The sequence below is a fragment of the Phragmites australis genome, chromosome 13 (assembly GCF_958298935.1).
Source record: "Phragmites australis chromosome 13, lpPhrAust1.1, whole genome shotgun sequence".
In the NCBI taxonomy this organism is placed as follows: domain Eukaryota; kingdom Viridiplantae; phylum Streptophyta; class Magnoliopsida; order Poales; family Poaceae; genus Phragmites; species Phragmites australis.
The window spans coordinates 23,479,511-23,551,386 of NC_084933.1; the positions used below are offsets into that span (position 1 = coordinate 23,479,511).

Consider the following 71,876-nt stretch of genomic DNA (forward strand, 5'->3'; position numbering starts at 1 on the left):
CATTAGTTGAGCTTTACTTAAATGCATTGTTTTGAACTTTTTGATATTTTCCCTTAGAGTCACATTTTGTTTTATAGACCCATTTACAACCTACTGTTTTGTCTCTATCGAGAGTTTCTACTAAGTTTTATTCATCATTATTGCTCATAGACTTTAATTGATCATTCATGGCATTAAGACACTTAGGCAAGCGTTCTTTATACGAGTTGGGATCTTCTGGGACTACTGAGGCTCATCATTAGATACTTCATTAAGAATTTCAAAAACCTCAACAGCTCCCCCTCGAAGGTTAGAGTCTAAAGGATGGAGAACCTCTCTTTAATGAGACACTCTATTCCCCCCTCGAAATGTGGCCGGAAAGATAATGTCACGATTTCAAATAAGTCTCATTATTCATATCACAAATATTTAGAGATATCAAGAATTCATTCAAAGGAAGCAAGACTAACAATTTCTGAATTTAAATTTAAGTTACAATTATTGCCTCTGAAATTACATTCATAAATTTAATCTTCCACTAAAATAAGGTTCTTCTTGATGGAAAGAACATGAAAACATTATTAAGATAAAGAATAAAGCCGTTATCTAATATTAATGGGAATGATTTGACAGCTTCAACTTCAGCTTTATTCTATTGGAGACTCTAAGACTTTGCTCCCTCTTTCTTAGAGTTCTCACGATATGAAATACATGTAATGACTTGGCAACATGCATAATAGCACTTGAGTCAATTCACCTTAAAATAAGAGAGAAATTAACATAATGAGATTCATTAATATATGTTATTATATCATTACCCTTTCTTACCAGCCACTTCATGAAACAAACATAGTCTCTCTGGTAATGTCCTTTCTTATTGCAGAAGTGACAGCCATCATCCTCAATTTCTTCAGTGTCAGCAGCAAATGGAGCAGGTGCATGGGGCGCCCTCTGCGCTATCTTCTCATGCTTAGTGATGAAATACAACTTCTTCTGAGTCTTATAATCTGTTTGAAATTTCCTTTTGTTCCTATGGTTGTTTACTTGATTAATAAAATCTTTATTTTCAGCCCTCAGACTATCTTCCTCTTAAACACACATTGTGATCAAGTCGCTCATGGTCCATTTTTCCTTCTGAGTATTATAGTTGTTCTTGAATGAAGAAAACTCAAGAGAGACAAGTCATAATGATATGGACAAGAAACCCTTGGAGATTTTCATGTCCATACCCTTTAGCTTGATAGCTATGTCTATCATCATCATGATGTGCTCTCTTATGCTGTTAGACCCATTATTTTTAGTGTTGAAGAATTTCTGAATAAGTGTAATGGCAGAAACTTTGAAGGTGCCATCGAATTGCTCCCCTACAGATGCCAATTACGTCTTAGTTTTCTCTGAGTTAGGGATTACTCCCCTTCTAGCATCTGAGATCGAGTTCCTCATTATCATAAGTAACATGTGGTTAGACCGCTCCCACTTCTCAAAAAATGCAGGATAAGTTTTCTTTAGTTCTTCATAGTTCTCCACGCCAACGACATGAGGAGTGAGAGCGTCAACCCCAAGTGCATATTCAAAGTCCAAAACACCAAGGACAATCATCACTTTAGCTTTCCAAGGCGGGAAAGTTGTTCCCCATAGTTGATTTATGTCATTAATTGTGGCACCAACAGAGGAAGCGTTAAAAGCTGAGAATTTTTTTTGGTAAGATCAGAGAATCATCATGAAATAATATTAGCATAAAACTAACCCTACGTTGGTCTGATTAAAAACATTCAAAACTCGATTTCAATCCGCATCACCGTTGTGCAGAAAACGAATTTTTTTTTAATAAATACATAAATGTTATATAGTTACAATCAATGTTGGTCAAAAAGTAATTATTGACCTACATAAAATTAATAGCAAGAATCAACACATGATCGCAAACAACTTTGGTCAGTATGCAACCATGGCAAAAAAGATATCAAAATTCTCTAAATAAATCTTTTGGTTGGTTCCAATTTATCCAGAGAAATATTCGTAAATTTTGGTGCATAAATATCATTAGTTGGGTCACATTAATCAATTAAAACTGTGCATAAAAAATAATAAGTTCACTAGAAAATTTCACTTTAGAGAAATAATCAGGAAATTTTGTACATTATTCATTTTGGGCTATTAACACCCGGGATTCTAGTGCTTAATGAAAAAACCATTAAAAACACTAGAAAAGTTAAAAGATAGTAAGCCCAAAAGCCGGCCCTTTGGCCCAAAATAGATGTTGACCCAAACTAACATGCGCGCAGGCGTCCATCTCCGCACGTGGCCTAGAGCCGGCGGCACGGCCCAGCTAAACCCCACGTCGACCTAAACCTGGTGCCCTGGCCTAATAGCATGCGCCAGTCGTTCTCCGTCCATTAGATCGCATCGGACGGCTCTCCGGTGTTCTCATCAGATTAAAACCGTTGATGGCTCGCCCGAACCCTAAACCTAAAACATTTCACTCCTCCTCCCTCCACTTCAGCTGCGCCATATGAGAGCGGCGGTGGATTCTGATGAAGCATCACCGCCAGCCTTTTACTGTGTGTGAGAGAGAGAGCAAGGCGGAGAAAGAGAAGACAAGTTGGCACTACCAAGGCTCTACCCGTCGGGGTGCGTGCACGACATGGGTTGTTCGTGCCGCCATCGATGGAGCCATGGTGACACATGAAAGAGGGCATGCGCGTGGAGAGAAGGGCGGCGATGATGGCTAGAAGGCACCTGCGACTAAGGATTCGTGCACACGACGGAAACCAAGCGGAGAACCATCAGAGAAGGGGGTTTTAAAAGGTCTATTGTCCACGACGGCGAATAAAACATAAGTGTGCCTCCTCTTAAGTTTAGAGTTCATGATTTTTGGGGGGTAGGGTTCTTGATTTGGATTTTGGGTTTCGAATTTGCCAAAGAGGTACAAAAATTGGGGATTAGGGTTACAGGTAGAAGGAGGATTCTTAGTGTTTTGTGAAATTGCTTAATCCCCTCCTATGATGCTAAACCTGAGCCGGATTAACCACATCTAAGCCTTAAAACCGCCCGACTCGGGCCTAATTGATCGAACCCGAGCCCCACGAACACATAAACACATATGTAGATGCATAAACTCAACTAATTCGGGCCTAATTATCTTAAAACATGAACATGTGCAGTTGAATTGCATTAATCCAAGGAATAAAGAGCTAAATCATCATTAATTTGAGACTAATTCACATCAATAAAGCCTAAACTTGAACATCATTAGGTCTAAACCATCTAATCCGATGTAAAAACACTTAAACTAGAAACAATTAGAGCTAATTGATCATCAATTAACATAATAAGCCTAATTGTTCACAAAATGGCGTCATCCAAACATAATTAAACCTTGATTAAGCCTATTTGGGGTCTAAGCCGGGGCTAATTAGGCTATGATACCAAATGTTAAGTCTAATCGTGAACTTATTCGCATGACAATAGCCCTAGCATCATACACCTCATAAGAGCAGAAGCGTGATCGAGATGCTTGAGCCGTATGATGCCATTAGAAGTCAGTGATGCCTTGGTGTAGAGAGATGATGACATAGATGTACAAGTCGGTGAAGGCGATCATGCCGGTGTAGATGAGCTTGGTGCGGTGACGACGTGACATAGGTGCGGATGACGATGGCAACGACGGTCTTCACCATGTTTCTGTGCCCCTTAGAACCATCTTAGGGTTTTAGTGGATGGGTAGGCAACCTCTCGAGCATACATGATGAGATGTTGGCTCTCTCTTATCTTTATAGACACAACATGATAGTGAGACCGTAACCAATATTATTGGTTGTGCTTTTGATCAAAGCACACAAGTAGAACTCGTAGTCCTCTTTAGAACTCGGAACAGTTTGGTTGACTCGTGATAGAGCTGAGATAAAAAAACACCAACAATGCATATAGCTGCATCCATGATCCATCTGATGCACTTGTACCTTGAAAAGTAATCTCTTACGAGTAAACCGTCTCCCTGGATCCCGCCACGCCGAACTATACCAATGGACGTGGGAACAACGCCGACTTGCTGCTGAAGTAACAGCTGAATCCATGTTGCTATCACGCCATTATCAATCATGTACGCCACCATACCAAGGAAAACAAAGAAGTGCTACCGTATGATCATGTCCTGCGGAACGGTGGCGAACACAGCCTCCCTGTCCCCGGTCCCAGAAGCGGTTCGACTCAAGGACACAAGTCACCCCATCGCGCAAAAGCAAATCACAATCACCTTAGGGTGCACTCGTCAAGACGGCACTGGTTTATCCCCAATTCATACCGCAAAATAGTTGCACCACGCCAGTACCCATGCTACATATATACTGTATCTAGCTTTATCACCAGCTGGAAGCAGAACGGAAACTGATGGCTCCCTGTACTAATGTCTCGTCTAGTCATGCTTGATGCTTGCTTACAGAAGGGATCGAATCAGATCAGAGTCACAGGAGGCCGGGCCAACTGTTACGACATCCAACCGTGCAAGGAGGCAACGTCGTGCCGAGTCGACGTATAAACTCTAGAGACGCCACACGCACCACAAATCATCCCAACTCGCGAGCTTTACCGAAGCTCGCATTTATTCTGTAAGCTCCCCGCCACCTCTCTCCTCACTGCCAAGACAAGGACTCGGAAAAGCATTCGACACTCTCCCAGCCCAGGGCCAGCCATCGAAGCCAAACCACCCACCCTTCACGCCAGCGGCGCACGGCGAGAGCGCTGCCTTCCAGCTAGAAACAAACACCCTTTCGCGCGCGGTTCTGTCTCATCAGTCATGCATCGGCGCGGCCAAGTTTGCTGCTCCCGCGTCGCTGCCGTGCTACTTGTCGTCGTCGTCATCGGGCTAGGCGCGGCGGACGTCGGTGAGGCGGCCACCGGAACGTTCATCTACGCCGGTTGCTCGCCGTCCAAGTACCAGCCGGGCACCCCCTTCGAGGCCAACCTCAACTCGCTCCTCACCTCCATCGCCAACGCGGCGCCCAACGGCGGGTACAACACCTTCACGGCCGGGGCCAACGGCACGGGTGCGCCAGGCACCGCCGCGTACGGGCTGTACCAGTGCCGCGGCGACCTGGGCAACGACGACTGCGCGGCGTGCGTGCGGGACGCCCTGGGCCAGCTGAACCAGGTGTGCACGACCGCGTACGCGGCGTCCCTGCAGCTGGAGGGGTGCTACGTGCGGTACGACAGCAGCAACTTCGTCGGCCAGCAGGACACGGCCATGGTGTACCGCAAGTGCAGCACCAGCACCAGCAGCGACGGCGACTTCCTCAAGAACCGGGACGCCGTCCTGGGGGACCTGCAGGGCGTCACCAACGGGTACAAGGTGAGCAGCTCCGGCAGCGTGCAGGGAGTGGCGCAGTGTCTGGGCGACCTCGCCGCGGCCGACTGCACGACGTGCCTGGCGCAGGCGGTCGGGCAGCTCAAGGGCACCTGCGGCACCGCGCTGGCCGCCGACGTGTACCTGGCGCAGTGCTACGTCAGGTACTGGGCCAACGGCTACTACTTCCGCCCCACACAAGGTACGCGACACAGCAAAATGCAATTTCGCGCTTGCGTTTCAGCCTCTTGCAGACAACGAGAATCCGGATTCTGTGCTAGCTAGTGAGGTTATGAACAGCTTACAAATTGCCAATTTGCGAGTCCTTAGTCGAGTTGCAGTAGGAATTGATTCCAATATAGGCAATAGTAAACTTCCCAAAGTTAATAAAGTAAAGTGATCAGGCAGAATATATCCTCTGACGACCTTTTTCTCCCTTTGGACGCGCAACACGGATGAAGATCAGGCAGAGTATGTCTCGAGCAGAGTCTAGAAGCAAGTTCTCTATAGAAAATTCGCAGGAAACCACACATTTGTAGTTGCCTAGGATCAAACGCACCTGTAACTTGAAATTTTAGCCACCAATAGATCGAATAGGCGTGTCTAGATTAGCAAAAGAGAGAGACAATAGAGCAATCACTTGTCTGCAGACAGCCGCGCCGCGTGCAGCGTAACAACCCATAAGGTAGAGACGAGACCATTTGTTCACACTGATCATCCAAATCAGTAGCAGCTAAGCTCTAGCAGCATAATTCGGTCAAATTCGTCCAACAAATTATGGGTTTTGCCACGCTAATCATCGCCGACTTTCTGGTGGACCGCATGCTAGGCACAATATCATTGGACCTGATTAGATGAGACAACAGTACTAACAGGATGATTCGATGTGGCAGCAATAAAACAAGCTATTATTCCTGTTAAAAAAAACGCAACTAAGTATGCTAGATTCGTATTTCCTGCATGGTCAATTGTAGATGCAAAGCACTCTCAACCGTAAGCTAATCGTCGAATACTTTTCTTATGCTGCATATACCGATCTAAAGGTTTGTCCTGATCCAGTGGTGGCCACTAAACAAAATGCCTATCTTTAAGCATATCTGGTTTAGGACTGCGCGGCCGCGATAGGCAAGCACATTGTGGGATCAGGCCTCGAAGGCGGACGGCGGACGCCAACCACTCCCCGTGCCGATGAATATATTCGCGATAAACAAAGGGAGCAACTCCGCAAGTGCGCGGCGGCTTTGCATATGCTATTGTAATCCTGCGTCTGATCTCCTCTGGCCGCAGATTATTCGCAGGATGATGTAGGGAGGACTGTGGCGATAATCGTGGGCATCTTGGCAGGGCTGGCACTCTTCGTGGTGTTCATCTCTTTTCTCAGAAAGACATGTAAGCCCCTTTTCTTTTTCTAGAGGACCGAATAACACTCGTCTTAAGGTCTTCTTAGATGAAGACCGACTGAAGTACAAGTTGATAATATTTTGTTCTACCAGCAACACGCATCTCAGCTCATGCTTGTACCAGGTATAAGGATCGAGACCATGCCTTGCACTAACCTCATGTAAACTGGTGTCTCAACGCAGGCTAGCTGACCCTGGGACGAGCTTCCATTCACAGATGATGGCATGGGAACAAAGGGGACAGATCCACTAGCATATAGCCTGCAAAAGCTTCATAAATCATGTAATCTGATTTTGTTAGCAGTAGATATGGGCCATCGGAGCACTACGGCACCTCGTTTCGGGTCATCATTTTTGTTCCACCGACAATGGCCTACTCAGCCATTAACCTGCAACAACATTCGCATATGATCTTGATCATTTCGACGGTTGATTACACATGGGAACAAATGATGAAATCTATGATTCATCCGTAGAGTTGTATTATCTCGATTTTCTCTTGCTAAAATTTCTATCAATTTTTTTGCTTCGGCTTAAGTTTTGAGTTACCTTAGGTGATCTAAATAGTAAAATACCTATTAATTTTACAAGAAATTTATTAAGACATCTATTCATCCTCTGTATTCATCAATCTCGTTACTATAACTTTGCATAGGTACAAACACGCGGTACACAAAATATACAACTGCTTAACCAAACATGCAGGGGCACATTCCGAGCAGTTTAGAGTCCCTAGATTACACAAGTTCGGACGAAGGAGGTCGGGAAACCTCGGAGACCTTTGCTATTGCTCTTATAGACTGTAGCAGATCAAGCACTGTGTCCTTGGACCATTGGGCTCCACCTCGCCGAGTAGTAACTGCTGCAAGCGCTGATGCTTGCTTCAATCATTTTGTCCTCAGAGATACCATTGTTGCATATGTTTGCAAACGCCCTCATGTGCTTCATGCCATATTGAGTAAGTGAACCACACTGGGATTCAAAGATTTGCACCTAGCAGTGGCCACCGAGATAAAAAAAAAAAGTTCAACAAGACAGACTGAAAAGCAAATGTGCAAGTATCGAAGACGTGCAACAACTTCATGCATGACTTATATCAGAGTTAAATAGGAGTTTATGCTCACCGTCCTCTTCAAACAATGCCAATCATCGACTAATGGCTGACCAGAGGTTCTAACAGCCTCAAGCATTGAAGGCCCATACTCAAATCCGAACACAGCCCTCCCAATGAAATCAATACTGCTATCAAGATGCTTCCTGTGTTCAACAGTTTCTTTAATCTCCTTGAGAACCCTCAGCTTCTCTTCAGATTCACCATTTAACTGCTCGTACTGAAAGCAAGAAGTGAACATTAACAGCCCCACCAAACAAGCCATATATAGTTGCAACTCTTATTCGTATAGTGAGAAAATTAAGAGAAAAAAAAAAGCACAACAGTTTTAGATCAGTGATGACACAAAATGAGCAACCCTGAAATGTCTGTCAACTGTGGTAGTCCACTAGTCCTATTCTCTTGAACAGAGGTATAGAATGTGTCAGCTGTTCATACATGAACTGGTTTTTCAAATAAGAAATGAATTCTGCACAATGAGGCATGAGCACTCTAAGGAATTAACTTTGCACATAGCGATTCGTAAAAAAAAAACTTTGCAAGTAGCAACAAAAATGTAAAGTGGCCGTAAAGATTGAAGCATATACATGATACTAAGTGCCAATAACACAAAAATCTAGACTAAATAAAAGAACACCAAGTTCACATTATCATTCAGGACGAGAATGTTTGGATGACAACCAAGTATACAGAAAACAGAAAAGAAACAACTCTAGCTAGCCAATCCATAGAAATAGGCCCAAGGGTAGTTTAAGAATCTAGGAGAGAATATATATTATTGTAATAACATAATGTAATGATGCAATCTATGTCAACAAATAATTTTACAATGAAATATTTCACATGAGATTTATAACTTCGAAATAAAAGTGGGTACGGAAGGAAAAAAACAGCCAATGGTTCTACTTGTAGTGTAATATTTCATGAGATCACTCAATACAGCATCCATCATTTTGCTAAACTCAAAAAGTATATATCGTTTCAGATCTTCTTTTAGAAGGAACACCTAAAGCTAATGGAGAGACAGGAAGAAATAATTGGAATTTACCCTCTTCCACATGAAGAGAAGGTCAGCATCTCTTTGATTGACTGCAGCCTTTGCGCCTGGCCAAAGCAATGTGTTTGCAATGTTGGCGTTAGCAGGATCAAAACCTTGATAAAGGAAAAGCTTCTCATCCTTGAAGGTCTTGTCACCATACTCCATGACATGAGAACCCTCTTTGCGGTTATTTGTGTTTGAGGTTCTTGCTTTCACCTGCCCAACAAATTATTTGGTTTTGAAGTTCTCACCACCTTACTAACAAAGCAGTGACTATCTGCTATTAACCAATATGGAGAAGGTGCCCTCGAGACTTACCACCTCATACTGATCCTTAATAGCTTCCTTCTTTAGATTGTGGGTTTCACTGCCAATCAAAATCAAATCGGTTCAAAACAGGAGGCATAATAGTCACAAATATTTATTACAACAACATTGTGTATTCAGGATGTATTGACCGAAAGAAAATTTAAGCACCAAAGCAATGTGAATTTTCTCGTGAACAGTCGTATGATTGCTCTACAATTGGTAATTCACTATCCTATTCACTTGTGTGTGTTTTACATGTCTTTGTTATTACCACTCACGACTGAACACTGTGATTTGCGAATGCCTTGTATGCTAGTCAAGTAGCTGATCATTACACTAAGTAGCACCCACGTGCGTTCTAATGTAATAGCACTTTTTTAAAAAGATACAGGTAATAAACACGTCTTGTACAAATGCAGAATAAGAATTTGTGAATAGGGTCCTAAACTCCTAATATAAGTGTGTAGATGCAAAGTTCCACTCGTAGAATGAACTGAGTAAGATAAAGTATATGGACCAATGATGACAAAAACAATTCATTATGGGCCATGTCGCAATAGTTCATGCATAACCACACCTAACATAACTATTGTAGCGGCATTGTATCACATACAGAAGCAGAAACAGCAAACTAACGAATAAAATATGTAGGCCCTACAAGACATACCTTGCACAAGTGTAAAAAGATTATTTTTTTTGGGAAATAACACAACATAAACGTCACACAGCAATATATTTGAAATGAGGCTTACCTATCTTCCATCCAAGAAACACTGTACAAATCACCTAAACATGTAATGTACTCAGGAGGAGGTGATGGTTCCATCCCAGGGCAGTATGTTCCCCAACTATTTTCAACCGCATTTGAGGCTGTTGTAACATAAATATTTAGATCTTCTGGCAGTAAACCCTCAAAGATACTGCCACTTTCGCATGCTTCAACGTATATAACCTGACAAAAAACATGACATTTTGATTTCAATCTAGGCGTATCAGTTCCAGAATGAAATTTTCTTGAGGGAAAAGAAAAGAAGAATCTATACCATTTTCGAGTAGCTATTGGAAGCATGTTTCTTTTCTAAAACCTTAATAAAGTCACCGGCATAAAGATATGGCATGTTGGGCATACCTAAAAAGTTGCTAAGGTTAAGTAAGCACCACAGAGAAAATCAACTGAGCAACATCATCTTCTTACTTATGTAATTTGTCCAAATACGCACCTAGAACTCCAGGACCCCCATGATCAGAGTAATAGATGAAGATGTGGTCATTTGGTTTGCTGTCTATCACCTTCTTACTCCCTCCAGTAATTGCACTCTTATTGCCCAAGAGGACAGCAAAGAAGTTTTCAGTAGTGACCTGGTCACCAGTGTAGTCCTGCAATGTATGTGAAGTTGATCAAATTTACAGAAAACAAGAGCAATAGAGCTACCAATCCATAAGCGATTGCAAAGCACAATCCTTTTTCATTCTGAAAGTAAATTACTCATGCTCTTGTTTGAAACTAAAATCAAAGCGAAGAACAACCTAGTAATACCTTTGGAACACCAGTATAAACATTTTTGCCTTTAGGATGGTTGATGATGACCCCAGGCCTTGGGTTGAGAATGTTATGGGCGATATCATCATACATGAACACCACAATGTTCTCCTCCTTCACTCCTCCCTTCTGCAGTATCTGGTACGCATGACACACATCGGCCTGCCATGCATCAAGTACACCACAATCCCTTAAGCAAGCACTCATAATGTTTTTACTACTTTCCATTTTTGAGAAAACACACAATAAACAGACATAATTACATGGAAACCACAACAGAATATTTTTTGATGTACTAATACTAAGTAAAAATTTCATATGCGGCATGGCATTCAATCACGAGGAGCATAAAAATCTAAAAATAAATTCAAAGCCCCCCACATTCCCACGTGATCTTCAGCCAAACAAAATTTCTGTTACCGATGAAACATGTCTCCCCCTCAAATTATCCACCTAGACAGGAACCACCGGAAACAGCTGAGCCGAATCATGCATGGACCTTTCTAACAAAGCAAGCAACTATGGATCGGATAGCCCGGTCCTTAATTCCTAAATCCCATATGCAAACCGTATCTCCACAGTCAACTTCAAAACTCAAATGAAGCAACGATCAGCTCAGAGTCTCCCCACAAATTGGAAGCAGCTAGACTCAAAACAGTTCGAATCGGATAGTAAGTCCCAACACAATCAAGCTACTAAACATACGCAGGAAAGGGGAAATCAACCAAGCGTTTCAGATATATAATCCCAATCCCCAAATGTAACCCACTGTCCAGCCTCCACCCATTTATACCCTATCGCTCCGACTCCGCACAGATCACAGCACCTGGTGCCGGTAGTTCCCGTAGCCGGAGGAGCCCGCGACGAGCACGGCCCACCTCGTCCCCACTTCATCCTCCGCCTCCGTCGCCGCAGGATCAGCAGCAGCGTCACCCCCTTTCTCCGTCGGCATCCGTATCAGCGGCTCCCAGTCCCCCTTCTCCTTCCCCTTCCCCTCCGCCCCATCCACCGCCGCGGCGGCGGCGGCCACCGCCAGGAGCGAGAGGAGCCCACGCAGCCACGTTGCAGCAGCAGCCATCGCCGTCCGTTGGCGAGCGCGGCGTGAGGGAGCGAGAGCGAGAGCGAGCACGTCTTGGTGAGTTGGTGTGAGAGTGACGACGGCGGGCAGGGACCGAGGCGGCTTTAAAAAAACTACCCGCACTGGCGTGGACCGCGCGTGGCCCGCGAGGCAGCCGTGGTTGCGGTTGCGGAGTCGTCGGATGAAAATGGTAGAAAAGATCGGAAAACGCCTAAATCATTTTGTATTCACATTTTCTAAAAAAACGAAGTTAATAATAATAATATCGGAAACAAATATGGTGTTGATAATAAGAGAGAAACGGTGTTGTTAGGATAGAAATATACTAGTATTGATCGGGAATCGATAATTCAAATTCGAAAGCACGGAACCATAGCGGATGGATTTTTTTTTTTGACAAATATAATACTAGTACGACTAAAAAAGTACTAGCAACTTAATAATATAATAGATGTATCATTACAGTTATAAAAAATAGTCAACCGTAATACCCTCATAGGTTATACATAGATTAAATAGCGTATCCTGAGTCACAAGAGACCAAAGTTCTGTCTCCACTGTAAGTCTAAAAATTATCACAAAAGAATGAATCCTTAGGCCATAATAGCCAATCGAGACGGCTGACGAGAGACTCAAAGAAGTGTAGAATAGGGGCTAGTAGTTGGGCTTAGCCGCTTGAGCATGGGCCTTTGTGTATTGATACTTGACAATTAACATATGTAGCCTAGGAGGAAACGGTAATTACCGGTGGTAATTTCCGTCTCAAAAAAGAAAAAATTGGAAACTATCAGAAAAGTCCAAAATTGTTTCCATTATCGTTTTCATGAACTTTTATCATTTTTGTTTTCGTTTCCTCGGAATATCGTTTCTAGCTACTTCGGATGGAAGACATCGAAAATGAGCTCCGGTAAAACAAGATTTACTGTTTTTATCCTCGCTTCGTGCGGCCGATCACACTGTCAACACGTGCGGCTCGCAGCAGTGCCTGCAACACGCGGCCGTTGCGTGGGCACCAGATCATATTCCTGAGTTTTGGCTTAAAAAATGTGCGCAAAATCAAATGGCAGTAAACTAGAGGGATTTATGCGAAAAAAAGACTTTTTGTTCCGCCACCTAGGGAGGTATGTAGGGTTTTGTCCTTCGCCAAACCTTTAGTCCGACAAGAGTTCATTTTCATCCTACATCTCCATCCTTGTTCCCAATTCCCTTCGCTCAGGCTGATTAACAGGACAACATTGCATGTCTTCATGGCCTTGGCAAGAGTTTGTGGTTCGATTTGGTTTGTAGTTTTCCAATCTAGAGTTGTTGTGTTGTCTACAGGTGATTATGGTAAGTTCATCAAGAGCTCGTGGGTCGTAGAAGAACAAACAGGAGGACATTAATAACCTCCTTAAATGGCTGGATCTACAAGAAGATGAAAAAGACGATCTGATCTGGGAGGAGGCAGAAGAAAATGAAGACATCACGAAGTGGCTCGCAATTGCGCGTGTGCATACCCGCAAGGGTTTCAGCCATGGTGCGTTTTTTGCAAACATGAAGTCGGCCTGGAACCCAGACCGTGATGTGCACTTTCGAAGTATAGGTGAGAATCATTTTACCATCCAAGTATATTGCTTGGCGGATTGGAATAAAGCTATGAATCAAGGTCCCTGGCTGTTTCGAGGATACGAGGTCATCTTGAAACCGTATGATGGGTTTATGAATCCTCAATTAATTGTTCTGAATAGACTGGAGATTTGGGCTCAGATACATACATCGCCAAATGGTTTTCTAGAATATGGGTTGGTACGAGGTCTGACCGGGAGAATTGGCAATGTAAAAGAAGTACAAATCATGCTGTCGGCAGGTTTTGTAGGAAACTTTGTTAGGGTTCGAGTGGAACTAGATGTGATGAAAAAACTGACAAGATTCATGTCCATAACAAAGAAGAAGGTGAAAGAGTATTATCACGTGAAATATGAGAATGTCCCAACTTTCTGTGGTGCTTGTTGTCTCTTGGGACACTGGCATGAGGAATGTGGCATGGGAGAACATGATGTGTCGAAGTTAGAGTGGGGACCATTTCTAGTGGTGCTCCCGACGAACGTGGACGTGGGAACGGTCCTGGCCAGGGCCCTCTGGCCGGAAGACGTGGAGGCTTTCAAGGTGGCAAAGGTTGTGGCTGCATGTATGAGGAAGGTTTCGAGAACCCTCAGGGTTATGAAGATGATAATGTGGGGGAGTACCATCAAGAGGAAGGGACTGATGTTGCGATGCAGGACAAGAGTCCTGCTGCCCGCAAATGCTTGGCGATGGATTTTGTAGCAAATGCGATGCAGCCAACACTGCCAGGTATTGGTGATAGTGGCCAACATTGTAGATCAATTTGAGGTGTGGCATGCTCAGACACAACATGATGATGCAATAAATGGGACCCCTCAGAAGTCTCAAAACAAAAAAAAAAGATTGAAAAAGTCTGGGGAATAGGAAGGTGAAGGAGAAGGAAGTGAAAATAACACAAATGTTGAGATATAGGTGACCTCCTCTGAGGAGGATCGCCGGACGCAATGAGACTCCTAAGTTGGAACTGTCGTGGTTTGGAGAACACCATGACAGTCAGAGCGCTTCTGGATGTCCAAAGGCAATGGAACCCTGAGGTGGTCTTTTTGTCAGAGACCATCTGGATAGTTATTCGACTGATTGCTTAAGAAGGGGTGCTTATGTTTTGGAAGAGGGAAGTTCGACTTAGTCTCCTTTTTGCTGCACCGGCCTACATTGATGTGTGTATAGAGAAGGACCAAGAAAATGCCCGGCGTTTCACTGGAATGTATGGTGAGTTCTGGTGGGAGGATAAACACAAGACTTGGGAGCGGATGCGTGAACTGAGACAAAATAACCATCTGCCTTGGGTCATGATGTAGGATTTCAACTAGATTTTGTACAGTTATTAGGAGGGAGGAAACCCAAGACTTGAAAGATATATGCAAGAGTTCTCAGATACTCTTGATTATTGTGAACTAACGGATATAGGGTACCGTGGAGATATGTTTACATGGTACATGGGACATATAAGAGAAAGACTAGATCGAGCAGTATGTAATAGCGCTTGGGAACAAATGCATGTCAATGCTGCTCTGAAGAACCTTGAATACAACCATTCAGACCACATGCCTTTGTTGTTGGACACAAAATATCATGAGGCTAACACGACGTCCAGGACTCAGGAGATGCGACAGTTTGAAGCAAGGTGGTTCAGCGAGGGGAATTTTGCTACTGAGGTTCAAAATGCATGGGAACATCATGCCAACTATGCAGATGGAGTGCTGAACAAAATAGCAAGGGCCCTTGAAGACCTCCATGCATGGGACAATCGGGTGCTTAAAAGCCCAAGGAAGAGACTGCGGTAGGCCAAGAAGGATCTTGAGCGGACAATGAGAGGCCCAATGACCAATCAAAATGAAGAGCATAAGAAAGAACTGTCAGTGTTGATTGAATGCTTACTAGAGCAGGAGGAAATTCATTGGCAGCAAAGATCAAGAGCAAACTGGCTTAGAAGTGGGGACAAAAACACGACTTATTTCCACAGCTTTGCGACTATCGGAAACAAGAAAAAAATCATCAAGAAATTAAAGAATGATCAGGGAGACTGGGTTGAAGGTACGGATGCTCTAAACCCCATTGTTCTTAACTATTTTATCAACCTGTTTACGTCAGAGATTTTAGACACAGACCTTGCGGTTCTGGATAGGGCTGGAAATAAGCCTAGCCGAGCCCGTCTCGGCTCAGCTCGTGAAAGCTTGGTGTACTGATGGCTCAACTCGGCTTGGTTTGCAAACTGAGCTAAAATGTTGGCTCAGCTCAGCTCGAACCCTGCCTCGAGCCAGTTCGCAAGGGCTCGCGAGCTTGCCTATGGTGAGGGTGCATGGGCGACGGTAGCGAGGGCGCGTGGGCGGTGAAGGCCTGCAAGGCGTTGGTGGCAACGGCGATGGCCTCTACAGCACGGGTGACAACGACGATGGCCTCCACAGCGCGCCACTGAACTCCGGCAACCGCCATATTTGCACAAACTTCCCGACGGCCACAACAATGAGCGCACTGTCGAGGATGAACCGGACGGCGGAGAGCGCACCCTTAAAGGAGACGCGGTGGAGGACCAAGCGGCGGCGGAGGTTTGCGTAGAGCACCCAATCGTGGTCGTCCACGGCGAGGAGGAAGTCGCCTGAGGGGGAGACGGCGAGGTGGGTAATGTTGGAGGAGGACTCGAAGGGGAGGGTGAAGGAGGAAGAGGTGACCGAGGAAGTTTTGGAAGCGATAGTTCATGGCAGGAGAGGAGGGGAAGCGGGGTGGGAGGCTAGGGTTTGCAGGGAGGAGGACAATCTCGTCGACGATGAAAGGATTTTAGTGGATTTTGACTTGGGCTTGTGACTTCTGATGGGCCCAATGGATTCGTTGGGTCATAGATCAGAGTGGGCCGGTTCAGGATACAGCTCGATGGCAGCCCGTCTGGCGAGCTAAAGGCGGCACTAAAGGAGGCTCGTTTGGGTTCGCGAGCTAGCTCAGCTCGGCTCGGTTTGGACAATGAGCCAGTAAGGTGGCTCAAGATCGGCTTGTTTGGACAACGAGCTGAGCTGAGCCGAGCCTCCACGAGCCCGAGCTAGCTCGTGAGCCTCAAGCTTTTTGTCCAGCCCTAGTTCTGGAGAAGGTTTAGCCAAAAGTGAGTGCAACGATGAATTATTTGTTGATGGCACCATTTGCGGCTGATGGTGTTAAAAAACAACTTTTAGTATTAGAGACCTGAAAGCCCCTGGGCCTGATTGACTTCATGCTATATTTTAGAAGAAACTTTGGCATATTGTGGGAGAAGAGATAACCTAGGAAGTCCTCCATGCTATAAATAATTGCATGATCTCTAAAGGATGGAACAATACAGCGGTTGTCTTAATACCGAAGCTAGATGATCCAAAGCTGATTACACAATTCAGGCCGATCAGCCTGTGTAATGTCATTCACAAGATTATCTCCAAAATGTTGTTGTTTAGACTGAAGCAGATTCTTTCGGAGGTAATTTCTCAAAACCAAAGTGCTTTTGTTCCGGGAAGACTTATTACAGATAATATCCTTGTTGCTTATAAATGTGCCCATACAATAAAAAATAAAAGAGCAGGGCAAACAGGCTTATGCGCAGTCAAATTGGACATGCATAAAGCATATGACAGAGTTGAATGGGTTTTCTTGAGGAACATGATGCTGAGGCTTGGCTTTGATGTTAAATGGGTAAATTTGATTGTGACATGTGTTACCTCGGTAAAGTACACAGTTAGATTTAATAACCAGGAGACAGGTCAATTTGTGCCAACTAGATGATTGAGACTGGGAGATCCCATGTCCCCTTATTTGTTTTTGCTCTATGTGGAGGCTCTATCTAGTATTCTGTTGTTTGAAGAAGAAGTTGGTGGCATAGATGGGATAAGAGTGTGCAGGAATGCACCATCAGTGTCTCACTTACTCTTTGTTGATGATTCTCTTATACTCATGAAGGTAGATTTGAATAATGCAACTTCCTTACGACAAGAGCTAGATACTTACTGCACAAATTCAGGACAATTGGTAAGTGCTGCAAAATCAAACATCTTCTTTAGCCCAAATACATTTGTTGATATGAAAATGGATATCTGCCAAGAACTGAATATTGATACGAAGGCCCTATCTGATAAGTACCTAGGCTTACCAGCCTTGGTGGGTGCTGATAGGAGTGATTGCTTTATGCATACCCATGAGAGAGTGTGTCAAAAATTGGCGGGATGGAAGGAGAAACAATTGTCGTTGGGAGGTAAAGAAATACTTTAGAAAACTGTGGATCAGTCAATTTCCGTGTTTGTAATGTCCGTCTTTGAAATTCCAAAGGGAGTTTGTAAGAAGGTAATGGATTTTATAGCCCAGTTTTGGTGGGGAGGTGATGACAATGGCAGGAAAATGCATTGGTCCGCATGGTGGAAAATATGCTTTCCAAAAAGGAAGGAGGAATGTGTTTTCAAGATTTACACTCTTTTAATTTGACGATGCTATCAAAGCGAGTATGGAGGTTAATTTCTGAACCGGAGTCACTTTGTGCTTGTGTCCTTTGATCAAAGTACTATCCACATGGTGATATTAAGGCTGGTCCAAAGAAGGTCTCTTCATTTACATGGCAAAGTATTGTCTCGGGTATTCATACTTTCAAGAGGGGTCTTATCTGGCGAGTGGGCAATGCTAAAAAATTAATATTTGGAGTGATCCTTGGATTCCGTCGAGCCCAAATAGATTGATCTCTACTCCTAGAATGAGAACTATTATTACTATAGTTAATGAGATAATTGACCTGGAGACAAGTAAATGGGATGAAGACTTGTTTCGTGTTGCTGCTTGGCACAACACGAAGTCTGGACTGTTTGGTGTTAGGTCAGCATGCCATTTGGAATGGAGACATCAATTCGGAGGAGATCAAATTGGCATACAGGGCCCTGACACATCGAGACCTACACTGGTATGGAAAAAGCTATGGAAGTTGAAGTCTCCAAGCAAAGTCACAGTTTTCTACTGGCGAGTATTGCGAGGAGTCGTTCCTGTGATGGCAACTCTTGCTAACTGATACATCGGCACTAGTGGAACTTGCCCACTCTGTACACAGGGAACAGAGGATCTCATGCATATGCTATTCAAATGTGAACACGTGGCTGTAATCTGGAGAGCTCTAAACATATAAGATATTATTACTACGGCGACGAGGGTCGGTCGTCCAGCTTGGTTGTTCTTGAACACCTCTTATGCTTGCCGGACCAGATGATGCTAAGGGCGTCCCAATACCGTATGCAGGAGACAATTGCAGTGGCTTGTTGGTATATCTGGTGGATTAGAAGACAGAGTGTACGAGCTGAACTTGTTCCTCTGATTTCTAAATGTGTGTTGTCCATCTTTGGTATCACAGGGAACGCTATGCAAGCAAAAAAACAGCCCTTTGATATACATACGTCGTACGTCAAGGTGAATGTTGATGCCGCCTTGTTTGAAGAAGATGAAGCGGGGGCGACTGGTGCTGTTCTACGGGATGACACAGATAAGTACATTGCTGCATCATGCACCTTTCTTCCACATGTTGCAACTGCAGCCATGACCGAGGCGATAGCCATGAGAGATGGGCTACTACTGGCAAATAGAATGGGATGTAATAGAGTTGTGGCGGAGTCTGACTCGATGGAGACAATTTATGTATGTGATGGCAATGACCAATGGTGGAAATCTGCGGTGGCAGTTTTTTCTAATTGTGCGGGGCTGATGACTAGTACAGGGAAGGTCGAAGTCGAATTTTTACATTGTTCAAGAGATGTAAACATAGTTGCTCATAAAGTAGCAAGGTTTAGTTACTTAATAAGTTGTCTTGTAATTGGGACGATGCTTCCCCTAGCTTCCTTCTGAGCAAACTTGTGAACGATGGAATTTATGTTTAATTATCAATAAAGTCGCCCGATTATTAGAGATTTCAACTCCACTACGCATTGATGCCGTGATCAGTTGACACGATTAGCCTTTTTCTATCGCCACGAAAAGGAAAGGGAAAGCAGAGAAACAGATGCTTTCCGGTGGGAGAAAAAGGAAGCAGGGCTATAGAAAACGCTCTCTTCTAGAGCAAACAGACATCTTTTTCTGCTGCTTTTGCAAAAAGTGCAGCCCGACGCTGCCGACTGAAGTGGTGAAAGCCTGGAAGGGTAACGCGATTGCTTCACGCGAACTGTGATCGACCACAGATGCATTCAGGTGGTATGTGCATCGCATGAACTCGAAATGTCCGAAGCCTTTTTCACCGGCAACTCGAAATGCATTGTGTAGCGGCACGATCACTGCCTGTAAAACTGGATTTTTTTTCTTTCTTCTTCAGAAGTCTCATGAAAGGGAAAAATGTAACCCCCCCCAAAAGTCAGTGTGTTTTTGAGATTCCCCCCCATAAGCTATTTTGTTGCAAAGAGCCACCCAAAAATTCATTCCGGTCTCAAATGCACCCCTGCGTGCACGCGTGGCCCATTTCCGCGGACGTGTACACGGGGTTCGCCATGTCAGCACAGTTGGGCTCGGTCCAGCATGGCTGACGTGGTCCTGCGGTGGTCACATGAACCAAAAAAACATGTTCGGTACGGATTCATGCACAGACATATCCATCCTGGTGCAAGCATATATTACCGGACATAGACCAAAAGAAGGCCAGCGGGCACAAACGAAAAGGATGAGTTTTGTAGACTTAATGATGCCACTATTTTATCTTCTTGCTAAGCAACCTAGACCTTGAAGCACTAATTTGATCAAGTGTTGGGCCTCCTTCGACTTGGTGGAAGACTCCAATTCCATACCAATTATTCATTGGTACTGGTGTAGGCTGGGAACAGACCTGAACTACAGGTCCACTGGAGCCCAAGTTCCCTGGTTGAGAGGTGGAGATGACTTGATCCCTTCCTGAAATACTTCCCTGACTTGTCTGCTGTGAGCTCAAAACAACTACACTATTGGGCTTTCGCCCCCTCTTCTGTTGTGGTGCTGTAGCTGCAATAATTCCTCCCTACAAAAAAATAGACATAATATTTTTGGTCCTTACAGGGTGTAAAAATAAGTGGCAAAAAATACATGACCAGTTATGTACTGACCCTGTTATCAGCACTCTTCCTCATTTTACAGCCTATAATGTTGTGGCCAAAAGTCTTGCAGCGGCTACATCTTATTAATTTCTTCTTCGAAGCTCTTTTTGGCACATGTGGCTCACCTGCAGCCTTTCTTCTTTTCTTCTTGGGTCTGCCTGGTTGCACAGTGAATCTAGGAGGATCAACATCTGGGAATGGAGTCTTGACCCACTGTGTCTTATCTGGGACTGGCATAATCTGTCCTGCATATGCAAGCAAATACTTCTCTTTCCTGAAAAAATCATCCACAAAATCCTCAGGCCTATGACTAAATTTCTGTATGGCAGACACTGCATGGCAACATGGTATACCAGTCACATCCCACTTCCTGCATCCACATGTCCTTCTGTTCAGGTCTACTGTGAATGTGAATTCAGCCATTGACACCTGCCATATGCCCCTACCAGCACAAATTGGCCTACAAAAGCTGGCAATCTCCTTCTCTAATTCCAATCTCTTCTGATAATTTGGAGCAACTAACCAGCTGTCCTTTTGAGCACCTTCCTCCTTAGTGGCATAACTCTCCATAACTTTAGATCTCATGTGCTCAACCATTGTGACCACATGCTCATCTCTAGCTTCTAATATAGACGAGTTGTAGGTCTCACTAATATTGTTTACCACCAAATCTGTTTTCCCCCTAGAACTGAACTTGTGCCTACTCCAATGTTCAGGTGGGACTTGCCTAAGCCAGTTCCATGCTTCAAAATTAACTGCTTTTATCTTCTCCATTGCTACATCAAAATCATACTGCCTGTAAGCATAAGCAGCAGCTTCCATCAACTTTTTCAGCTCGTCCCCTCTATATCCAGCAGACACAAAGTTGGCATGCAAATGCCTAAGACAGAACCTGTGCTCAGCTGTAGGAAAAACATCGGGGATAGCAGCCAAGATTCCCTAACAAATAGCGAAGCAGTGCATTGTAAGAGAAAAAAAATCAAGTATATACAAAAACAAATACAATGCTAAGATCAAGCATGAATTAGTACCTTCTGCCTGTCACTCATGAAAACCCAGCCACCATGCTCATGGCCATCTCCAATGCATTCCTTCAAGTACTGAAGGAACCATTCCCAGGAATTGTTGTTTTCAGATTCAGCCAATGCAAATGCAAGTGGATACATGTTGTTATTGGCATCTCTACCAGTTGCTGCAAGGATTTGAGCTCCATTGGGTAACTTAACATGTGTTCCATCGACACCAATGAAAGGTCTACAGCCAGCTTTGAATCCATCTATCTGAGCCTTGAATGATATGAACATCCTCTCAAACATTGGGTTGGTAGCTGGATCATCAGGTACATCACACTTAATTACTACCTTGCTGCCTGGATTTACATGCAAGAGTGTGTGAGCATAGTCCTGGATCCTCTTGAACTGTTCAACACTGTCTCCAAGTACCATGTTCACTGCATCCCTCTTAGCCCTGTAAGCCTTGTACTTGGAAATTTCAATACGTGTGTCCCTTAGCACAGAGTCCTTCAGATGTTTAGCTTTCCAATCTCTGTCACTCCTAAAATCATCAGCATACTCCTGTGCAATCCACTTTGCATCCATTTGCTTCACATCATGAGACCTTCCACATGTATGCTCCTTCTCAAACTTCCTTAACTTGAATGTCTTCTCACCAGGGATCACTGCTCCATACATGTACCATGTACAACCTTCTCCCAAACACTTAGTAGAAACCTTTTTTGGGTCATTCTTCTTCCTTTGAACTTTCCTCCCTTCTCTAATGATCAGGTTCTTCATTGCTTCCCTGAACTGACTCACATCAGTAAACAACATTCCCAATTCCAGCACTGGATGTCTCATTGTTCTCTCATCAAACCATTTATCCTCTAACCCCCTTGACCTATGCACAAATACTGGAGTTTCATATGCCTCATCTGCGGTGTGGTTTCCATCATCTGGTTCATCAGAAAGATATATCACAACACTAGAAGCAGTTGCATTCTTCTTTGCTTGACTCCTTTCCCTTCTAATTAACCTTGCACTGACCTTGCCTTTATCTTTCCTTTGGCTGCCAGCTTGTTCAGGTCCAGTGTGTTGTTTCTTCAGAGAGTACAAGTCATCATCCCCAACATCACCATCAAATACATAATCACCAGTATCCACTGCCTTATTTTCTATCTCATGTTCAGGAACAAGCTCAACATCAGAGGAGGAATCATCATTTTCATCCATTCCGGTAAGCTTGAATGTCTCATCCTCTACACTGTCATCATCATCAGTAGAACTGCCTCTACCAGCTTCTGGCCTCCAAGGACTAAGAACTGGTTCATCCAGTATAAGCCTAGCAGGGTCTGGAACAATATGGAGAATGCAACTGTTTTTCCCTTCATGTTCAGCCAACAGCAAATTGCATTGGCTGTCATCCATTATAAGCACAAGATCATTCGGTGCACAATAACCGGGCTTCAGGTAATACAAACTGTCACCGTCTTTCAGCCCAAACTCCTTCAACCGATCGCGCAGCTCAAAATAGCTCATATAATCCTTGTCAAAATCAGATATACTTCCACCAAATGAACCACCATTGAAAACCTTAACAGTGATCACTCCGGATTTCTCCATCTGCAAAGAACGAAATGCCGCAACATGATGAATACACCTTATCCAAAAGAAAACACGTTGCTTTACAGAAAAATTTTCAACCGGTTGATGAGCACGGGCCGGTCTGCCTTGAGCCCGGCGCACCACCCAGAACAGATAGCCGGAATCGAGCTCTTTTGAGCCGCAGGGATGAACGAATGGAGCACGATCGGGGGGATCGCCTCAGCTCTCCCGCCCTACGACGGCCGTCCCGCTCCCGCCTCTTCGTCCCTCCTCCCGCCTCAAACTGGCTCGAGGGTCAGGCATGCGATGGGGTGCGACTTAACCACGTCGGCCACGCTGGACCGAGCCCAACTGTGCTGGCATGGCGAGCCCTGCGTCCACGTCGGCGGAAATAGGCCACGCGTGCACGCAGGGGTGCATTTGAGATCGGGATGAATTTTTGGGTGGCTCTTTGCAACAAAACAGCTTATGGGTGGGAATCTCAAAAACACACTGACTTTTGGGAGGGTTTTCGTATTTTTCCCTAAAAAAATTCGAACACCTATAACAAAAATAGTCATGACGAAATTTGAAAATGTCATAAAACAGGGGCTATTTAGTGACAATTCAAGAAATATCATTGTGAGTCCATACTGTTCGTATATTTTTTATGTATGTACCATGTGTACCGAATAATTAGGGAAAAACTTAGCTCGATAGTAGGGACCCAACAATTTGTGAGACGCGATGATAGATCATATCGTAGGACGTGATACTGGTAGATCGTGTAACACATGAAGTAGCTCGATGTCGTGTAGATCGGAAGCAGGTAGGTGATCTGATCCCGCCAACAATGTGTAGATGTCGGTGAGGTCGTCAACGAGAGTGTATGCGACATAGTCGACATCGATGATGAGTAGAGCGTGCTGATAACATGTTTAATAACATTATTGGCGGTTAGGACCTCCCCTGACTCTCCAATACAGCCAAATAATCTCAAATAGAACAAGAACAAAGACATAATATATAGTGGAGACTTCTCTGCTTTATTCTAATGAATAATTAAGATTACATAGGGTGTCTCCTCTCATATATATAGTCCATATATTGAATATATGTCGAATGTTATACAAGGTATATTATGTATTGGATTTGAAGTTATAATTAGCTGTATGCATAAAATTAGAGTTAGATTTTATAATTTAGCTTACTCATAAATATGAGAGAAGGGTTGTTATAAACATAATGATAAGCTCGTAGGGGTGGCAGGGAGACTCCAAAGCAGTCGGTGTTACCACTAGAGAAAAACGTCTATAATCATGTTATAAAAAATAGGCTTTTACTAAACTTCATTAACCAACATTGCGTCTAGTATGATATGTGATTTTGCATGTATAGTCTCCGTAGATGAGTCCATGGCTTCGGGGCTAAATTTCCGAACACAGGATATCACCTCTCGCGACTGGCACCTTCCAGTATTCTTTCTGCCACCCTCAGGAACCTTCCAGAACCGTTGAGACCGGACGGCACTAGAACCTCCACCTTCTCTCCCCTCTTATAATCGCCGGACGAGGATCCCCCACGACGATTCACCAAAAGGTCCTAAGCACACACGCCAACCGATCCGAATCGAACGATCTTGATCCTTCCGCTTCCCGATCGCTCGCCAATCAGCACCAGCACCAGCCGCCGCCGCGATGGCCGACGAGGCGAAGGCGAAGGGCAACGCGGCTTTCGCGGCCGGCCGCTTCGAGGAGGCGGCCCAGCACTTCACGGACGCCATCGCACTCGCACCCGACAACCACGTCCTCTACTCCAACCGCTCGGCGGCGTACGCGTCGCTCCACCGCTACTCGGAGGCGCTCGCCGACGCCGAGAGGACCGTCGCGCTCAAGCCTGACTGGGCCAAGGGCTACTCCCGCCTCGGCGCCGCGCATCTCGGCCTCGGCGACTCCGCGAAAGCCATCGCGGCGTACGAGAAGGGGCTCACCCTCGAGCCCTCCAACGAGGCCCTCAGGTCCGGCCTCGCCCAGGCGCGCCACGCGGCCACACCGCGCCGCCCGGCCTCCGGCGCCGACGCTATCGGCAAGGTGTTCCAGGGCCCTGAGCTGTGGAGCAAGATCGCCGCCGACCCCACCACGCGCGGCTACCTCGACCAGCCGGACTTCGTGCAGATGCTGCGCGACGTGCAGCGGAACCCCAGCAGCCTGAACAACTACCTCTCTGATCAACGCATGGTGCAGGTGCTCAGCCTCATGCTGAACATCAAGCTCCAAAGCCAAAACAATGGGGCGTCAGAGCCGGCGGCAACGCAATCGACCTCGCCGCCGCCCAAGCAGCAGCCGGAGGCGAAGGCAAGGGAGCCGGAGCCGGAGCCCGAGCCGATGGATGTGACCGAGGAGGAGAAGGGGCGGAAGGAGAGGAAGGCGGCGGCGCAAAAGGAGAAGGAAGCGGGGAATGCCGCTTACAAAAAGAAGGATTTTGAGACCGCGATCCAGCACTACACAAAAGCCATGGAGCTCGACGACGAGGACATCTCCTACATCACCAATCGTGCTGCTGTATACCTTGAGATGGGAAAGGTGAGGCCTTTCGGTACTACTAATTTTGAAGCTGTTTGCTTGTAGTTTTTTTTTTTTTGTTTAGGTTCAGAAACTTGCGAATTTGGATAGGTATCTGTGAAATTTGCTAATGTGATTAGCTAGTTAGACTGTTACCGCATAAGTACAAACAATTTTAGATATGAACTTGGCTAAATATTGGTCAACCCATTGGGATTATGGAGCCATAGAGGCCAAGGATATGCCAGGTGTACTTGCATTGGTCGAGAACTCGAGTTGCGTTGTTTAAGAAAGTTTTTCCATAAGAGTTGATGACCGTGATGATGAGTGTTCCCAAGTCCTGAATTCCTGATAGAGGGGCCACTGGAAGTTTGATGAGTAGGCTCAGGCTGGAGTGATGTTATTGTCAAAGTGATTCTTGTATGTTAATTCACTTGTGTATGGATTCACTCCTATCACTGGCGTATATCCTTTACTGGTAGGCAACGCTATAACTTATTCCTTACAGCAAGACATGGAATGAACTTGGCTTACTAATGAATCTTAATTAGATAGGTCACACAGGAGGGGCAGAATTATAAGGAATTCGTAGAAACTATCGTTGCTAGATTTGCTGTCATTGGTATAATGGTACTCCGAACAGTAGAAGTTCCTGTAGTTCAAAAAAATAATCTGAGACATATCCTGTTTTCGGGCCAGTGTTACAGATCAGTGGTATCTTGGCCATGATTTTCTCGATCCTTGAATTTATTTTAAAATTTAGTTTTATCGCATTTTCTTTTGACATTTTGGGACTCTGGCAGCCTTGAAAAACTAATATGTTTTCTTTGATTTCCAGTATGATGAGTGTATTAAGGATTGTGATAAGGCTGTTGAGAGGGGAAGGGAACTACATGCTGATTTCAAGATGATCTCGAGGGCACTGACCAGAAAAGGAACTGCGCTTGCCAAACTTGCTAAGTCATCTAAAGACTATGATGTTGCCATTGAGACTTTCCAGAAGGCATTAACTGAGCACCGGAACCCAGATACCCTGAAAAAACTAAATGATGCTGAAAGAGCAAAGAAGGAACTGGAGCAACAAGAGTATTATGATCCAAAACTTGCTGATGAGGAGCGAGAGAAAGGTATTCTATGGGCATTCTGTTGTTATCACTTGTTCACTGATGATGTGTGCACTTTGTTGCCTGCAGTGTGTTTCGTGTAAAGAGCCGCAGGTCGTGTTGATAATGAAACATAACTCTTGTTATCCCGGCGCAGGTAATGAGTTCTTTAAGCAGCAGAAATACCCAGAAGCAGTGAAGCATTACACTGAAGCTCTCAGGCGAAACCCAAAGGATCCAAGGGTAATTTCTTATATTCTTTTTTCTCATTTTCTTACACTATTCTTTTATTGAGTTTGTTGTTCACGTATATTGCTGTGTATCCTTAAGTCATCTGGGTTTGAGATGTGAATTGGTCTAACATCTTGAACTCCACATATAGCATTTGAATGCATCTACAATTGATTCTTTAGGTTTTGAGTAGCTCTAGTACAACTTCAGATTCGCTTCCTGCCTTCTAAGTGTGATGTGTTGATTGTCTTGTCTTGTATTTCAGGTATACAGCAACAGGGCTGCCTGTTACACCAAGCTGGGGGCCATGCCTGAAGGACTCAAAGATGCTGAGAAGTGCATTGAGCTCGATCCTACATTCTCCAAGGGTTACACTAGGAAAGGTGCAATCCAATTCTTCATGAAAGAATATGACAAAGCACTGGAAACTTATCAGGCAGGCCTAAAGCTTGATCCGAATAACCAGGAGTTGCTTGATGGTGTGAGGAGGTAATGACGCTAATGCAGTAGATCACTCCCTGCCTTCGCACATTGGTTTGCATTAGGTGAAAATTTTAACTGTTGCTCTTATTTTTCTTTCAGGTGTATGCAACAGATCAACAAGGCGAACAGAGGCGAACTTAGCCAGGAGGAATTAAAAGAGAGACAGGTAATTGTTGATTATACATCTGAAAAGTTCGGTTTGCTTACGGTTGAGCACTCCTTTCGGACCATCCACTATGTTTGCAAGCATACAATGCTTAATGATTACCCTTTTCTGGCTTTCTGCAGAGCAAAGCTATGCAGGACCCTGAAATCCAGAACATCCTGAAAGACCCGATCATGCAGCAGGTAACGTCAGAGTCTGCATTTGAGTTGAGATTTAGGTTCGTGATCATTCTACTAAGCTTGGGCGAGGATCTGATAATGCTGAGCGAGCTGTGCAGGTGTTGACCGATCTTCAGGAGAACCCAAAGGCTGCCCAGGCGCACCTGAAGAACCCCGGAGTGATGCAAAAGATCCAGAAGCTCGTTAGCTCAGGGATTGTCCAGATGAGGTAGACAAGGGGGAAGGGCCGGAATGTCGATCGCTGTGCACTGAAACCCGTGTAGAAATTGCTGTGAACTTCCGATCATGATATCTCCTTAGCATTGAACCGGGTTTGCGTGAGCACAGTTCTTCGTAGCTGTTAAAATGGCCAGTCACATGCGTGAACACTGTTCTTCGTAGCTGTTAAAATGGTCAGTCACATACTCGCATGTGGTTTACCCATACGACATGGTTCGCATTAGTGTCGTCTTTGGAGGGATCACTGGGAAGGGTCTCCCTCTTGCACTCGAGCAGTTTCTGGTTTAGTTTGGCGCGTTGGAATATTCTTTGCGCTGTTGGCCGTAATGGCGTAAAAGACGCAGCGTCCCCTGCTTATCACTCGAGCGCCACCGCTCCTTTCTCCATTCCTGGCAAAGCCACGTTGACCCACCTGACCACCTCCATGCGGGCTCTGCCCTTCGCATTGCTGCCCGGCACGTAGCCCCGTGATTCCACTCGGCGCACCATAGATTGTGTCGCGGTTGCGCCCACCATGCGCCCGGACACCGCCGCCTATCTGGTGGTGCTCCTGCTCTACCTACCGGTCCTAGGGTTCGCAAATTCAATAAAAACCGGTTGAAAATTATGTAATTTGGTTAATTCGGTGTGGTCCGGTTTTGTAATGTGACCAAAATTCGTATTTGAATTTAAAAATTCAAATTGAATCTAAAAAATAAAAAATCAGAAAATAATTTTTTTCATAAAATACTAGAGACAATTCTAAGATTATCTATGAAAATTTTTTAAAAAATGTCATTTGCATCACTCAAATATTGACGAAATGAAAGAAGACGAAAAAATTTAAAAGGCTGAAAATGCACAATGCAAACGGACTGTTTCGGCCTAGCTAGATGGGGTGCGTATTTCTTTCTTTTTTACATAGAAATTGGATTCATAATTTTTGTATTAGCAAAATGATTCCAAACCACACATACCAAATCATACAAAATAGAAATAGAATTTTGACATTCGTCAAATAGAAAAAGATTTACAATAAAATGATAATTTATGTATGATATATGCGTGGAGTAGATGGAAGAGATTAAACAAAATATAGAATATGGTGTGCCATATTTGTTTCTATTTTTTCTAATTTTTTTGTTTTTCTTGAACTTTATTGAAATTCAACAAATGCTCTCGCTAAATTGAGAAATTCAAACGGTTTTCGACTAATTCAGTTGAAATGCGGTCCATACGAAAAATGTGGTTGGTTTTCACTTAGTTGATTCGGCCACTTTTTACCACGGTCAAACCGGTTTATGAATTCGACTGAATTCTAACTGAATTTTGTGAAATCGCTGACCTCCGCATTTCGGTTGTCAAATGCTGCCCGATCGTCGATGGAAGCGCATTCGTGTGGAACAATGCGCGGCGCGTAGGTTGTGACTGTACTCGCGCGCTTCCTCCTCAAATGAGGCAGCCAGCGGGCAAGCCGTTCTACCCGATGTGTCGAATGACGAGACCCCATCTCATCCCTGCATGCCCCACGAGCGCGGCGAGTAAGCGCTTTTTGTCCTCAGCGCGGGAGCGGCGGAGTCAAGATCTGGTGCTAAGATTTGCGCTTGCATCGGGCTGCGACAGTGTAAGTTCCTAACCCACCGCCGCTAGAGTCCGGCAATCACCAGGATTCATGACCATGTCCCAGGTAACCAGCATTTCTAACCATGTCCGACAACGCTAGTATGCAGTATGCACGAGTTTTTACAGCGCCAGGCCGCCAGCAGCAAGTCAGAGACAGCATACGGGCTATGGAGCTGACAGACAGACAGGCACACACTGGCACAGGGTCTTGCAGAGGATGTAAGTGCTACAGCCTACAAGCAAAAAGATGACCCAACAACAAGAGGGGAGAAATTGGTGCAAATTCTCCAAATTCTCAACTGGATCAAGGAAGCAAAACTTATATTACTGTTTTTCTCGTTGTGAAAACTCGACAAGGCCATTATCAGGTCCAAAATCAATGGCAAACAATGCCCCTGGCGGGTTCCGACACTACAACGCTATATTCACCTTGACGTCCTCCTATCCACCTGCTCTGCCGTCGCCGTATAGATATATCTACGAGAACTGAAAAAATTAAGCAGCAGCTTCCTCTGCTTTTGCCGTGGAGAGCTGGTTCTGAATGTGCTGTGGGACAACGTCGAACTTGGCGAGCTGCATCGTGTAGGACGCGCGCCCTTTGGTCATACCCCGGAGGGTGCTGACGTACTGGAACATCTCGGCAAGTGGCACAAAAGCATCGACCACCTGCGTTCAATAGCATTGTGAGCTAAATGTTCCAGGTCACATTCAAATAGAAGACATACCGTAAAAAAAATAGAATATTGATAACGTAGGCTATTTCTTGCTCTCTTCTTGTTGGAGAAACAACTAAGGAAAAAAAGGACTGATGAATGTCATATGCTTGGCTATAGCATAAAATGGACGGAAGTGCAGTGGGCTTTTTTGGTGGGCTACTTGAAAGCTACCACCTCTGAGGTTTAAACATAGAAAAGGTATGAACATATAACTCATCAGCTAGGGGCTGTTGTATAGGAAGTCTTTTGTGTATAGATAGCTAAAGTTAGTCACTCAAATTACATACATTCAACTAGATATTCAACATATCAGCTAAAAGTTTGAAGTCTAGGAGGCTTTCTGTATACGGGCAGCTCCAATTATTTGCTACAACATGCTTCAATTAGATACTTATTTTAAGTACAATGCTATAGAAGGAGAGGATGTATTATTTCATACCTTCAGTCCACCTGGCTTATCCCCGAAGCTGTTAACTTGTCCTCTTCTAGAGTTCAAATCACCAATAACATCGCCCAAATGATCTTCAGGGGTTATCACTTCAACTCTCATTATTGGTTCCAGAAGTCTCGGACCAGCTTTCCTCATTCCTTCACGGAAGGCGCCTCTAGCCGCGATTTGGAATGCTAGAACACTTGAGTCAACATCATGGTATGAACCATCAACCAGCACTGCTCGGAAGTCCACAACCGGGAAACCGGCAAGGACACCATTGGGTAAGCTTTCTTCCAATCCCTTCATCACCCCTGGGACATATTCTTTTGGCACTGCCCCTCCCTTTATTTCACTCTTGAATTCATACCCACCTCCAGCCTCCAAAGGTTCAAAACGCACAATAATGTCGGCAAACTGCCCAGATCCACCAGACTGCTTTTTGTGGACGTATTGTACTTCTGCAACTTTGGAAATACTTTCACGGTAGTTGACTTGCGGAGCTCCAACATTTGCTTCAACCTGTCCAGATCATTTGAACACGTGAGTTGAAACTAATGGGAATGCGTACAAAATTCTTTTTAGGTTTGGGCAACTACAAATTATGACTTAATAAGTTATAATAAAAAGGACTAATGGACTAATGATACAAAATTAAGAAAAAATCACTATAATATTTGGAGCGACAATAAGAGCAGAACTCAGCTATTGAAGTACATATGGTTAAAAAAACTACCCAAGTGAACATTTAAGTATCATATTGTGTGGCTTATCTTAGTCAAGGAAAAGGGACAATGCAACAGAGAAAAGGATCTGCTTTTCAGGTGTTGGTGCAGTGCGGTATCTAGGTAACAATGGTTGATGACCAAATTAATAAGTTTGTATATCGATATGTGAAATATTTGGGTATGAAATGCATAAATACAGCTCGTTAGAATACTAACCTTGAACTCTCTCTTTAATCTGTCTACAATGATATCAAGGTGTAATTCTCCCATTCCTTCAATAACAGTCTGGTTGGTTTCCTCGTCCCTGGAGAAGTGGAATGATGGATCTTCTTGAGCAAGCTTGATTAATCCATTTGCCATCTTGTCAGCATCAGCCTTGGTCTTTGGTTCAATAGCAACCTTAATGACAGGATCAGGAAATTCCATACGTTCAAGCACTACAGGTTTATCTGGGTCACACAGTGTTTCACCGGTAATTGTGTCTTTCAGACCAGCAAGAGCTACTATGTCACCAGTCCTGGCAACTGTTATATCTTCCTTACTGTTTGCATGCATTTCTAGAAGCCTTCCGATTCTTTCCTTCTTATCTTTATTTGCATTGAGAACATACGAACCAGCAATCAGCTTCCCAGAGTATATGCGAACAAATGTTAGTGATCCCACAAATGGATCAGTCATGATCTTGAAAGCTAACCCAGAAAATGGTTCGTCATCACTCGGATGCCTTTCAAGGACCAGTTCTGGGTCTTCTGGGTCAGTACCCTTCATTGGAGGCAGATCAAGTGGCGATGGCAAGTAGTCGACAACAGCATCAAGCAGTGGTTGGACACCCTTATTTTTGAAGGCTGAACCACATAAGACTGGGACAAAACTGGCAGATATTGTTCCCTTTCTGATTAATTTCTTAACAGTTTCCTCATCTGGTTCAGTTCCTTCAAGATAGTTCTCCATAACTTCATCATCCAATTCAATAATAGTTTCCAGCATCTGAACTCGATAGTCTTGAGCCATCTCTTGGAGATCAGCAGGTATGTCTTGATATTCAAATTTTGCACCCAGCTCCTCCCCTGTCCATACAATAGCATTCATTCTGACTAGATCAATAACTCCTTGGAAATTGACCTCTGAACCAATTGGCAATTGAATCACCAAAGGTTTTGCACCCAAGTTTGCAACTATCATGTCTCTAGTTCTATAAAAGTTGGCACCAAGGCGATCCATTTTGTTTACAAAACATATTCTTGGAACCCCGTATTTATCTGCCTGGCGCCACACAGTTTCAGATTGTGGTTCTACCCCAGCAACACTGTCAAAGAGACATATAGCACCATCTAACACCCTGAGAGCACGTTCAACCTCAAGAGTGAAGTCGACATGTCCAGGAGTATCAATAATGTTGATTCTATGTTTGTTCCAGAAGGCAGTTGTTGCTGCAGATGTGATGGTTATTCCTCTCTCCTGTTCTTGTTCCATCCAATCCATCGTAGCCGTTCCCTCATGAACCTCGCCAATTTTGTAGTTCCTTCCAGTGTAATAGAGAATGCGTTCTGTAGTTGTCGTCTTCCCTGCATCTATATGGGCCATAATACCAATATTGCGATAATCCTTCAAAGGCAGTTGGTGATCTGGATATACAACAAAAGCGAGTCAATATCTAATTCATCAAGCCAACAAGCTGAACAAAAGTGATATTTATTTAAATATGGTGGACATGGCAATAAGTAAACGTAAATATAGCAATCCAAGTGTGATGCAATTTTCAGAGCTTCATTCGGTCAGTCTTGCAGATGTATATGGCATGAAAAGGTTTAGTATTTACATCCCATCAAAATGATAAGTTACACACGCAGAAATCTCTAGAATCAAATGTTCAAGAAACTGCTTTGTTATATTCCAGCATTGCTTTCACAATTACCATGTTCTGTAGTTCTATCGATTTTCAAGAAACTGCTTTGTTATATGTTTATTCGGAAAAGCACAGCCAATTAATAAGCATAATAAGCACCACTGTAGGGATAAGCTCGTTAGAAAGCATAAGCTCTAACCTGCTCCCTTTGGCTAAGCAGCAGAACTACTAATGAACAATCCTAAATTCACCGTACTGAACTGCAATCTACTGCAACTCTATAAATATACTCGCTTGGTCATTTCCGCAAACAGCGTCAATACATACATAAAACATCGGCGTGCCCTTTCGGCCTTCCCTAGCGAACTACATCAAACGACGCGCCCAGGAAAGAACTTCAAAATTCGAAGGGAAAGGAACGCTCCGCTCACCATTGCCGGCCATGGCGACAACCGAGAGGCGCGGCCTGCGCGGGCGCGGGCGGAGGCCGGCCGCGGGACCGGCCACCGCGGCGCGCCCGGCGGCGAAGCGGGAGCGCGAGGCGGACGGCTCGAGGAAGGGGCGGTGGCCGAGGAGGAGGTGCGAGGCGGACGCGGCGGAGACGACGGCCGGCCGGCGCGCGGACGGCGCGGCGGCGGCGGCTCGCACGGGCGCCTCGGCTGCCATGGAGACTGGCTCTGTGGTTTTTCTCTCGTTGGCTTTTGCCGCGAGATCTCCTCGCCCGCCTGCCTGCCTGCCTGCCTGCGCCGCGAGGCTGTCGCGGGTGGAGGTGGTGGGCTTTATGCGCGCGAGCGGCAGCCGCTGATGGGTCTGCCGTCTGCAGATAGTGTGAAGCCGTGAGGCTGCGAGGAGGACGGCTCCCCGTCTCACGTTTTGGATTGGCCGCTTTATTTCGGTTTTTTTTTTTGTCTATTCACCATCCTTTTCCTTTTCAGGATATCAAGAAAATTCAAGGGGATATTTTAGAATTTAGAAGCAAATGATTGAAACTAGTCATTTATAAAAAAATTACGGAGTTTTATTATATGAACCTGGCAAAGTTCTGACGCATAACATGAAAAATTTAGCAATATGGCCCCATGCTAATAACGTGAGTAGCATCGCTATAGTATTTTTGTCATAATAACATTTGATTAAAAATTAATCTCTTATTATTATTAATTTTATTTTTTACTATTTATTTAGATATTTTGCTTTCTCAACCGTATAAAAATCGAATTGCTAATTTTCTATAATTTTAATTTCGAATTTAACTATTTATTAGACGTATTTGATATGTACTATTTGGTTTAATATATATCGTTAGATGTTTATAACAATAAGTGATCTAATTTTTTAATTAATATAGTAGTTTTGTAACTTTAAAAACGAATATGATAACTCCATTGTAATAGAAGGAACTAGGCCTTTTATTTCAATAAATAGGTTATTGAAAAATAGATAAATAATAATATAATAGATGTATTGGTAATTTCCTGTTGGGACCGTAGTATAAACCTTGTGATGAGCAGTAAGCCATGGAGAACGATGAAAAAGGTGCCGGCGAAGCGGCCACGTTTCCACATTTTCGGCCACGAGTGACCGTGCATGCCCCCCAGTAGACGTTCTAGTGCGAAAGCAACCTGGAGGTGGCCTGCACAACGACCCACCCGCACTCACTGCAAATCCTGGAAGAGTAAGCTTTGCAAAACTATAAATTTAAATAATAGTTTTATAAAATTATAAATTTAATATCAATTTTATCGTAAAACTATATATACTTTAGTGAAATTATTAAAAAACTATATATTTAAATAACAATTTTAAAAAACTGACAGCTTATGAAACGAACCGTCCGAGAGTCTATGTGATTGCAACCAGAGCTCATTTATCATGTTAACATGTCCACGATAGAATATATAGTTTTATGATAAAACCGCTAAATTTATAGTTTGTGAAACTATTGCTTACATCTGTAATTTTATGATTTATGATAATTTGCCAAAATATACGTAGTTTTATGGGCTCTCGGATGGTATGTTTCATGAGCTGTTAGCTGTTGCGAGACTACGAGTAGCGCTCAGTTATCATGGTAAGGGCTAGGAATAGTCTAAAATCTGAAGTTTTACGATAAAATTAACGCTAAATTTGTAGTTTTGTAAAATTATCGTTTAAATATGTAATTTTACGATAATTTTACTAAAATATCCGTAATTTTGTGATAAAATTAGTACTAAATCTATTATTTTATGAAACTATTATTTACATCTATAATTTTACGATAATTTTATTAAAGTATTTGTAGTTTTATGAAATTTACTCAATAGTCAAACTTGTACCCAAATTTGCATGCATTTTTCTTGGCAGAGCAGCTGCCAATTCTTACTGCCCGTGACCAGATACTTCGCTTTCATCTTGCGCGCACTTTCTGACTTTTGAGTTCCCTCCCGTGCATGCGTTTTGATGGTCTGCTATCACGCCACGCTGTTAGCAGCTCTGCCTGAGGTTGGAGCAAGACGGATATACTGGAATAACTACCTCGAAGAGATACCCTTTAGCCGTTTAACCATATAATTACTTTATCAACTATTAAAGTTATGTCTACTGGGAATGGATGTGTTTTCAATAGATATGTTCTTTTATCATAATCATTCAACATGTATAAATATGTAAATACCTTATGAATCAATAAAAAGAGTTTTTATTCTACTCTACATTCTATATTTGTCTCTATACAATTACTTTTAATACGTTATCATGCACTTAGCTCTTCAAATCACTAATCGGCCACTACTGCATACTAGCGAACTAAAGAGAAGGCGAAGAACACCGCATCGGCCACAATAGAAGAACGCATGTTCCCTACTTGACTCGACGGAGTGCACATCGATGATGTTGCCAGATACATCGAAAACTGCAACAACAATTCTTCTACTTCTTCACCGACAAATGGCGACAACAAACCATGCGAACGCGTAGATCTATCCCTCAGCTAGTGGTGATTGGCGCTTGACCGGTGGTCGACAGTCCTACAACGAGTGGCGTGTAGATTGGCTAAGCCACGGTGGCTGGCCTGAGGTGCTAGTTCCGGGGGCTCTCATGGCCGACCGCAACCGGATCGGCCCTAGGCGACTACGCCCCTCACGATGGTGGCAACCTCCTCCCCCGACTAGCGGTGGCGACTGCTTGCCCTCTAGGTGACGCTTGATGGCCTACCTCGGCCTACCCACAGCAGCTACAGGTCAACTAGTGGTGAGCTCCACCCGAGTCGGCCCCTGCCCAACGGCGGTGGCTTGGCCTTCCAATGGCAGCTCGTTCGTATCGACTCGTCAGCAGGGACAACTCCTCCATGGACGGTGACGCCTAGATCTAGCCAGGCCACTGCCCGGTGGTGGCCTGATCTGCAACGATGGCATCTCCATCATGGTGCGCTCATTCAGGACCGGCTGCAATGCCCAGATCTATTAGATCTAGTGGTGATGGCCCCGTCCCCATGACGACAGGCCCCTAAACGGCAACTTCCTGTCGATCCTCCTTTGGTGGAGCACCTACCGAGGTTCCTCTGGCGGCCTGATCGCGCCCAAGACGGCCACAACCCGGTGAAAGCTTGCCCAAGCCACCAAGGCGGCTTCTTGTCACGTCTCAAATCCGTAATCAAGTCTATTTATGCGTCATTAGTGTCATGATTAAATTCAAGGCAATTTATTTCAGAGCATTAGAGCACTTCGTTTGAAGTCAATCGGGCGAGATAAAGAAATTCGGGAAGAGAAAAAATCGATTTCACAATAAAACGGGATTCTCTCTCTAGCTTGTGGGCCCACCTAGCCGACCCCACCAGCTCTCCCTTCACTTGGGCAGCACCCACCTGCTCCCTCTCTCTCCCCCTCACTCCACTCTCGTGCTCCCTATCTCCTCAACCGGCCAAGGCAAGAAGGACAAGAGCTCTCCCTCCCTCTCAAGCTCCATCTCTCATTCTCCCACAAAATCCCACCTCACGATAAGGAATCGAGGTATGCATATGTTACTCACGCGTTCGCTAGCTCTTAAGCTATCCATCAATCCAATTCATTTTCATTTTCCCGAAGGATTCGAGCCGGTTTTGATGCCTTTTGGTGTTCTTGGTTGAAGTACAAGGAGCACCGGTGTTCCTCCTCTTTTCGAGCTTTTCCTCCTTCAACCGATGGTCCCCAAGCTCGGCAAAGTATCTTGGGCGAGTCTTCTAGGCTTCTATGGCATAGATGCATGTTTTAGTTGGATGAATCCCGAGTTTGAAGCTCCGGTTGCAAAGTGCCTGAGTTCTTGAGCTTTAGAACTAAAATAGGGATTTGGGTGAGATTTGAGTTAGGAATCGTATTGCTAGGTTGGTGAGTGAGTCTAGACTCTATAAACTATCTCAAATATGTCCTCCTTTTTGGTTTGGAGAGGCTCGCAAATCAAATCGGCCGAGATTTCCTCCTTGAAGCAGCCTCTCTGGACAATTCAGATAATCTGGATTGACCCAGATAGTCCAGGTAAACTTGGAGAAACCCTGTTGAATTGTCTTTAGAAATCATTAGGGTTTAGGGTGTAATTTAAATTCTAGAATCCTTTGGATAGGGCATATACATGCTGATGTAGCATAGATTTAGCATGCGAGTTGAATTGGTCGGGGAAAACACTTTAGAACTCAACTCGGTCAGAACCCGGATAGTCCGGGTTTACCTGGAGTGTTCAGCCCAATGTGGAGTATCCAGACTCGACCTGGAGGTTCCGAGTTATTTCAAAAATGGCTAACCGAGAGCCCTCACTCGGAGTTTCACCCGGAGGTTCTGGAACCCGGATACTCTGAGTTCAACCCGGAGTCTCTAGTCTCCTATTACTTTTTTGGCGTTGTTTAGATTGCAAGTTTTATTATTCGTTCGTATGTCTTACACCTTTAACTTGTTATTATGCATATTATAACATATATTGTGCACTTTATTTATGCTCATCATTGCACACGTTCTTCTTTCATGAATGAAGAATCGGAGCGTGTCGTGATTGTGGTTGAAGGCGATGCCAATCTATTCGAGTTTTGTGAGTGTTGCGCGAGTAGCATAAGGTAAACCACAGAGCATCAAGGCAAACATCTAAGCATACCTCTCCCATTAATTTGGATCACATGTGTCTAATGTGATAAATATTCTTTATGTATGTTATGCATGTGCTCATGTCGATGTCGGGTTTATGATGGGTATTACCTATGTTGATGCACTAATTCTCATATCATGAATAATTATTGATCCGTATCCTTGTAGCCTAGGTTTAAGATGATGTTTTCTAACTTAAAATGTTATTCGTGATGTTTAGAAAGTGCTCAGGTCCTCGGTAGAAGTCGAGCGGTGAAATGTTTCATCGTTCGCGAGCATAGGCTTTAATTACTTGTACAATGATCACAATGATGAGTTAATGGTGTTAGTTGGATGAGTGGTGAGGATAAGATGAGATGTGGGTAGTGTTAGGGGTGTTTTTTCCTGTCTGGATGTGGAGTTCTTCTAGGTAGGTAGGGAGAGGAACCTGGACACCGTAGACCACTTGCGACGCTTAAGCACCAATCGTTGTTGCAGTTGGCTTTAGCACTTACCGTACTTATCACATGTCGATCTAATAGTAAGACAAGCCGATATCTCTGTAGCTGTGATCATTTGGGCTTGAACATCGATGGTGTGAGCGGACGGGCTTGTAGAGACACTTGTGATTGCTCTGAGAGTTAGTCAAAATTTTGGGGCTTATTGGAAAATATTGATATGCGTACCACCTTGTATGGACTTGTATAGTTGCGCAAGTCGTATGGTCCTCAAGTCTTGTGGGTAAAGTTGTACCTCCTACAGGGTGTAAACATTTCAAAATACCGTGCTCCCGGTCATGAGCCTGCTTATCTCCATTTACAGCAGTCGTAGAGTTACGAATATGGATTGAGATGGTTGATGGGTTAAGATAGTGCTTTACAGATATTATTCCTATGATTCCTTTTACGTTATGTTCAGTTGATGTTTATGGGCTAGTTTGTTACTTTGATCAAGTATAGATGCTCATACATGTTTATGTTAAATTTGCTTTCGCATATGAATTTACTTAACCATATGACCGTATTCTTGCTAACATCCCAATGCATAATCCTTGGAGTTGGTCTATTTATAAGTGCTAATTATGGATTAAGTCCTGCGAGTACCTTCATACTCACGCTGCTATTTCAGATGCTACTAGCGAGGAGGAGTTGGTATTTTTCTACTTCGTGCCCGCCGAGGGTGGTGACAGGCATGAGTAGACAACTACTTAGAGGTCGTGCTTTTGTGATGGAGTCTAAGGGCATATGGCTTCATCCTTCTTCTTTTTTATATAGTCTTTAGTCTTCCGCTGCATAGTTTCTTTTATTGGTTAGGAGTTGAGTCGGTTTTTATCTCTTCCTAGCTCTCTTCTGCTGTAAATTGCAATAACTTGATAAATGCTTAAGAATTTGTAATATAACTTTAATTGCTTGCTCTTTCTTAAACTGTGTTATGATGCTATATGTTAGAGAGGCATGTGTTCGATCTTGGGCACAAAACATGTGCCGAGACTACCGGGTGGTATTCTGGTTAATCATTGTAGTTGTGATTATGCAAATGATTGACTTAGTGATTAATTAGAATACTATCTGAATGGTTCCTTACACTTCTCCCGTGGCCTGCCCTTCGGCCTTGGTCCAGTGATGACCTACCAACAGTATGGTGGCCAGCTGCGTGCAACGACCAATAGCTATCCGGTGTAGGCCAACAACGGCAAGATGACGCTCGGTCACCCAGCATAGGCCAACGATAGCGGTAGCTCCAAGGAGTACAGGCGGGCGAGGGATGGCAAATCTAACCCTAACCTCTCCCTGTCCCCATGGTCGAATGTGCCCAAAAGGCCATATGGGCCTCAACCCAAGTTGCTTTGGCCCATTCGGTCGGTAGCCTAACGCCTCTGAATTTTTATAGAAAACCCCTATTTTCTGTTTAAATTGCATTGCAAACATATAGTGTCTTGTCATTTTACATTTAAACCCTCTAGTTTTAAATATATTGCACTATATTATCTTTACATCATGTAAATACATTCCAGACCTTGACACATTGTATTATCTGGAATCCTGTAATGTTCAATGTGTTTGCTATTATGCATTCCCTATAATATGCAGTTGTGTTAACGACCATGTTAACTTTGCAATTGAGATTATTTCCTTGCAGAATTATGTATTAATTCAAACATAATTAAAATACAAAATTTTAAGTGACTACCTCAACTAATATCAGTATAACACAAGACAATGAGATTATGATATCTACTGCAATATTTGTAGATTATGCTCATAACAGTAAATTATTCACCTACTACTGCATGGTCTACACCACTTTTGGTGACTACCATCAACATGTTAATTCACTAAACTAGAGGTCTACATCATTTTGATGATTGCCTTATATGTTATTACCCAATATTCTAAATGAGTATAATATAAGGTAATAGGAAAATAGATATTTACTGACAAATATCAAATTATGCCTCTTACTACTGCGAGATCTACATCATTTTTGTTGATTATCTTCAACTTGTTAACTTCACAATATGAGGTCTAAACTATGTACTTCAAGTCTCAACTTTACTTTACAAATTTTACATCATTATTACAATATTATCATGATTCTTTAATTTACCCAAAGTGTAAATTGATTCAATCATTAGTCATTTTTGTAGGACAAAATGTCCAACATCGAATTTGACAGACTCGAGTTAGATGGTCACAACTATCTAACTTGGGCAATGGATATGAAAATAAGTCTATCGTCCCCATGGACTAGTAACAACGATTAATCCTCCTCAAGAAGTAGGTCTGCCACTTCTAGATCAAATCAAGTATGAGACTTTATACTTCATAAGGCACCATCTTCATCCAAATTTAAAATTTGAATACTTTATAGATGATAATCTATATGATCTATAGAACTCGCTCAAAGAGCGTTATGAACAGCAAAAGGCAGTCATTCTGCCTAAATTACAACGTGAGTGGTCCAACATTCGCCTTCAGGGCTTTAAATCTATTGGAGAATACAACTATGCTATTCACAAGATCTACTCTAAGTTGATATTTTGTGACAAACCTCCCACATATACGAAGAAAATTGAAATTTTGTCTACAATTTCCTGCCCATAGGGTATTATAACAACAATACTGTGCTAAAAATTACCAGCACTATTTTGATTTATTTCATATTTTACTTAAGGTCGAAAAACACGATGAACTTCTTTTAAAGAATCATCACCAACGCCCTATAGGCACTGCTCCTTTACCAGAAGTTAACTCTAATATTTAGAATACTACAAAGTTTGACGGTAACAAATATTGCCCCAAGAACTTCAATGGCAACAAGAAGCGCAGCAAGAAGCAGAAATTCCATAGACACTACAGGGGGAAGGGTATTTCCAAAAACAACAAAGACAATTTGAAATTTGTAGTAAGTGTGGTTACTACAGCCACACAACTAAGAAATACCGCACCGCTAGACACTTGATTGATCTCTGCCTCAAGTCTGTTGGATGAAACCCACTAGCTCAAGACAAAAGACATGAAGCGTATTTCAATCTTCAACCTGACACTACTAGGAAGGCCAGTTGTTCCCAAAACATTCCTCCAGAACTGGACAACACATCCCTCTGCAGTAGCAAGAGGACTTTGAGATCACTGACAACATGATCATGGAATTTGTTTCTAACGACTTATTTGGAGATCTCAATTAGTCTCCCAATTAATTAGATATTATCATATCTATGTCCTACATGTGTTATGATATAATATGTTATCATCACTTTATTGTATATCACAATAATGTGTAAGCACATTTGATATGCAATAAAGTTTATATGTATTCTATATATCTAATAAATAATTTTATATTAACATTTTTATTTATATATATAGATTTTTATAGAAGTAAATCCGATGTAGGAGGAAATGTGCCTTATGGATAATTACACCACAAATTCTATACTTAGAGAAATAAAATATTTTCAAACTCTTGCTAAGAGATAAGAAAATATTTTGACAATCGCTAGATGCGATGCAGTGATTGTTAGCTCCGTCGTGCCATAATTATTCTCCCTATAGGTGCGCAAGTCATAATCGATGATACTTTATTGTATCCCGATTCAGCCCGTACCTTACTAAGTTATAGAGATATTTGTCATAATCATATAATACCTCGACTCCCTCACATGGGATATATTCATTGCCCGTATGCTCATAATATTTTGAGGAGAATTCTCGGCATTAGGGGGAGATAATACCACAAAGAATGCCAGTAATCATAAGAGAATGTCACATATGATCCACGTACTCAAGAATATGAACTCTAAGTCCAGAGAATCATAAACTTGCAACATATTGCAAATAACTTGCCAGATGTATTTACTGATAATAAAGGTGTCACCAAATCCTATGTTACTACTCAGAATGTGCCGGGAAGAGTGGAGGTAACAAATAAAATCACTCAACTCCTAAGTTAAAATAAGAGGGGGAGAAGTACAATCACAAAGGATAAAGCTTCTTGCAAGCTAGTGTGAAAACAGAGGAATCTCTCCTCCAAGAAAGTATATGCAAATCAACATCATGTTGACACCTTATGGATATTCACTATCTAAATGCATATACATGTTCAGCATCCAAATGTCCATCACAAATGTATATACAAATTCAGCTGCTAGGTCATAGAAACACCATAACTCCATTGTTTTGGGAAATACACGGAGTTAACAGGATAATATTTTCATAAACTATATTTATTCCATAGAATCAATCAATACTAAAGACTACAAATTATTGACATATATTTCTCCTCAAAATTTCCATACACCTTGAACTTGATCCAGACCAAAAGTCCTATGCAGAGTATTTTAGCACTTAAATTAGTCAAACCAAAGATAGTAATTAAGGAGAATTTCTTTCGCTCAATAACACAATGTCTTTCCAATGGAAGCAAAATGGATTTTCATTTTATAAGTGGTGAATTAGCGAGACTTGTAGCACAAGGGTTTACGTAGAGACCCAACATCAATTACGATGCTACATACCCTATGGTATATGTGGAAATTATATTCCCATATTTAATATCATTGACATATCAGATGAATTGGATAGATTCAGATATATAAGTCACTAATGGTCTTTGTATTCTGAATATAAATACAAATCACAATATATATTGTGTACAACTTAAGTCACTCCATGACTTCAAGTAGTTAAGTTGATTGTGATATAACTAACTAAACGAGGTCCTTCCACAGAAAGGTTACTTCAACCTCGACGTTTGCATATGTGTGTTTATAATGAAATCCCAATTGGATTTTTTATCATCTCCAAACCACACACGAAAAAGTATGTAATCATCTTAAGATGGAATTTGAGATGAATGATTTAGGTAAAACTAAATTTTTCTTCAAAAATATTTATCCATCAGTCCACCAATATCTAAATGATATTATACAATCATATCTATCAAAACACTTACGACCATTCAATCCATAAATATGAATCAAGATCTATCCATACCTTGGGTTAACAATAAAAAGATATTGAACCTAAATTTTTATATCTTAGTGATATCAAAACACTCATATATCTTGCAAATTGCAACATGTTTGATATTGCATTTGCAGATAACTTGATAGCTAAAAAGCACAACTCTAACAACGTCATTAGGCAGGAGTCAAAGAGGATATGCACATATATCTTTATGGTACTAAAGATCTAGGTTTTTCTATCAGAAAAATCAAGATATGATCATAATAAGATATCCAGATTTTGACTATATAACTGATCTCCATAACGTCAGATCACAAACTGATTTCATGATGATATAGTTTGCTTATAAGAGTCATCAAACAAATTCCAGTGGCTACTTCCACCTATCATTCTGAAACATCACACACACACACACACACACACACACACACTATATATATATATATATATATATATATATATGGCTTCACATAATGATCAACCACATAAAAAGTTATGTAGTATTGATTCTATTGAATCATCAACCGTTATTCAATATAATACTGCTTGTGTTGCACAGATACAAACATGTTTCATAAAGAGCAATATCGCTAAACATATCGCCCCTAAATTATTTTATCCTCATGAGTTACCAAAAAAAATAGAGAGGTAAACATCTTGCAAACTAAATCTTGCGATAACCTTATTCACAAAGTTCTTACCAACTTCAACATTCCAATATGTTCATGGTATTGGTATGCGACGACTCGAAATTTGCAAGAATCAATGGAGTCTCATCTTGAATTTTATCATGTTCATACATCATATTGTACTCTTTTTTCTTATATAAGTTTTACTTACAAGATTTCTCATAAAAGATTTTAATAAGGCAATATCTACACAAGAATATATATCATATCTCTTATTTTCCCTACCAGGGTTTTTAAATAAGGTATCAAAGACATATTTGATCCAAATATCGTACATATTATTCTCTAAACTTGCTTATGGTTTTCCCTTTCAAGGTTTTTTCATGGGAGTTTACAATGAGGCAATAATCAACATATGATGTATTATTTTCTTCTTATTTTCTCACTGAGTTTTAAAGAAATTTTAACGGCTCATCACCATATTATTACTATCACTCTCCTCATATTTTTCCCACAAGATTTTTGGAGGAATTCTTTTACATGATGTTTACGGATGACCAAATTAATCAAGGAGGAGTATTGTAAAATAACTACCTCTTGTGAAGAGATATCCTTTAGCTGTTTAACCATATGATCAATTTATCAACTACCAAAAATTGTGTCTATAGAGAAGAAGTGTCTTCCAATAAATATATTATTTTATCATATCCATTCAACATATATAAATATGTAAACAATTCATAAATAAATAACAAGAGTTTGTATTCTACTTTACTTTCTACTTTGTCTCTGTACAATTAATTGTAATACATGGGAGAAGCCACGTTTCTGTCACAGGAGCCCAAGAGCTGGGCGGCACCGTCGTCGGTGACGTGTACCGGAATATACAGGTTCCCTGCGGATATATACCAGCTGAGATAGCATCTGCCAGAGAGTAGCAGATAACTTGCAGCATCACATCTGATGACATGTTGATTTCTCAAGAATTCCGAATCGATAGAATTTTCTGCTCAACAAATTGGGAGCTCGTCTTCCCCACGTGCTTCCTTCACTCTTTACCAACCTTGATGTCTGATCATTGCCCGTTGCTCTTACAATGCCAGTTAGAGATCGAGATGAGACCACGCTTCAGATTCGAGAACTGGCTACGTATGGATGGATTCCAGGATGCGGTTTCCAACTCTTGGAGCAAACACGTCCAGGCCACTGAACCCATCAGTATCACACATCAAGCTCAGCAGTCCAGGAAAGGATCTCAAAAAATGGTCGCGTACCACAATTGGAAACGCAAAGCTCCAGCTAGCAATGGTCAAGGAAATTATCCTATGCCTCGATGTAGCCCAAGAACGGTCAGGGAACCTAAATTTTACAACTAAATATTGATCCGACTTAATCTTTTAAAAGATTTAATTCTATTATTTATAGGGTTTTGTCACTATAAATATAAGGGTGAATCTCATTGTAGAACACAGATGAAATAGAAAGAAAAAACTTTTTTCATACATTGTGTCTCATTTTGTGATTGTTCATCGCTGGAATCTCTAGACTACGTCCGATAGCAAAGGTTTCTTAACACATTATCAACACAAAGCTCTGCCGAAGATCAAGCTAGAAAATCGGATCATCTCGTTCGCAAGGATTGAAAGTTACAATTGATTCAACACGTTCCCTAGCTACTATTGATTTTGCTTTGGATATGTACATCTGCTTCAATAGCATGAACAGTAGCAGTAGTACAGTAGTATGAATAGCACATCGCAGAGAATAGCATAGCATCTTAACATGAACAGTACATGGAATAGATATGTACGACACAACCGTACTTGGGGGCTCGCAGTCGCCACCACACCGCAGACTAGAATCTGATGACCATCCCTTGCATAGAACTCGGTGGCTCAATGACCACTGCCACAAATCGAGAAAAAAATAGAAGGGCGCCGCCTGAAGCGGTGCCACCGCGTGCCGCGCTAGCCGCCTGCAGCCCAACGCTCGATGTGCGCTTGAAGCTGCCTCGAAGGCTCCCCCCCCCCCCCCGCATGCGAGACCACCAAAGCTACCGCCTCCTCCCACCGAGCTGCCACACCGCCACGGCCCCTGTAGCGCCACATCGCCACCCGCAAGCAACCGGGCCACCGCTCACTGTGTGCCCGACTGTGCCACGCCTCTGCGCCATCCGAAGCAGCGCCACTGCGTGCCACCACCTGATGTCGTGTCATCGGGCCACCTGTCGCGGTTGCTAGGCTACACCGGAGCACCGGTGGATGGGCCACGCTGAAAATATAGGACGATGTGTGTCGACTGATGGATGATGCGTCGCCTCTGGCTCTAGCAGCCGAGCCTCCCGATCGAGCCATCGGTTTGGGTGATGGCTAGGGTTTCCAAACCCTAGTCACCCCTTATATAGGAGGCGTGTGGGCCAAATGGGCTAGGCCAACCCAAGCTAGCAGGCCGGCCTAATAAGGGATGAAAACCGATGGAAAGAAAAAAAAAGAAAATCTGAAAATTTACTTTTCGCCCCTCGGTTTTTTCTTTAATTGAGCGTAGTCCTTGTATTTTTGCATTTAAACCCCTGGTTATTCTAAAAATTATCCAGATGCTCTATTTTTGCATAGAAGTACCTCAAGGATTTGAATTTTGCATATATTTTAGCAATTATGCATTATTTAATTCTATTATTATTATTATTATTATTATTATTATTATTATTATTATTATTATTCTATGCATTATTGCTTCTATTTAAATTACCTGTTATGCGTTTAAATTTAGTAAAAAATCATATAATAGCATGTAAAATGTCAAAAAATTTGTAGTAATTAGCAACATGATGCAACTTTACTAGTAGTAATACTTGCGTTATTTAAATATATAGATGACTGGCATCATAAATAAGGAGTTTGCTGAGCTGAGTGCAAATGGCCGTAACTATCTCACTTGGGCATCGGATATCCGAATTGTACTTAGAGCGAAAAAGCTTCGTGCTACCGTTGGCCTAGGAAAATATAGTGTAATGGTTCCCACGGAGGATGAGAATGATCAAGCACTTCATTTCCTCCGCAGCCATCTCTCCCTATTTTGAAGGATGAGTACATGACCATGACTAGCGCTAAGACACTATGTGACACGCTGTATGAGTGTTTTGAGGACCTTAAGTACACCATAAAGCCTCTTGTAGAGCAAAAATGGGTCCGGTTCCGTTTCTGTGACTACAAGAATGTTAGAGAGTACAAAAACTCTATGTTGCACTATATTTGCATACTTCTGTGTCTCTGTGGGAAAGAGATCACAAAAGAGAAGAAAATTGAGAAAACTATCTCCACTTTCCACCCGAATGTGACAGAATCCGCACGCAATCACCGTCAATCAAAATACAAGAAGTATTGTAAACTGATTGATGTGTTACAGCTTCATGAAGTTCATGACAAAGTCATAAACAAGAACTTCTTATCCCAGCCGCAAGAAATGAACAGTGGCCTAAAAGTCAATCGCAACTCTTTCAAAGTACGCAAGAACCACAATAAGAAGTGGGGGAAGGGAGGAAGGAAAGTGGTGGAAAACCAAGTCAAGCCTGGTGATGATAATGGCAAGACAAAGAAAGAAGTCAAATCATATGATGAGCTGAACCAGACATGCTATAAGTGTGATGGTTGAGGCCATTGATCTTGAATTTGCATAGCAACGAAGCATGTAGTGAAAGCATACAAGAAGCACACATCACCATTACAGTAGGGATGAAGGTGGACAAAGTAGCCGAAGTTGAAAGGGAAACATCTCACATGGAGGTTGATGATGCTCCCACACTGGCAGTAAAAGATTTTCCAATGAAGGATGTGGAGGCCTCTACTTCGCCCTCCTTCATTGCCATAGAAGATGCCATGAAGGATGAAGCGGAAAAGAAAGCCATTATAGATGAAGTGGCTGGATATTTTGCACTCTATATAGAATTAGAGTAATTAGCCATTTACTTAGTTGTTGAATTTAGAAGGATTGAATAAATAAATGTAAGTTTAGCTGCAAACAATATTTTTTGATACTTAATAAAGCATTTAGTCTTGTTGCTTCTTCCTCCCATGTGAATGATTGACTACTTTATTTATAGAATATGTGTGTCGCCCGTATAGAGGAAGTGTGTATTATAGATAGTGGAACCACAAACGTTATCTTACAAGAAAATATGTATTTTCAGTCTATCAGAAATAGTTTTAGAAAAGTAATGACTATGACTGGTAGTGATAAGTGCATAATAGGTTCTGGAATAGCCACAATCAGACTACCGATGAGAACTACTTTGCACATTGAAGAGGTATTGGTGTACCTTTAATCTACAAGAAATTTCTTAAGTTTTAAAGATATTCAGGCTCAACGGTTTCTGTCGGTGTAAAGAATAGTGGGGTCCCTCACGGGCGGACCCACGCCAGTAAAATATCGACAGATACCATATGTCACATTTTGTCTGGAACTGCGGTCCTCCCACACGACCAGTCAGCAACCGCGCGGCCAACCAGCGACCACGCAACTCGACTCTCCGACTGGGCTCCACGACCAGTCTCCCAGGTCGCAGGAGCAAACCCCGCGACCAGTCTCCTCTGGTCGCGGGGCAGGTTTGTGTCCAAACAGTCTAATCACAATAAATGCATTTTCACTTAAGTAGTTCCCTTCCCCAGGTCCCCTTTCCTGTCGTCCATAGCATGGTCGGTGCAGAGCGACCGTGACCCATCCCGTAGCATTAATCACTACGTGATGACGTGACCGGCGTGGCAGGAGTTGTTTTTGCAGGTGCGTAGGCAGCGCGTGGGGACAGGACAGTACAGCGGGCGACCGGGATGACACAGGCGGTGGAGTGATGGGACGGGCTCTGTGGCGCCGTAGAGCAAATAGGATACGTCCGCTCTTAGTAATGATAGGCCTAGGTGAGAATCTCGGGCTAGGCTTGAGTCTGTGTCTTGACTCACGTATAAGTCCTCTCTCCCTCTAATATATAAAGGGAGGAGTATCAGGCTTGTAGAGGAGGGCTTTTTGGGGCCAAGAAGTAGAAGGGAGGGCAAGAAGATCATGGGTAATTGGCTTAGACCACAGGAAGAAGGATACACAGGATGTAGGGCTATTACCCTGAGGGGGGCCTGAACCTAGATAAACCCTGGTGTTCTTGAGTCACACACACACACAGCCGGATCCAACATACGCATACCGAGCGAAGATCACGCACCCATCGTCCAATACACCCCGGAATCATTATTAGGGATTTACCCTCAATAGTTTCCTTTTAGAAACTGGTGAAGAAAATGATAGGGAGCACCTACTCATCACTAAACATGGTAAATAAGTGAGAATACTAAAAAAACTTCCCTCTATAAGCAGTGGCTTATACTAAACTCACATTAGAGCACCTAGAGTGTTCACTACCTTAAAGATTATGTTTCATAGTGCAGAATTATTCTCCCTATGGCATGATAAATTAGGTCATCCTGGTCTTATAATGATGAAGAACATAATTACTAACTCACAAGGTCATGACATAAATGTAAAGAATTTTCCGAATCATGAAGATTTTGTATGCGCTGCATGTGCCCCTGGGAAATTAATAATCAGACCGTCTACCTTGAAGGTACAAGATTAAATCCCTACATTCCTGGACCGAATCTAAGGTGATATGTCACGTCCCAAAAATGAATGCCGTAATTAAGCATCGCTTGACCATTATCACATGTGTTATCACATGTGTTATCACTTGTGTTGTTACGTAATTGTCCGACAAGTTTAGTTTGAAGATGTTTCAAACACCCTAGAGATGGTTTAGAGCTCCTTAGGAAAGCCCTAGATCCTTTGGAGAAGAAAGGGAAGGGAAAGCGGGAATACTTAGAAAGATTCAGCACAAAACCTTTCTCGCAGTCTGACCAGGATCACCTGCGGTCTGACTGCAAGGTGGCAGCCAGGTGGGCTTGCCATGTGTGCTTGCTATGGTCTGACCGGTGCCCTACGCGGTCCGACCACCAATAAACAGAGGCTCAACTTAAGGTGGTTGATTGCCTCTCTCACTCTCTCATTTGCTCTCTCTCTCTCTCTCTCTCTCTCTCTCTCTCTCTCTCCACCCAACACTAGAACAGAGAGGGATTCCTTTGTCATCGCATTCGAGGGCCAGAGATTGGAGGAGGGGACTCTCACAAGCTCCCGAAGGACTCCCCCAAGTGTCTCCCCCTCTTCTCTCTTGCTGGAGACCCGCCGTTCACCTCAAGCTCCACCACCACTCCGAGAGTCGATCCGCAAATTGAAGCCTTCCCGAAGAAAACCCATCCGCTAGAAAGCTTCAATGCACTAAGGTGAGGCTTCCCTACAATTTTTTTGTTGTTTTCGAGCTCGATTCGAACCTCCCCCTCCCCCCATGTTGTTTAGGCCCAAAACTCAACCTAACCTAGGTTCAATACATGGGGCATTTTGAGTTTAGCTCAGTGAAGGTAGTCCGAGTCACTTTAGAAACACTCTACTAGTCCTATAGAGCATTTAGGTACACTCGGTGGTCAAGAGTATCACCGGTAACACCACAAGGGTGCTACTGGTAAGGCATGGTGGTCTGACCGCTGCTAGGGCTGGTCTAATCTCCAGTTGGGACCGGAAGGTCTGAAGTGAGGGCTTTATACAGGGGTCAGACCGTCGTTAGGGCCGGTCTGGCCGTTGGTGGGCGGTCTGACCGCCGGATCAGCGTCAGTTAGACCACCAGCCCTCAAAACTCTCTGCTGGCCGCCGGTCTGACCGTCACCCTAGGGCCAGTCTGACCGCCAGCCACCGAGTCTTATTCGCAAATTGAAGCCTTCTCGAAGCAAACCCATCCGCTAGAAAGCTTCAATGCACTAAGGTGATACTTCCCTTACCATTTTCCATTGTTTCCAAGCTCGATTCGACCCCCCGTGTCGTTTAGGCCCTAAACTCAACCTATACTAGGTCCAATCTCTAGGGTATTTTGAGTTTATCTCGGTGAAGGTAGTCCAAGTTACTTTAGAAACACTCCACTTATCCCATAGAGCATTTAGGTACCCTCCATGGTCGAGAGTCTCGCCGTAGCTCTCGTCGGCAACCCCATAAGGGTGCTACCGGCAAGGCCTGGCGGTCTGACCGCCGCTAGGGCCGGTCTAACCACCGATTGGGACCAGAAGGTCCGAAGTGAGGGCTCTATACAGGGGTTAGGTCGCTGCTAGGGTCGGTCTGATCGTTGGTGGGCAGTCTGACCGCCGGATTAACGTCGGTTCGACCACCAGCCCCCAAAACTCTATGCTGGCCGCCGGTCTAACTGCCACCCCAGGGCTGATCTGACCGCCACCCTAGGGCCGGTCTAACCGCTAGCCACTAAAGGCTTGGTGCACTTTTAGTTGGCTTATCTGGAGTTCAAGTTTTGAAGCCCTAGTCCCTTAGTGGTCTTTTGTGAATGTTTTCGAGTCTCGGCGCTCCACTATTACTTGAGCATACATTTTATTTATCCTTTTTGCATTGTTCATTTATTTATGTATTGCACCATGTTTCTTTTAGAGAGCATTGATCCAACAGTTTAGGTGAGCAAGGGCGACACCGAGGCACCCCACTTCTGTGAATTCTGTGTTAGTAGCATTAGGCAGCCGGCAGAGCAGCAAGGCAAGCATCTAAGCATATTGAACCCTTGTGTTGAATTGAATGAAGTTAAAATTTGATAAATTATGCTTATTTATGTTTGCATAAGTAGCGAGTCGATGTCGGGCAAAAATGGGTAGAACCTATGTTGTATTGCATATCCTCTACCTTGAATTGTCGATTATCCTCATCTTTGTCACCTCAATAATATTGTTGATGTCTAGCCTAAGAGTTGTTTGACATGCTTAGCAATGCATAGGTCCTTGGTAGAAGTTGAGCGACGGTGATGCTGTTATTCGCGAGTTTAGGGCTTACTTAATGTTTCGCACTATTGATTATGTTGTTGAGATGGTTGAGATGTGAGAATGAGATAAGATGTGGGTGGTGTTAGGGGTATTATCTGCCCTGGAGGAGGTTCCCGGGGTAGTTCGGGAAGGGATCCCGGATACCATAGACCGCCTTGCATTGGTTAAGCACTGACCGTTGGCCATCCTTGGCTTTAGCACTTACCATACTCACCACATGCTAATCTAATGGCAAGGTAAGTCGAATACCTCTGTAGATGTGATCATTTGGGCCTGAAGATCGATAGTGTGAGCTGGCGAGCTTGTAGAGGATCTAGTTTGCTCTGAAAATAGTTCTGGATACCTCAGTGCCGAGCGATGCATGTATCAAATGGTTGGGACTTGTTGGGAAAGGTTGTCACGAGTACCCTTTTGTATGGACCTGTGTGGTCATGCAAGCCGAATGGTCCTCGTGTCATGTGGGTAAAGGAGTATCCCCTTGCAGGGTGTAAAAATAGGTCGAACTACCGCACTATCAGTCATGAGCATGTCTTTGTCCACGCGCACCATCGTAGAGTCACGAGTTGTGTTTCTGGTTGGATATGTTGGTAATGGGGAAGATGGTTCATGTTACATACATGTTCATGATGGTTCTAGTTACATTTATGTGCATTTGGTCATTACAGGGTATAATGGTTTTGTTGTTAGTGAAGTTTAGGTGCTCACACATATGTCTAGGTCTCTTAAGCATATTAATGTACTTAGCCTTGAGATCTTTCCTTTCTAACAGCTCAATGCATAATCCTTGGAGTCAAGCTATATATATGTTCTCTATATGGATTAAGTCTTGCGAGTACCTTTGTACTCATCTGCTCTACAGGTTTTGCAAGTGAGGAGGAAGCGGTGTTTGGCTACTTCATGCCTGCCGAGGGTGGTGACGGGTATGAGTAGTGTATCCTACTCAGTTAGCGTGCTTTTGTGATGGAGCCTAAGAGCATGTGGCTCCATCCTCATTTTGTCGTTTATAGCTTTAGCTTCCGCTGCGTAGTTTCTTTTGTTGGTTAGGAGTTGAACAGGTTTTAGTCTCCTTCTAGCTCTCCTTTGCTGTAAATTGTAATAACTTGGTAGTGCTTAAGAACTTGTAATATAATGTTAATTACTTTCTTTTTCTTAAACTGTGTTGTGATGCTATATGTTGTAAAGATATGTGTTCCGATCTTGGGAATATAACGCATGACAGGATTATCGGGATGATATTCTAGTTAATCATCGAGGTTGTGATTATGAATAATGATCCTCCTGATGATTAATTATAATATTATTTGGACGGTTCCTCCCACATGATATTTGCGGTTCCATTCAACTGCTATCTGGCCCGTTTTGGTACTTGATGGTATTGATAGACGCATCCTCGAAGTGGTCACATTTATGTCTATTATCTACCCACAACCACAACTTTGTAAAGTTGATCTCACAGATCATGCAAATTAGGAATAATTTTTCTGACCATCAAGTGAAATCCATTAGAATGGATAACATTGAAGAATTTACTTCGAAAGCATTCAATGATTATTGCACTTGTATGGGAATTAAAGTTGAACATTATGTATTGCACGTCCACACTCAGAATAGACTAGCCGAAGTACTGATAAAAAGAATAAAATTTATTGCTAGACCTTTTTTGCAACACTGTAATTTGCCTGGTACATGTTGAGGACATGCAGTCTTACATGCGGCGGCTCTCATTAATTATAGACAATCTTCCTATAACATCCATTCACCTGTGCAACTAGTGCAAGGGGTAATTATAAAAATTTTCCATTTATGCAAATTTGGATGTATGGTTTATGTGTCAGTACTGCCGCCATAGGGAACCGCTATGGGACATTTACAAAAAGTTGGAATATATGTTGGTTGTGAGATTGCATCCATAGTACAATATTTAGAACCAACAACTAGAAATTTGCATACGACCCGCTTGCTGACTGCATTTTTGATGAAAATAATTTTTCGTCATTAAGGGGTGGAAATATACCCTTGCATGAAAAATGTCGGGAAATTATTTAGCAGGCAGAAGGAATTGCGACACATGATCCTTGCACTAGTGAAGAAAATGATGAAGTACAGAAAATTATAGATTTGTAGAAATTAGCAAACAATCTATCTGATCATTTTTGTGATTTGAAGAGTGTGACTAAGTTGCATGTGTCTACACGCAATGCACTAGAGAGGGTGGAAATACTAAAAGAAGGTGTCCTTTATCTTGTTCTAGGAGCTCCAGAAAATAATAAAAGGATAAGAAATTTGGTTCATCAAGTTCCAAATAGCCGGAGACATCCGGCAAAAGTGGGGAATTAGAACTTACCACAGCCGATCATAAAATGCCCCAAAGAAAAAAATTAGGGAGCCAGTTGAGATCTGACGATGGTATGGAACCTAAGGAAGTAGGCATACCAGATTTGAATCTTCTCACGTAGGAAGAAACCAACCAAAATGTGCATGCTGAAATTGACGCTGGTAAACTAAAGAACATTGCTCCAACAATAAGAAATAATGAAAAGCAAGATGTAAAAGCACCTGAAAGTACAACCTATGATGAAATAGCAATAAACTATATGAATTCAGGGGAATCCTAGAACAGAGCAACCACAGTACTTATTATACACTTCACAAATAAAATTGCCACAGTTATATATCATGACCCTGAACCTGCATTGCTCATTGAATGAAGAATGAGGTCAGATGGGAAGACTGACAGAAGATAATAATAGCTGAACTGTTATCCCTGAACAAAAGAGTAGTTTTTAGGTCAGTATGTCGCATACCTTCTCATATCAAAGCAGTAGGATATAAATGGATTTTTGTTCGTAAGAGAAATGAAAGGAATGAAATTGTGAGGTACAAAGCACGACTAGTTGCATAAGGTTTCACTCAACAACCAAGTGTTGATTATGAAGAAATCTACTCCCCGGTGATGAGTAGCATTTCCTTTAGATATTTAATCTCGATGGCAGTTAACCTGGAGTTGAAATTAAAATTGATAGATGTTGTGACTACATATCTTTATGGGAGCATTGATTCAAATATTTATATGAAGGTACCTGAAGAAACACCATTACTGAACCAGGACAGAAGAAATAGACACCTTTATAGCGTACAACTGAAAAAGTCACTATATGGGTTGAAACAGTCGGGTAGAATGTGGTACAGTTGTTGAGTGAATTTCTCAAAAAACGAGGCTACACAAATAGCGTGGATTGTCCTTGTGTATTCATAAGAAGGTCCTAGGATGAATTTTGCATAATATCTATATATGTAGATGATCTGAATATCATCGGTACGTAAGAAGAAATAGAGGAAGCAAGCTCGTACTTGAAGTCTGAATTTGAAATGAAAGATTTGGGTAAAATCAAATTTTTCTTAGGCCTGCAACTAGAGCACGTGACAGATGGAATTTTTGTACATCACTCAAACTGCATTTAGAAGGTTTTAGAGCGGTTTGGTTTTGAAAAATTATTTTCTGCTAAAACTCCTATGGTCGGAAGGTCATTATAGACCTAGATAAGAGAGGGGGAAGTATTAGAACCGGAATTCCCATACTTAAGTACAATGGGTGTGCTAATATATCTGGTTAATTTGCATTAGGCCAGATATAACGTTTGAAGTGAACATACTTGCACGATACAATGCAGAGCCCACTAAAAGGCATTGAAAGGGCGTGCACGATATTCTGCATTACTTGCCAGGTAGCAAAGATTTGAGTTTGTTCTATAGAAAGAATCATGACCTAAGTCTGGTTGGATACGCAGATACCAGGTATCTATCAAACCTGCATACAGCGAAATCATAGACTGACTAATAGGTAGAATGTGGTACAGGATGAAAAAAAAGCAATCTTTGACCATTTCAGTAACCAGTTTGGCACACCGATGACCCGACAATCCACCATAGACTAGGAGGCCTTGTAATCACTCCGACCAACCTAAAGGCATTTTTTATTCATGTCTAATAGTATCGTAATTAATCTAAGAAAAAAGTGTGGCTGATAAATTCTTAGCCAGTATGGTAAAGTTAGTAAAAAAACTGATTGTATAACGTGTGGGTCAGGAGGTTAACAAAGTGTGACTTGTCACAGTTGTAACAATCAATCAAACAGTTACCTAAAAATCTATAACGTGACTAAACTTAGTCGTGACAATATTAGACTCAAATCAAGCATGTCCTAAGTCACCTTAAAATCCCCTTCTCGGAAGATGAACTAAAAAAAATTATGTTCTCCATGCTTATCGATAAGGCGCTGAGTCTGGACGGGTTCACATGTGATTTCTTCTGCTCAAGCTAGGAGGTCATCAAGGCCAAACTCATCGCCTCTTTCCATGCCCTTCAAGAGCATGAAGCTAGCAATTTCCACTTTCTCAACACAACCCATATTATTCTCCTACCCAAAAAGACAGACACCTTAACCGTGTTAGACTTTCGCTCCATCAGCCTCATCCACAACATAGGAAAGATTTTTGCTAAATTTCTTGCAAATAGACTTGCACCCCACCTGGATGACATTGTCTCCACGCGCCAAAGCAGCTTCATCAAAAAAGCATTGCATCCAAGATAATTTTATTTTGGTCGAGAATGTCACACGCTAACTGCGCAAATCTAGAACCCCTACACTATTCCTAAAGTTGGACATGCTAAAGCATTTGACACTATAAATTGGGGCTACATGTTGGAGGTAATGCATAGACTCGGCTTTGGCCCTAAATGGCGTGAGTGGATCTCTCTTCTCTTCGGGACGGACACCTCCAAAATGTTGCTCAACGGTACCTCAGGAAAAGCCTTTCACCACTGCAGAGGAGTACGCCAAGAGACCCTCTCTCCTCAATGCTCTTCATCTTAGCCATCGATCCACTTCATTCAATTCTTGAGCTAGCCACATAACAGGGCATTTTATCTCATGTCGGTCCTACTGATGGTCGCATGATGGTTCCTTGTATGCGGATGACGTGACTATTTTCATCAATACGTCTCCCATCGAGATGGGTACGATCTGTCACATCCTTGAGGCATTCGGCCTTGCCACCAGCCTAGTGACCAACTTCCAAAAGACATATGTCCCCCTTATCAGATGTGTCAATATCAAACTCTCGACAGCCCTCACCTATTTCCCAAGGGAGATAAAAGGATTCCCTTGCAGATATCTTGGGCTACATCTTCATACTCAGAAATTGCACAAATCACATGCCGGATCGATCATTGACAAGATGCGTGCCCACCTGCCATGATGGAAAAAGGGAAGCTGCTCAACAAGGCAGGTCATCTCACTCTCAACAATGTGGTGCTCTCTTTCATCCCCCTTACCACCTCACGGTTTTTCCCTTTTCATTAGTGTCATCACAATGGTTTGTGTGCACCCTTTCAAAAGAGATGGACGACATTCTTGATAATGGTAACCGAATGTTGCGGCTACGATGGCTATGATATTCTTGGGTTTCCGACTCTAAACCTTGGGTAGGAACCCTAGTCCCTTGTGATGACACTAATCGAAACCTCTTCGGCACCTCAACCACCAAAATTATCGATGGCAGTAAAAAAGCATGCTTTTGGCATTACCTCTGGCTCAAGGACGTGGCTCCCAAATCCTTGGCACCAACACGTTTTGGTCTAACGAGATGTAAAAAGAATTCAGTGGCCTTTGAATTAGACAATGGCAGATGGATTGGAACAACCCGCCGATGCATCACGACACCCTCACTCTTAGTCGAGTTCATCGTCTCATGGAGCGGACTTCAACAGATCAACCTCAGCCCTCAGACCCCGGACTCCATTACTTGGCGTTGGACCATTCATGGCGATTACACCACCAAGTCGACCTACCTTGCGCAATTCAAAGGATCTATTCCTCCTTTTGATGCAAATATCATCTAGAAGGGGAAAACATAAAACAAATATAAAATCCTCGCATGGACCATGATCCAAAATAAAATCCTTACAACCGACAACCTCACTGTCCAAGGTTGGCCACATCAACCTTCCTGCTCGTTATGTCGTTCTCATCCTGAAATGGCCATTCATCAATGCCTCCTTTGCCCCTACGCCAAGGCGGTTTGGTTAAAGGTGTTGACCATTGCTCAACACAATACCCCAACTCACTTGGCCTCAGACAATTTTGATTGCAAGGAAGATTGGTGGCATGCCTTCTCCAAATCACTACCAACAGATATGAGGCGTGATATTAATGGTCTGGTGATATACACCATGTGGAACATTTAGAAAAGACACAACAGGAGGATCTTCCAAAACAAAGATATGGGAAACGAAGAGGTAACCAACATAATTTTTGAGGATGTGAAATAGCGACGGACTGCAATGTTCATTGCTTCCTAGTGCTAAACTTGAGTTGTGCTTGTAGAACCAAATTTTTTTCGTGTAACATCCTCTAGCTATGACACACTGCATGCTTTTGGCTACAGCGTGGTGGTTGTAACATTGTTTAAACTTCACTCTTAATTGATTCGGCAGAGCTCCTTAGGGATGGAAACGGATCGAATACACATGAAATCGAATTCGGATAATATGATTTACCACATTTTAATCCGAATGTGAATACGGATCCGGATATCCTCAAATACGAATACGAATTGGATAGTTCGAATACGAATCTGCATTCGGATATCTACTCGATCTTTGAAATTCAGGTCGGAAATTTAAATTTTTGAAAAAAATTGACTGAAATTTGATAATATTCGACTGAAATTTGTTCTAATTTGATTGGGCCGGAATTTTAGAAATTTTGTTCAAAATTCATGTTGGAAGTTTAAATTTTTGATCAAATTTAACTGAAATTTGACTGAAATTTGTTCCAATTTGATTGGGTTGGAATTTCGTTCATATCTGAAATTTCTAAAACTTTAGCGAAATTCGGTTCCCTGGTTGGCGGATACGGATACGAATTGGATATATCTCGAATTCGGATATCCACATTTGAATCCGAATCTCGAAAACGAATTCGGATATATCCATTTTAGTATCTAAATACGGATACGGATATCCATATTCGTATTTTAACGAATATGAAATCGAATAATTCGGATTTCCTGTCATCTATTTCCACCTCTAGAGCTCCTGCCCCTTTTGAAACAAATGACTTCACTGAATTTTATGAGGGCTCGGATGAGTTTGCAGTTCTCGCTAGCAGACTGTAGAGACAGTCTTGCACCGTTTTTTAAGGGAAGTACAATATGAATAGTTCTAGAACATGTGAAGAAAAAAACAAGTCTAGTACTCTAGTAGTAGAGGGTTTTTGGGCTCAGAATAGAAGCATCGTATCTTCTGGGCAGTTGGAGTTTTTTATTTTTATATTTTTTAGTTAAAATTTAAATAAATAGATTTCCGGTAGATGTATTTGTAAAACTAGGCGCCTGCCGCCCTCTCAGGGGGGCTGCAGCCCTCTGAGAGGGCGGTTAGAGGTCATAACCGCCTCCTGAGAAGGCGGTAGGCCTAATCGCCCGGCCCGACGGCTTACCGCCCCCTCCTCCCCGCCAGCCGCACCGTATTGCCCGCCCGGCCGCCTCTGCTATAAAAAGGCCGAAAATTGGCCAGAAATTCATAAAAATCCGAAAAAAAGGAAAAGTTGAGAAGAGAGAGGAGAAGAGAGGAGAGGAGAGGGGAGGAAGAGAGGTCGGCGAAGCCCTGCTGCATTTGGGCCGCGGATTTGAAGGAAAATTTTGGGTAATTCTTTTTTTCCTTTTTATTATTGTTAATTAGTGCAGTAGTAGTATATGACATAGATTTTAGACATTTATGACTTAGGGTTTAGAAAATTGTCAAATTTATTTCGAAAATGGTACGATAGCAGTTCAATATAGAATATTATTTTTAGTATATTATTTTTAGTATGTTATTTGTAGTATATTATTTTTAGTATATTATTTGTACCTGTGGATGTAGGAGGCAACAGTAGATGATAATTTGCGAACCTAGGGTAGCATTTAGAAAATATTTTATTCGATAATCAGAAATATAGTTTGTTGTCTTAACATGGGTTATATTTGCGGGTGTTTCCAAGGATAGCAAATAAATTAATTTTTCAGATATATTATGGTAAGGGTGAAATTAGGTACGGTCCTAACGGTGTAGATCTGTCTGGATTTCGTCATGTCATGAAGGGGCTTAGTAAAGCTAATGAGAGGACTATTGTTGGGTGTGTGCAAATGGCTCATGCGGTTTTTCCAACTGGATCCACAGCAATATGAGCTGAAGTTGAAAGCTGTCCTGAGCCGTGCTAGTCATGGATACTTTGGTGAGCTTGTTCCCATCGAAGCCACATCAACTTGGAGGCAGTATGTAGATATATGCTGTGAACGTGGCCTGCCGCTTGTTTTGTTAGCTGAGGCATACCTGAAAGATCAAAATGATGTGAACTCTACAGAAGCAGTAGCAGGACCAACTTGGAGGCAGTAATAGATATCCGCCTCATCTCTTCCGATTTCACACCCTCTTTTACTAACCGCTCATCTTGTTCCATTTGTTCAGTCCCCTCCACCGCTCTGTGATTTTATTCAGTGGCTCGACAATGAGCAAAATGACTCACAGAAGCAGTGGGTCGATATGAACATGAGGTGGAGAAGGGAAGCGTACGCACGTCGGGAGTACGAGCAACAGCAAGAGGAACTTCGCCTCAAGCGGGAGGAAGAAGAGCGCATGAGGAAGGCGGCGCACGACCGTACTGTGGCTCAGGCTTGGGAGGCTGAGAGGGAAAGAAAGCGGGAGAGAGCCCGCCGTGCTAAGGCGGCAGGTCCCGATGCCCTCTGAAAGGGAAAGTATCCTAGATGCACGCAGTAGAGACTACCTAATGTAACCTGACATACTTTCCCTCCCTAAGGCATGTTATGATTAGGATCGGTGCACTAATAAGTAGGTCTTAGTGCGAACCGTACATGCCACCTTTGTTTCCAAATCGTGTCGTCGCGATTACAGTGTATTGTAATGTTTTCACCCTATGTTTAATACTATGTTTGTCCTCCCCATACCCACGTAAAATGCTGCGACTACTAATTACTGATTTTTTTTCTCCAGCTATTACATAACCTACTCCAAATTTAAATTCTTAATTTCCTTACACCCCTTCCTTTTTATTTCTTTAATTACACAAAAAATTACATTTTTAGAGGACAAAATGGAAAAAAAATACATTTTTAGAGGAAAAAATGCCCCTAACAGGCGGTTAGGACCCCTAACCGCCCTCTCAGAGGGCTGCAGGAGTCTAGTTTTGCAAATACATCTGCCGGGAATCTATTTATTTAAATTTTTACTCAAAAAAATATATAAAAAAAAAACTCGGGCAGTTGAGCACAAAAGGTCTGAGTGGAGGACGCTGAGGTCAAGATGGAACCAGTCGTGCCCTTATAGGAAGTAGCCCAAACTTATCAAGCCCAGTTGATAGTTGTTTCGAGGCAAAGCTGCCCCATAAGCCCGTGTAGCGCCCATTTGCATGTGACGCTGAAAACCTTTCTATATATATTTTTATATTATTTTAATTCATAAATTGCAAATATATGTGCTTGTCTTAAAATTTTGCAATTGTATACTCATGTGAATCATTGGAAGGAAGACATGCTACCTGTTGCCCTTCAACCTCAACCGAAAGATAGGAGATGTCCCACATGACATCACGTTGGAAGGGCGATAAGTAGCTTATCGTCCTTCCAACGGGTGATATCTTTTTCTATTTAAAGGGTGTGTTGGCCCTCCCACTGAGCACATTGCTTATTTCTGCCTCCAGCAAATTGAATGAGTGAGAGGAGAGGAGAGGGGAGGGGAGGGGAGGAGACCTCCCACCGAGCACATTGCTTATTTCTGCCTCCAGCAAATTGAATGAGTGAGAGGAGAGGAGAGGGGAGGGGAGGGGAGGAGAGGGAGAGGAAAGCAGTGAAGCCCTGTAAGGATCCATTTGTGGTGAAGGTAAATATTCTAATCATAGTTTTTTTTTACAAACTAGTTAGGTTAGGCATCAGATCTAGTTTTAGATATAGGTTAGGCATCAGATCTAGGATTTAATGATATTAGACCTAGGTTTTTTAAGGATATATATAACTATTAGATGTAGGTATTTTAGGATAGTTGTATTGTTATTAGATGTAGGATTTTAGAGCAATATTAGCTATTTATTTTATTATATTATGTTATTGTAGATCTATCACATACAGTTGTTGTAAGCCAAAATAATAGTATAGTTTTTTATCGACCGTGAGCAGGTATATCAGGTAAGTGGCATTTCAAGATTTTTTATGGAGAAGCATATATGTTTATGGTCTGCAAGGGGTAGATCTATCAGGGTTTGACTTAGCGGATAAGGATATAGCTGGACCAATGAAAAAACTTTTATGGCTAGTTAATGTGGGGCTTTAGAATATATCCCAAGCAACAAGAGCTAGCTATTAGAGTTGTAGTGGAATGTGGAAGTGAATGTGTTTATTGGGATGTCTTCTAAATAACTGATACCTCGGTTTGGAGGAGGTACCTGGAAAGAGCAACTAAGAGAGTTTGGCCACCTATGTTGCTTATGCAATGGACATCCAAGGAGGGAGTTGGGGAGTTGCAAGCTGCAGGTAATATGGAAGAGTATGTTGAAATGGTGGTACATGAGGTTCACGAACCGGATGTTGGGCAGCCCTCGGCCAAATCGATGGAACCGATGGGTGAGGTAGACGAGGGGGAACTCATCCTTGGTTTTATTGAATAGATAGAGCAGGATGATTGGAAGGACAAGAAAACTCCTAAGGATGACATCTTGGACGATGAGGATGATGTTCTTGTCCTTGCTAGTTGGAACAATCCTGATTTTGTGAACCTAGTTATGAATTAAGGTTATCATGTGTTGTGAGAGTATAATCAAAATGAGGTGTGCCGAGTGTCTAGGTACCCTAGCATCCAGGCTATCAAAGATGTTGTGGTTTAAGGGACAACATCTCTTCAGAGGCAGTACATTATTCTGAAGTCTAGCAAGAAGTAGTATGATGTGAAGTGCGTGAATGAGGGTTGCTCGTGACAGGTGCACGTCTTCAAGGAAAAATGGGTTGTATATTAGAAAGTCTCGATAGTGGTGGACCACACTTGTCAGTTGGATAGACTGGAGAAGCGTCCCAATAACCTATCATCATGTTTCGTTGCCAACGTCATGTATGCTCAGATTGTGAACAAGCTAAACTTTGAACCTAGATCCATAATCAAGGCAATTGAGGAGGAGGTTTGGGACATACAGAGTATCGTACGATAATCTCCCATGATTGCTTTGCACCATTTCTCAGAGGAACCATGGAACTTACATTGACATTGTGCACCAGAGGTGGCCAACTGGGCATGAAGAGCTGGCCCATCACGGGCACGTCGAGGCATGGCTCGTCAGGCCAGGCTAATCTTCTAGGTTAGGCTATGCCAGCCCGAGTGCCAGAGGCTCATCCCACGGCATGACTCGTGAAGCGTCGTGATAGGCCGGGCCTGCCTGGGCATGGCAGGGCTTGACGGGCAAGTAGCGACAAAGCGAGGTAGGGTGGGGCAGGCCGATGGCAGGGTGTGGCGCGGGACGGGGTAGAGGCTAGGCATGACGGTAGGGTGATGACGGGGCTCAGCAACGGGTGAGGTGGCGACAGGGTGACGGCGGTCGGGGGGGTGTCTTAGCTGTCATGTCGTGTCGTGCCACAGGCCATGCCTATAGTTCTGATCCGCGTGCTAACCCATTAGGCACAACCCATTTGGACAGCACTACTGCACACTACCCGTCGGTGAAGAAACATGGTTTGTTGGTCCTACAGTGCACATGCTTTGCCTTCAAAGTTTGTATTTGAGCTTTCTAGCATTGTCGCCAAATCCTTTGCATCGATAGGACCTTCCTTACCAGCAAGTATAAGGATCAAATACTCATTGCAATTGGAGTTGATGGAAACAACCAATTATTACTTGTTGCCTTCGCCTTTTGTCGACAGTGAGAACTCATACAACTGGTATTAGATCATGGTGCATGTCAGGATTTTTTTGTGGGAGATTGGCTAGATGTTTGACCTGTCATGATCGACATGCATGGATTTTGAAGGCGATCCTCAACTTGTAGAATGGTTCAATTGAATGCCAAGTTAGACCCATCTGACAAGATTTGAAGAGTCGGAGGTGCATGAGGCATTCAGATGCTATCTTCTCTAGACAGTTCAAGAACAAGAATCTGATGAATATTTTTAAGAGGCTGTGTAATCAGAATCGGCAGTGGAAGTTGACACCCTATGGAAAAGACTAGATGAGCGGACAATGAAGCAAATATAATAGCATGCACAGAGGCTAGTGACGAGATAGGAGGACATCCCTATTGCTCTAGATAGCCTCCCACTGGATCCTCTAGAATTGAGGAGGAGGATTGGGTCATCTGTTAAGAAGTTTGCTGAGTGAATTGAGAATGAGCTAAAGGAAAAGTGAGTTCTGTTGTATGACACCAATGGGTCAAGATATGGAATTATGATGACAAACTTACCTGATGTCTACAACTGGGTCATACGCAGTGTGAGGGTACTACCACTAGTCGGAATTGTGAAATTTATTATGCAAGGGACCTAAAGATACTTTATGGACCAGTTTGTAGCATCGTCAGTGGCATTGAATGAAAGTCCCTTGATATATGGGTCCAAGTTGACTCAATGCATGGCTGATAAGATGAAGAAGGCATAGATGCATCGAGTGAAGCCCATGAGGACTATGCAAGATCAATTTGAAATTATATGTAGGGACAAAGGTTGGAGGGGGCAATCATGAAAGAGCTATTCATGAGTGTGTGCTCACTAGTGAAAGATGCAATTGTAGTTGCTATAAATCAAGGCTACTGCACAAGCCATGCTCCCATGTTATTTCTGCTTGTGTTGAGACTTGAGGCCTCGAAGGTATGCCTCCAAGTACTTCACAAAGGAAGCTCTCTTCGAGACGTGAAACCACTAGCTATATGGGTTCGGGATAGTGGATTTGTTCACAATGAACCTTGCACCTAACAAAATATATGTCTCGGATCCTGACACTAAAGCAGAAAAAGGGATGTCGCAAGACCATGCACATTTGTAATGACATGGATGAATCCGAAGCCGTGCATCATGTGAAATGGTGCAACAAAGTGTAATGAAACTAGACACATTTCAAGAGGTGCACCAAAGGTCTATCAAGTGGCAACGACGGCAAAGTATGTCCTTTTGGATCTGCTTCTGATGGGAGACGTCCACAACCTAGTCATTCATCTTCTTCATCCATGCATTATGGAGTTGTATGACATATTATTGTCATGTTGTAATGAATAATGTAGTAACAAACCTTGCTACGTGAAATTCATGTTGCCGGACTTATTATTGTCATGTTGTAACGACTTATGATGTAATGAACTATATTGGTATTGAAAGGTTGTGTTATTGTAAGTTTCTGTTATGATACAAATTTGTTATTGAACCATTATTGTTAAAAATATTTACTAATGTCAAAAATTGTGATGTTAGATCTTATTAGGGTGCCATGGATTCCTGGAGGAACCAACCCGTCAAAGTGCCACACTAGCATTAGCATCCATTGTGCTCCTATGATAACTCAGCCCCGATGTAGACATCCTTCGATGTGGAGATCTTTGGCAGGAGGTTCTTCATGTGTCTCGGGATTGACCGCGATTTCATGGTGAAGCACCTCGGGTTACCCCCAATGCTTAAAACCATTATTATACCAGTCCCTGAATCAGTCGTTGGTAAATAGAAGTCTTATAACATATGATACTACAGTCATACAACACGGAGAGTGGTGAGAAGGATCCACCATCCCAAAAATACATAAAGGATTCATCAACATAATTCGTGCTATCAGAGAGCACAACAGGAACATAATGAAGACACGTCACTCCACAGGCAACTCAGTGGTAGACGTGATCAAGACTTACTCGTCAGCCTCACCGTCTGCTTCGGTGAAGTCCGGATCGTCCTCTGAAAGCACAAGCAAGAGTGAGTACAAACGTACTCCATAAGTCCCAGCCCTTGCACTACGACAGGGGTATAAATACATGCATATGATATCAACAAGGAATAAGTTGTAAGGTTAATCTTTGTGGAAATGCCAAGTTGACACATGCAAAGGTGTATTTTCCAATAAGCGGTTTTGTGAAAGCATCATATCAATATTCTTAAATGAAGGGGGGTCAGCCATGGTGGAAAATCACCAGGTCCCATATTTTAATGTTGCCGGACATTTCGTCCATAGTAACCCATGGCACATAACCGGACCTATTCTCCAAAAACAGGCCCACCTTGCCCACTCACCAAGAAAACACACGCAACCCAAGCTAGTTGTTATGACTGAACCGTAGTTTATCTATGACCGTGGACACGACTATTCAAATAGTTTTACCTCTGCAGAGTGGTACACTTTACCCACTAGCTGAGTTTGACAACATACCACCATCGTGGTAGTGCGACTCAACAAAGCTATTACCCAACACAACATCATCTCACTAGCCGCCCATGGGAGCTAACCAGTGATTCCTGACATTTAACTAGGCCTCCAACCGAGTTGCCAAGCCTGCACCTGCTTGCACCTGTTTCATAGTTTCCCGTTGCACACTTGCATCCGTGCAGTCAGTATACTAGCTGATGAGATTTAGACTAAGTCCTACCACATACAGGGTCAAGTGGTTGTACTATGAAGACTATGTATGATGTCACATCAACTCGGTTCTTAAACGAGCCAAGGTAAATATCTCCACATGAAGCCTGTCACACAGGCAGCACTCCTCACGAAGCCTGTCACTTAGGCAGTACTTCAACTCCCATAGCGTTCATAACAGAATCTTGATTTTCCCCAGCTCTAAATAGTTCTCGTTTGTTATCAATATCCAATAAGTTTTCCCATCCCACAACTCATTCAACACCAAGCATCAAGTTTTACACAGTTCGCAAAGCTATAATTGGTTAAGCATGAAATAACAGTAGAGATTACCGTCCTAAGCATACTAGTATCAAGGTAATCGTCTTAGCATACAAAAAGTATCCGAGACAAAAGTCCTAGGGTTACCAATATTATATTCAGGATGATCACAAACAGTCTGGCTAATCTACAATTGGACATAACTAGCTCAATTGTTTAAATTATGCTAGTAAGTAATACTTCATGCAATTAATCGGTGAAAAACGACTGCTACGAATCGTGGTGATAAAATTGGGTTCAATATGATCAAAGGGAAATAGATTGAGATTTTCCTTCGTTGAAGTCCTCAAGAGGGTCTTGCTCAAAATCTTGCATTCTCAGCTCCTCCTCCTCTCCTCGAACTCTTCAGTTTCTAAAATGCGGCACATTGACAACAAAACAACATACAAATAAATTTGAAATAAATATAAAACTAGTATGAATAGATAGTATTTGAATTTAGATGAATATTGGTGGAAGAATCGTTGAAATCGGAGTTGAAACAGAGGAGATATGGGCTTTCGGAAGTTGGTCGGGAGTTTAATTCGAGAAAAAAGAAAAATGGGGAATATTCCTCGAAAATTGGATTTTTGAAAAAGCGAAGAACTACTGTGTTGGGTTACTGTGCATATAGGATGCACCGTAGGTGGGCTTGGGTTGGGCTTTATGGCTGCTGTGTTGGCCTAATGGCCAAGGTGGACCATTTCGGCCTAGGCGAGGGAGGTAACTGATGATGACATCACACTTTCGGATACACACACACTGAGTACTCCCCCAACAAAAGATCCATTGACACGAGCTCGTGCACGTCAACTAAATCATGAGGTGAGCTCGTTCCTTAGTGTTCCTTTATATTTTGATGAGGATGGGATGCTACTGAATAATTGTGATATATTGCTACTTAGGAACACGGGAGAAGAACAGCAAGGGCGCCCAAGCCAAGGTGGAGGTCCAATCCAGTTCGAGTCCGTTTCGGAGTCCAGGACCAGTCCGCACTAAAATCGTCGCCCAGGACGCATACGGACTCCGTTTCCGACGTTCTGCACATGGTTGGAAAGCTAAGGAGATAAGCTTTCCAACGGGACTTGTCCCATGTCCAAATTCTTTCTGAGTCAACAGAAATCGTCGAAACAAGTGGACATCCAGAATCTGTCAAGGTGCTGCGCACCATCTTTTGGGCCGTTGGCCCGTGTATCGTGTTGGAGTCCATTAGGGACGCGTCCAGGGGTCCTTGGCCGACCCTAATCCTTTATATACAGTAGCTGCCGCCCTAATTAGAGTTGGGTTTTGCTTAGACATTGATCTACACACAGTTGTGAGATTTTCGCTCGTGTTCCGGACTGACTAGGCCGCCACAAGTGTTTGTGGAACCCCGACTTCGAGTGCTTGAATTCAATTCGCAATATTTCAGATTGCATCTTCTACGTTCTTGCTTGTGTTCTCGGTACGCTTGCAGGGATTGAGCCTTCTTGGCGAGGTCAACCGCGCGACACGGTTGATAACCATCAGAGCTGTGGTGTAGTGATTGCAAGGGAGACGATCTGTTCGGGTCGAAGCCTTTGGATCATCAACGTCGAGTTCTCCACCCACCGACTTATCACTACCTATCGGAAGATCAGGCCAACATTACTCATCAACTGGTATCAGATTTTCAGGTTGCCCGTTAGGTAATTTCGTTTTCCCCTTTAGATTAGTCTGTTTTTCATTACCTAGAGTCCAGAAAAAGCCAAAAAAAATTCCGTCAATTTCCGCTGCCCTAGAACCCTTTGTGCCTTTGCAATTTTTGTTTTCAGTTGCGCGTTGTTGAGTTTGTGTCCGTGGTCGAGTCTTGTTGCTGGTTTTAGAGTCGTGTTCTTGGTTTTTAGTCAACGCTCCGTGCTGTTTTGATCACGCCGCTATCCCATCGCCACCATCCCCACCAACAAGTCGAGCCACCACATTACTCGATTTGCCACCGCGAGCCGCCTTGTGTTACTTTCCGCCACGCCAACCCTAGATAGGTCGCAAGCCACCTTGTATCAATTGCCCTGCCACCGCTGCCATCCTTGTTCATCTTGTGAGCCTATTGCTTGCAATACCTTAAAGAGGTCAATTTCTGCAAGAGTTGCTTGGAAAAAAAACCCTAACTCGACAGGGGTTCAGTAAAACAGCCATAACTTTCTCATACAGACTCGGAATCAGGCAAAAAAAAATTTCACGGACATCTACAGAAAAAGTTACATCCGTTGCTCCCCTGCTTGACTGGGTTCCGCCGAATTTTTTTCCCAAATTCGGCTTGGAAGACTGAGTATTCGAGCCGCGAAGTTTTCGCACGCTTTTCAGAGAACGTGCTTGATGTTCTGTAGGCCACATCTTGCATCCGTTTGAGCTGAAAATTTCTGTGGTTGTTGCTTGTGTGCTCCTAGTTCAGAAAAAAAATATCAGAAAAATACGAAAAAAAAAATCGTGATTCCTACTAGTGCTAAAAGACAAAAAAGAGGAGCACATAGAGAACACCCAGATAATTATGATGTTTGCTGTGTCTTTCTCTGATCATCCTTTTTACCTTTGTTTCAGCTGTTGTGCTAGGACTAGGGACACGTGATAGACCAGCAACTGTGATTCATACTTTGGACACTTATTTAGCTTTGCTCTTCTGATTACAATTATTGCTAATCCTTGCTACCATATTGTGCCTTCCAAGCTCCACCTCCTTTGATCCGAACAGGTTCACTCTTGCAATCATCCCACGCTTCCACGGTTGTTCCTCCTTGCTGTGTTGGTAAGAACATTTGTAAGAGCGTGGTAAGACGCTTGAGTTTGTGTGATTCCACCTTCCACAACCTAGTAGTTGATAGGAATAATATTTGTTGTCTTTTGTTTTCTACTAACCATGTCAGGTGATGGCTCTCCGTCGGATTTTAAGGATTGTGTGTCCAAGGAAGAACTCAACAAAGCCTTGCAGGATCATACTAGGCTATTGACAGACATTAGAACAAGCATTGCTAGCCTCGTCATGCGAGTCAACGACCTTGAATTGCGACAGCCACCACAGGATGATGACCATTCACATGATGATGATGATGATGATACTAATGATAGTGACCAAGAAGATGGTGAGGTTTTTGTTGGGCAAGATGCGCGTGCTGAGCAACGTCCTCATGCTGAACAATTACGTCGTGGCCAACAACAACGTCGTCAAGGTAATGGAGGTAATAATGTTAATCGCAACGGTCGCGATGATCCTTATTCTAAGATTAAGTTTTCCATGCCTCCTTTTGATGGTGCATATGATGCTGATGCTTATTTGAATTGGGAAATGATGGTTGATCAAAAGTATAGTTCTCATATAGTTCCTGAAATACATAGAGTTAGACTAGCCACTTGTGAGTTCACGAATTATGCTATTATTTGGTGGAATGGTCTAGTTTCTAGTGGCTTAGAACCTAAATCATGGCCTAGACTAAAGCGTGCCATGCGCAATAGATTTATTCCTCCTGATTATACACGTGAATTAAAAAAGAAATTGCAGCGCTTAAATCAAGGTTCTAAATCTGTCCATTATTACTATCAAGAGCTTCAAATTGCTATGCTTTGATGTAGTATACAAGAGGATAATGAGGATACCATGATTCGTTTTTACTCCGGGTTGAGACGTGAAATTCAGGACCTTGTTGATTATAAAGATTACAATACTACCAATAGGTTGTTCCATTTTGCTATCTTGGCAGAAAAAGAACTGCAGGGTCGACAACAGGTGCAGAAATTGCGGAACAATTTTAGGAGTACATCTACTTCACGAGTACCACCGGGACAAGCAACAACATTCCCTTCTACATCTACACGATCTGCTGCCCCCTCCTCCAACACTCGGGCGCGTTCAGCAGGAGCACCACAACCATCACGTGAGGTGAGTAAATCTACTGTTTCGCAGGATCCAATGCCACGCTCTTCTTCAGGTGCAGCTACCACGGGTCGTACAACGGGCATTGTGTGCCGTCGCTGCCAAGGTATTGGCCACGTCATGAAGGATTGCCCAAGCCAGCGAGCATACTCCGCAACAGCAGATGGTGGATATGTTAGTCATAGTGATGTCGAGGAAGACTATGCATTTGAAGCTAATCTTGCAGCCGATCATGACATGGATAGTGAGGGGGAGGAGATTAGTGGTACCGCTGCCACGGAGAGTTATGCAGCACGCACCTTCATTGTGAAGCGAGTTTTGAGTTCTCAAATGGGGCAAGCGGAGCAGCTACAACGCCATAATCTATTCCAGACATTCCTCATTGTCAAAGATGCACGTGTTCGTACCATAATTGATGGCGGGAGTTGCAACAACCTCTTGAGCTCCGATCTTGTGAAGAATTTTTCTTTGCCAACACGTGCACATCCTCATCCATACTACATTCAGTGGTTCAATAACAGCGGTAAGGTTAAGGTAACACAATCTGCGAGAGTACATTTTTCTATTGGTTCCTACCATGATTATGCTGATTTTGATGTAGTGCCTATGCAAGCATGTTCACTTTTGTTAGGCCGTCCTTGGGAATTTGATACCGATGCTACACACCATGGTAGAAGTAATAAATACTCTCTCATGCACAAGGGAAAGAA

At 42.9% G+C, this 71,876-nt stretch overlaps 4 protein-coding genes across 5 annotated transcripts; 2 read left to right on the top strand and 2 right to left on the bottom strand.

Moving 5' to 3' along the window:
• Positions 1 to 4,364: 4,364 nt before the first annotated feature.
• Positions 4,365 to 7,212, top strand: LOC133888035 (plasmodesmata-located protein 8-like). 2 transcript variants are annotated; one of them, XR_009903686.1, is made up of 3 exons: positions 4,365 to 5,522; positions 6,364 to 6,709; positions 6,904 to 7,212. XR_009903686.1 is itself a non-coding variant. In XM_062328127.1 (3 exons), the coding sequence occupies exons 1-3, from the start codon at positions 4,775 to 4,777 to the stop codon at positions 6,906 to 6,908; spliced, it is 855 nt and encodes a 284-aa protein (XP_062184111.1). In that variant the 5' UTR covers positions 4,370 to 4,774; the 3' UTR covers positions 6,909 to 7,212. The 2 variants fall into 2 exon arrangements, 1 of the variants encoding a protein (XP_062184111.1); XM_062328127.1 differs by having other exon boundaries at positions 4,370 to 5,522; positions 6,608 to 6,709.
• A 102-nt stretch (positions 7,213 to 7,314) lies between these two features.
• LOC133888034 (vacuolar-processing enzyme beta-isozyme 1-like) lies at positions 7,315 to 11,869 on the bottom strand. The gene is made up of 9 exons (XM_062328125.1): positions 11,546 to 11,869; positions 10,717 to 10,881; positions 10,400 to 10,556; positions 10,223 to 10,308; positions 9,932 to 10,131; positions 9,189 to 9,237; positions 8,880 to 9,086; positions 7,845 to 8,051; positions 7,315 to 7,713 (listed from the first exon to the last, which is right to left on the bottom strand). Exons 1-9 carry the CDS (start codon positions 11,795 to 11,797, stop codon positions 7,531 to 7,533), a joined length of 1,506 nt encoding a protein of 501 aa, XP_062184109.1. The 5' UTR covers positions 11,798 to 11,869; the 3' UTR covers positions 7,315 to 7,530.
• A 12,699-nt stretch (positions 11,870 to 24,568) lies between these two features.
• On the top strand, positions 24,569 to 28,161 carry LOC133888859 (hsp70-Hsp90 organizing protein-like). The gene is made up of 7 exons (XM_062329233.1): positions 24,569 to 25,597; positions 26,415 to 26,703; positions 26,837 to 26,922; positions 27,176 to 27,399; positions 27,493 to 27,559; positions 27,682 to 27,741; positions 27,837 to 28,161. Exons 1-7 carry the CDS (start codon positions 24,713 to 24,715, stop codon positions 27,948 to 27,950), a joined length of 1,725 nt encoding a protein of 574 aa, XP_062185217.1. The 5' UTR covers positions 24,569 to 24,712; the 3' UTR covers positions 27,951 to 28,161.
• Positions 28,162 to 29,863: 1,702 nt separating this feature from the next.
• LOC133889825 (elongation factor G-2, chloroplastic-like) lies at positions 29,864 to 34,065 on the bottom strand. Its single transcript, XM_062330302.1, has 4 exons — positions 33,711 to 34,065; positions 31,650 to 33,058; positions 30,715 to 31,227; positions 29,864 to 30,225 (listed from the first exon to the last, which is right to left on the bottom strand). The coding sequence occupies exons 1-4, from the start codon at positions 33,943 to 33,945 to the stop codon at positions 30,055 to 30,057; spliced, it is 2,328 nt and encodes a 775-aa protein (XP_062186286.1). The 5' UTR covers positions 33,946 to 34,065; the 3' UTR covers positions 29,864 to 30,054.
• Positions 34,066 to 71,876: the final 37,811 nt, after the last annotated feature.

Excerpts from the sequence above, each read along its gene's own strand:
- LOC133888859 (XM_062329233.1), top strand. The coding sequence starts at position 24,713 with ATGGCCGACGAGGCGAAGGCGAAGGGCAACGCGGCTTTCGCGGCCGGC. Across the intron at positions 26,923-27,175 it reads GAAACCCAAAGGATCCAAGG|GTATACAGCAACAGGGCTGC; the intron begins GTAATTTCTTAT and ends CTTGTATTTCAG. Across the intron at positions 27,560-27,681 it reads AGGAATTAAAAGAGAGACAG|AGCAAAGCTATGCAGGACCC; the intron begins GTAATTGTTGAT and ends GGCTTTCTGCAG.
- LOC133888035 (XM_062328127.1), top strand. The coding sequence starts at position 4,775 with ATGCATCGGCGCGGCCAAGTTTGCTGCTCCCGCGTCGCTGCCGTGCTA. Across the intron at positions 5,523-6,607 it reads CTACTTCCGCCCCACACAAG|ATTATTCGCAGGATGATGTA; the intron begins GTACGCGACACA and ends CTCTGGCCGCAG.
- LOC133889825 (XM_062330302.1), bottom strand. The coding sequence starts at position 33,945 with ATGGCAGCCGAGGCGCCCGTGCGAGCCGCCGCCGCCGCGCCGTCCGCG. Across the intron at positions 31,228-31,649 it reads GATTAAAGAGAGAGTTCAAG|GTTGAAGCAAATGTTGGAGC; the intron begins GTTAGTATTCTA and ends TGATCTGGACAG. Across the intron at positions 30,226-30,714 it reads ATAAGCCAGGTGGACTGAAG|GTGGTCGATGCTTTTGTGCC; the intron begins GTATGAAATAAT and ends TATTGAACGCAG.
- LOC133888034 (XM_062328125.1), bottom strand. The coding sequence starts at position 11,797 with ATGGCTGCTGCTGCAACGTGGCTGCGTGGGCTCCTCTCGCTCCTGGCG. Across the intron at positions 8,052-8,879 it reads TTCTCTTCATGTGGAAGAGG|TACGAGCAGTTAAATGGTGA; the intron begins GTAAATTCCAAT and ends TCTTGCTTTCAG. Across the intron at positions 7,714-7,844 it reads GGCATTGTTTGAAGAGGACG|GTGCAAATCTTTGAATCCCA; the intron begins GTGAGCATAAAC and ends GGCCACTGCTAG.